We start from the raw sequence: 72,089 nt of genomic DNA, 5'->3' as shown, positions 1-72,089 counted from the left end.
ATTAATTTTTGTAAGTTAGAAAGCAAATGCTAGGAATAATATGGGAGGGAAGGTAGACCAGTAATAAAATATAGAAATAAAATACAAGAATTGAGTATTTAATTCATTATCAGTCCATTAAGCAGATAATAAATTTCATCATAATTGCAAATTTTTATACACAAAACTTTTATAGTTTATAGCAGATGAATAAATATTTATTTTATCGTTGATATCTTCTCTTTTTTCTACTTGTTCGAATCCTGTAAATTTTCCGTATTTTATATACGCAAATGTTGTGTATTTTTTAATTTTCAACAAGTATCTGATATTGTTATATAGAAGAAGAGATATGATAAGAATGTTAGAAGAGTAAAACAACACATGAATTCGACATAGTAATCGATATCAAAGGAAGTATCTAATGTGTATTCTTGGTTTTTGTATTGAAATATATAAAAAAGTTAAGAGATAAAAAATAAAATAAAAAAGATAACTAAATAATAGTTGGTGATAGAAATAAAATATGAATATTTTAAAATATCGATACCCATGGCTAATGTTCACATAGAAATGTTTATATATAAATCTATCTAAGTATAAATGTATCTAAGTAGATCTTCATAGATGAAGATGAATTTGTTTTATAGAAAAGAAACATTAATCTCAACATTATTTAACCTATTTTCATAAAATATTTTGTATATTGAAGATGTGAAAATATTTTTAATCGCTAATAATATTAATACAGAATATCTTGTATTTGAAGTAAAGGTAAAAAGGTACGATTTATTAATGATTTAATATTTTATTTGTCAGTTATAAATTAAACTTATATTGTAGTAAATTATTATTATCAAATTGTAACTTTTATAGACATAGTATTGTAATATCTTTTTTAAAAAACATTATTTTTTTAATCAAAGTCAATAGAATTTATGAATTATGTTCTATACCCGATTCATTTTTATTAAAAATTTTAAACTATTCATACAATATAATGGTTTATTAACACTAATATTAAATAAATAAGTTTTTAACAATGTATATATTAAAAATGAAGTATATAATTAAAATATGTGAATAAAAATTTTTAGTTATATTGAATTATTTTATTATAAAACAAGTAACACATACGCAATTAGTATTTTCCGAATGTACTAACTTTTTTTATATTTCAATACTTATTATATATACATATTTTATGTGTGCTCATATACTAAATTTATTCCATTTCAGAGAAGACATGACACCGACGCTTTACTTTCTTCTATTGTGCAGCAAACGCACAACTCGTCTGCACGCATTTTCATGTTTTGCTGAATATTGTGGGCTAATTTAGTTGAATAGTTAAAATTCTCAACTAGAATGGAAGTAATTGGCAATAAGAATAGGATTTATGAACCGTTTTTTGTACAAATGTAGACTCAAGTGTTAAATTAGTATTATCGATTAGAAAAATTAACTAAGTCTTCTCGAGTATACTATAAACAATTCTTTTATGCTAATGTTTCTTCTAAAATTATTTAGAAACCTAATTAATTAATAAAATTCACTAAAAAATAATTTTTTTATTATACATTTGTATTATAAATGGCATATAATATATTTATATAAGTAAATTATACACGATTATACAATATTAGGTTTTAAAACAATGACAATTTAAAAACTAAAATTTTATATTACAAAATGTCAAGTTATTTATTTTTTATTCTTTAATTAAGGTTTGAAATAAAATAATTTTTTATCGATATATAATAATTTAAAAGTTTGTAATGTGACTATTTAGTTTATTATTATATAATATAATCATAATAATTTCAATATAATTATATGATAAATATGTTATAGTATAAAGAAGAAACTACAATTTATAATTAAAATCATTAGAAATAATCTTATTAATTAAATTTTATTAATTAAATACAATTTATCCAGTTTTTAATTTATCTACATATAAAATAAAAATTTTCATTACTTTTTACTTTAAAATATAAATTATAATTAATTAACATAAAATATAATATATAATTTACTATGGTTTTACAGTACAACAGTTAATGTATAAATTACTTCATGATACTTACTTAAATTACTTTATCAAAATATATTATTTGCACAAAGACAAAAGCCAATATTTCAATAAATTATGAAATAATACTTAATTTTAACCATATCCAATGAATAAAAATGACAAAATGAATAAAAACTTCGAATAAAATTAGAGCTTATCATTACATATGGAGAATGATATTTTGCAATACTATAACATACAGCTACATAAAATCTTCTAAATTAAAAGAAATGAATGTTTGAACTAATTATTTATTTTCTACCAATGTTTTATGTAATTGCTTATTTCCTTTCCCTTCGTGGGTGATTTGTTTTCTTAATTTAATATATTTATCATTTGTATTATATTATTACAAACAAATGTCTATTTTGTAAACTATTATTGATTATAATATTAATACTTTATGTAATATAAATATTTTTATGTAATGTATAATTAGTAACCAATCTTATAATAAGAATTATAATATAATTATAACGTGCTATAATATCCTGTTTAATAATAAGTCATTATTATTTAATTTAATTTTTTTATTATTATAAAATTTATGTATTAGTATATTTTGAATATCATTTTCAAAAGGAATGATGAATATGTTAAATATCGATTATGGTATACTCAAAAATCATAGAAACAAATGATTTTCCTAAATTCTAGAAACTTAAATATATATGTATAAATGAACGTACGCATGTTTTCATTTATATAAAAAGAATAAATAATATTATAGTGAATTATACAATAAAATGTAGGTATATAATTGTTTTAATATTAAAATATGTACATGTATATGTAATTTCCATACATACATCAGTTTTTATATATTCTAAAAATACATGTATAGGTTTTTATGTATATTTTTCTATAATGCTTAAATATTTTTGAAAATAGTAGGATGATAATAGTATATTGTATAAGAAACTAGAATATTTATTTAAGTAATATGTGTTAAGATATCATTTTAGAAATTACTAATATATGTATACAATAATAATGTAAATAATACATAAAGGGTAAAAGTAAGTTCCTTGATAAAATAATATTTAATAATTTATATATTTATTTAATTGATGTAAAATTAAGTATCCAAATTAAATATTAAAATATTAAAATTAAACTAAATAATAATTAATATAAAAAAAGTATTTGATTACATAACTGTAAAATAATAAATGGATCCATTTGCAATCAAGACCTGAAATTTATTAAAATAAACAAATATAAATAAGATGAAAAGTGTAATAAAAATCTGTAAAAATTGTAATAGTATAAAAAACAAGTAGTGAATCATAGCGAAGAGGAAAATTATCATAAGGTATTATCATAATAATATTATAATTTAAAAACAATTACATTCTTAAGTTACTTAGACATTTAAAATAATTATTGAATTAGTTTTTTATTGAAAAAAATATAATTTTTATTGTTATAGTATATCTATAAAATATTTTAACTAAACTTCAAAAAATTATAAAAGTTATTGTAATTTAGTCATATTTTATATTTATAATATAGAAATTTCAAATATTTGATATCTTCAAAATTTATAAAAATACTTATGCATATTAATTCTTGCATACACGGAAGTTTTATGTTGAGAACTAAAATATAAAAATATATATTTATTCACATATATTTATTACGAATTTAAATAAATAATAGTAACAATAGCATTGAAGATTCGTGTTGAAACCTGTGTATATATGTTTATCTAAAATCCAATTGTAATACGCAGACATAGACACGATTAACAAATTGATCAATATTACAAAATCATATCGTTTGATTAATAAGGGTTTGTTTTATGGCTGGAACTGCCGATTCAATAGTTCAGTGGATTAGTCTCTCGTCATGATGACTGATGAGGAAATAACAAATTGAAGGGCTGAAATTAAGTACAATATATTATTATTGTGTTAAGATATCGCTTATTCTTTTTATCAATTATTATAATATTGCAGTTTGATTGTTTCTGTTGAGAGAAGGGAATATATTCTATTACTTTGGTGAGTTTCCATTTTCAGGATGATGGTGATGTCGTTAAAGCTATGGAGAGTACAATGGATTTTGAATGTCGGTTTTATGCTGATGTTGGAAGGGTCAGCATGTGTAGTCGATCATGCTCATGAATGAGCACGAGAAGATGGTCATTGGAATCAAGTATGCTTGATAGAAAGAATGATCATACTTAGTTGAGTTTTAAAAAGTCTTAATGGAAATTGGAACGTAATCAATTATGTCTTTAGTTAGGATGGGAATAGTTGAAAACTAGTCACACGCAAGAATCATAAATGACAAGTCTTCGTGCTCTAAAGGACTTGATGAAAATGTTTTTATAGTCGATTATTCGATAAACTGTTGTATGGCAATGACAATGTAATTGACGTATTGCGTCACTTGTATCGACTGGTTCTTCAAAGTGTTAGTTTGAAAGAGTGTACTCTGTCACCTGTCGACTCTTTGAATTTTTATGAAACTTCATTTATGCGTGTGTGACTAGCTTATTTAAAATAATATAAAGAGATGTAACTTGTAAACTACCGACAAGGTATGTTGATTTGCTGCGTGGCTGGTGTGTCCTTTTTTATTACGATTCCAATGGCTTCACTGTTAAATCACTATCTGATCTTGCTGACTATTTTTAATAATGTACATGTGATTTTTAGGTTGAGGGTTAGATTGGTTCACTGTGGTCAGTTCACTGCATAAAAATTTATCAATAACATAAATAAAATTGCAAAAAATTGCATCAATAAAATTTAATTTCATAAAATTTTATGAAAATAAATTAGAAAATTCGCTACGAAAAATTCTCTGAAAAGTTAGAAGCTTTGCCTAAGAAAGTCTTACAATTTATCCACATAGCAACTAAAGAAGGTTCTCGAACCGACTAAAGCTCACTTTCCGAGAATTTGGCAGAATTTCCCTGAATTGTAAACTCTAAAGCTACGGAACCATATATAAAGAGCAGCGTACTTCGAAACAAATTAATCTTGTTGAGTAAGTTAAGTGAAATAGTGCAAGTCACACTCAGTAAAAGTTCTACACGTCTGTCTATGGGACATTTACATTATTTATTGCTGGCAGCTAACAGCGCGCCCTCTCCAACTTAACACTTGTCAGAGCGCATTGAGGGCGACGGTATAGTCTGGCATTACCAGTAAACTATTTATATCATTTATTGTTATTACGGCTCAGCGCCGACATTATCCATCAGGCCTCTGCAACTTGATTATTATCAGACCGCTAAAGGGGGTGCCGATATTCTCTATTACCCTCTCACCCGCAATTCATAGCTAACGAGAGCGCCTATTGGCCATGCGTCCCTCGCGAACTTAGCTAAGAAATTACTGTTTCGTTTCGCTGGTACATTATAGCGCCGACAGAGAGAGCTTAGCTCCAATAATTACTGTTACGTTTCGCTGGTACAATAAACGCCTACAGTACAAAAAGACCGGTCTCGCCTTGCACACATGGACGACGCCCTGCAGTGTCTCTGTCAACTGTCAGGATCACAACAAGCTCAACAATTCTCACAACTACCGATGCAGATAACTATCACTGTATCATAACCTTCAATAAAAATCACTGAAACCAATTGTGCTTATACTGAATTGATGCATTAACCTGATGCTCCTGACCATCCGGGTAGCTGAAATTACTGACTTATTACTAAGTAACATAAAAATATTAAATAGAAGTAATGGAATTGTTACTAATGAATATAATAAATAATACATCATGGAAAGATATATATTTATATTAATAAAAATTTGAAAAACGATGAATGTAATAACATGCCACGTAATGGCAATGAAGAGATAATTATGAAAGAAATAATTTATGAATACTTTTATCCGAATCCTTACATAACGTATCTATGCTTTTAGTTGAAGTATACGCATTACTAGTAACACAATTTTTATATTTTATTATTTTATTGAAATTTTAAATATCTACTTTTTGAAAAAAACTAAATATAAATACATTAGTGAATTATATTTATTTAAACTTTTCCCATGGGTTTATTTTAAATTTCTTGCTCTTCATCTTATTTATTCATTTCCTATATAAAATGAGACATAATAAAATCACACGATTATTTATTATTCTTCATTAAATTTATTATTCTTTTAATCCTTTGTAACTTAAAAGTTTTGCATAGTTTTATTTTTAATATATCAAACCAACTATTTTTTAATATTCTTTTTTTATTTTCTAAAGCTGATTAATTAAAATAAACTTAAATTAAAACTGAAAACATTTCTTCTCTTTTCGTATTTGTTGATTCTAGCGATAAAATTTGTCTTTTGTATAAAAAAATACAGTATATTAATAGCGAACTTTTTTGCAATATTTTGCAAATTGTAAATAAATGTATAACTATGCAAGTCTATGTTACTATGTATCTATGTTTGGAATTTCAGCCACCAGGATATTCAGAAGACTAAAATGGATGGATTAGACCGTACCGCCGGTTTAATGGCGGCGAGGGAGGAATGAGTGAGAGGTTAATGCATCAATTCAGTATAACACAATTGGTTTTATTCACTTTATTTAAGGTTATGTTACATTGGTTGTTGTTGTTACCGGTCGTTGTGAGAATTGTTGAGCTCGTTGTGAATTTAACAGTGGGTAATAACTGTAGGGCGTCGTCCGGGAGTGCAAGGCAAGACTGGTCTGTTTGTACTATTAGAAATATGGATTGTGGGAGACATCGAACAGTATCGGCGCCTCCTTTTTCCGTCTGTTCAGAATCAAGTCAACTGATAATGTCGACGCAATGCCGAAGGTATCATCGAAAAGCATCGGTGCCCCTGCAGAAGGCAAACCGATAATGCCGGCGCAATGCCATAATAAATAATAAATAATGTAAACAAATAAGTATATCTTGCACGGATTCCTGTAGACAAGGGTATAGAATTTTTAACTGTTATGACTTGCACTATTTCACTTTGACTTACTCAGCAAGTCTGATTTGCTTCGACTTGCAGCGCTCTTTATATACAATTGTGGAGATTTAGTGTCTAGCACTAATACCTTTGGTGTTACATTGTCGAAACTATTTCGCGAGTCGCTATAGTTTCAGTTCCTGGAAATTCTGTTAAATTCTCGGCAAGTAAGCTTTGACCGGCTCTTCATTCTTCCTTAGTTGCTATGCGGATAAGTTGTAAGGCTTTATTAGGCAAGGGCTTTAATGTTTACCGAGAATTTTAGTAGCGAATATTTCAAATATTGCGAATTATAATGACTTTAAAATTCATGGAATAAATCTTATTGTTGGGTGCGTCAATCCTGAACAATCTATTTTAAGATAAAGCGAATCTAAAATAAATAAAGATAAGTAAATTATGAAAATTTATATACACTTTCAATATTTATAAATAATGAATTTTACTACTCAACTTGCATAAATAATTTTAAGAGAGAAATAAATAATGTGTATAGTTAGTAGTTTTTTTCATAATAAATTTTGTTACCATATTGCATTATTATACAGTGCTCTTCACGAAACTATGAAATATTTAAAAACATATTTTCAAAATATTTTTACATAGCTAAAGTTTAGATTTCCAAGATATATGTTGTATTTTTATTACTAAATTCAATGATTCACAAAACATATAATAATTTAATTCGAAACCAGGATTTTACATGTGTAGTATTATATTGTACTCATTCAATATATATGATATTTAAATAGTATACTTTTTGTATCCTAAAAACCTGTATCCTAACCATAGTTCCAATCGCAGAAAACGTAGAATTGCACATTCATTAGGAAGTTTAACCTAATTTTGTCGTTTTCCAAATAGAATATAATAGCTTTTATTTTTTTCAACATTTATTAAATTACTATGCGTGGTTGATGAATAACTGGATAATGGAAATAAATTATTTGAATAAATTTCTCTGACTAATTCAAAAATTATCTCGAACTTCATGTATATAGGTTTGCGATAGTATTTATGACGCTTCATATCATATTCACTGATGAGATCGATATTTAACAATTTGTAGGTTTTGTTATAAATATTCGATGTTTAAAATTAACAAGAGATTAATTATAACTTAAAATTATAAACTAATATGATCATATACCTTTATTATCACACTACATACATTCATTATATTATAAATGTAATTATTTAATTACTTCCACTTTGATTCTAAATAAAGATACTAATAATACAGTAAAACATTAATTATTTTAATCTATATTATGAGAAATTTGACTACTTTCTAATTTTCAAATCATCAAATTATACCAATTCAATTATATCAATTATTTCACTAAAAATAATTATGATTAATTTTTTATTATTTGAAAATATATTCTTTTATTAATATCAAAAACGAAAAAAGTATATACAAAATAAAATTTATATAAAGTTTTTAATGACTTAATTTCATTAGAAATATAAAATATGATATTTATCACATTTATAACTATATAAACAACAAAAGTGTCTGTGGATAAAATGAACAATCATATGAATTAGTGATAAAAAATTATTGCTGATTTTAAAATTATATACAAAGCAAATTTTCGTTGGTATAACTTTATCGCTGTCGGTAAGTCTCAAAATAACTTGCATGCTCTCTTTCTTTCTCTCTCTCTCTTTATCTCTTTCTCTTTCTCTCTCTCTCTCTCTCTTTCTCTGTCTCTCACTTTCTTATTCTTTTTTTATTGGCGTTCCACTACAGATTCAGCATATTAACTTAAAGAATCTATTTGAAATCTATAGAAAAAAGCTATTGAAATCTATATAACCTATCATTGGTTGCAAAAAATCGAAGAGAAAACGAGGACTTGTACGCTTTTAGGATTAATCCTCGTTACCCCCAACACTGCAAACCCCAAGTCGTACTCAACGCAAAAACTTCGCTTAGGAAACGAAGGAAAAGACAAAAGAATAAAAATGGATTACATACTATGGAAATGTAATAAAAAGGGACAATCTAATGTTGTAGCTTATAAAGAAATGTTAGAAAGTATAAAAAAAAATAAAGATGCAAAGTAAGAGGTTCGATAAGAGAAAGAAAAAATAAGAGAAAACGATTCAATAAAAGAGTGAGAAAAGAAAAAAGAAGTAGTTAGCTTCTCTCCAACTTAAGAATTAGTAAAATCGAAAATTAAATTTTAACGAATTTTTTTGCTAGTATAAAGAGGGAGGAAATAAGAAGAAAACAGTAGAAACGTAGATGGAGTCAGGGGTGGAGAGAGGAAAATAAATTACAAATAATTTATTTTGCAGGACATTTCATATTAAATTTATCATTTGAATGTAATATGTGAAATACAATTTTTAATGTTAATTCGTTAAGTTAAGTAGACAAACAAAATACACTCTCTTTTACTTATTTTCCCTTACTCTTTCAATGTTACAATGTACATTTTTTCATAGATGTAAAACCTGAATAATTAAATAATTATTTTGTTTAGATTTATAATGATTTTAGTAACATTCTTTGGAAACTAATATTCGTATAGATTTTTAAATATATATTTATATATAATATATATTTTATAGTCTTAATAATAATTTATAATTTGACAATAACATTATTATAAAATGAAGAGACTACACTACCTTAATAAAACCTTCACCACTTTTTAATTTTGTAATGTAAAAATTGAAAAAACTTCATTCACAATTTTGTTAAATAACATGTAGATCATATTGGTAAATTAGATTAATAATTAATTCAATATTTTTTTGTTTTCAATAATGATTTAGTGTTCGGGATTGAAGCAATTTCCAAGACCGTCGACTGTCGGCATCGCTAGTCTCGCGAGCTCTCAGCTTTCTGTAAACACTTTGGACGAGAATTTTCGTGTACATGTTATGTTTTGGTTTCAAATAGCCTACAATATTTATGGTCTTTGAGTAGTAACGGCGCTTGGAATTCTCCAAACTTCTTACCCCTTGTTTTTTCTTAGAATTCTCGAAAATTCTAGAGTTTACTTTCTGCGCCTCATGTAAGATTCCAGTGCAGCAACGCCGATGCCTTGTTGCCAGATAAGTCGACATGTCTCGCTCTCTTGCTGAAGTTCCCTCTTACTGAACCGCGCTTGCTGCAAGCCTCTTGCCGTGACCCAACCGCAGTGAACCGATCTAATAATGAATCCTGTATGTGAAGAAACCATGGCACACATCTCAGCAGGACCGCCATGAAACGGTCGGTATGTTTCGGCAGATCCGCCACGGAACGACCAAGCCTTCGGTTTTCGTAGGCGTATTGAACAGGCTTATACTCATTGTGTATCAGTCGGCCAACATTTATAAGTCATTACGTTATTCAGTTAGTGTTTCGACCACACACCAGTCGCTCAATCATATCACACATTGATGTCATCCCAAGGGACACAAGTCTAATTGTCAAGTGTGCCACACACATACAACCAGTCAAGGGTGCTGACTGCATGACGAGAAACTGCACTACCACAAGCAAGCATAGTCTCTAGGTATGTTCATATATACTCTTCAAGGCCACATGTCCTACACAGGAGTGTGAGCATAGTACTGCTAATTTCTGGCAATATTAGCAGAGGCCACTTTTTTGTATAGACTTCAAGGCCACATGTACTACTCAGGAGTGTGAGCATATTATCTCTGCTAGCCTTTACAACACTAGCAGAGGCCATGACATCGCCACAATCAAGGAGCGACCTCATCATTGAGACAAGACAGAATTTAACACTTTTCTATAAGAAAAGAACCATGCTTATTATAAATGTAACTGTGAATAAACCGTATGTTAACGAAATTTGCACATGCTACATCTTTCTATAACCCTTCCACTTGACTCCCACCCAATCATCTGCTAGAGCGGGTGACAAATTATTAAAGCTATCGAAACACTGGCAGTACGAGCCAGAAAATAACACCACTTTCGAACATTTAGTTTATTTTCCAAAAACATTTCAGTGTTGTTTTCTATGAAATAAGTTCTACGAACAATTTAATTTTAAAAATATTAATGTATTGTAAAATATATAGTATCTTACACTTATATATTTTGTGTTTAGATATAATATGTGTGATGACAACAATTTAAGGTTTAATTTATGATTACGATCGTATAAGATGTACAAATATCGATAATATATAGACAAAATTAATTATAACAGAGTAAAATACCACTGAGATTAACATTGACTATATATAATTCAGGTGTTCCATATTAATTGTATATGAATTCATGACAAAAGTAGCCAAGTATTACGTAAAATTAATCAATCATGTCATTATTTGAAAACATATAATTTTAATTTTTGTACATATTTCATTTATTAAACTATATAAGATTATCAATGTTAACGAAATAATAATAACAATAATAACGAAATAATTGTCTGAAGATTTTATGTATAGTTAGATTATTCTGTTTTCAATCTCATTATTAGCTAGTTATATATAATTGGTTTTTTATTACAACATTCATATTATAGAATCTTCAGTAGATTGTTTAATTTCCAGTAAATAAGAAATGATATATTAATATTTGCATGCCTTTTTTCACTCCAGTAAATTTAAGATATTTTAATATTTGGAATATACTACAAATTACATCAAACAATCTATTTCATTAATAGATTTGTCTATGATAATATTGATTATTATTTATCATAACTCATAAAATTTTTTTCGAAAGTGGAAAATTAGTAAATATTTCCTAATTTATTTAATATTACTGTATTTAATTATTATGTCTACAAATATTAATTTTATTATCTTTAGTTAAAAAATGTATTTCTCCATAAATAAAGATTACATTTTTTTTACAAAAATGTCATTTATATTATGGAATTAATATTTTGTAAAAAACTGTATTTAATATAAGTACTTTTAATTATATATATATAATATATATAAAAGCTGTGGCAATGTGACTATAGTTTATTATTTAATATTGTGTTAAAAATTATATACAATCATATAAATTAATTATATTTTTTTATAATAAAAATATTAAAACGTTTTAATATGGTAAATAATTTTATTTAAAATAAAGTCCTAATTTATATATGTCCTTTAATGAGAGTTTGAAATTTATGCCTAATATTTTTTATTTTTTGTAATATTTTATAAAATTTGTTACTATCACTTTGAACATAAATAAGTTAAATCAAAGAAAATGTCTCTTGAATATCATTTTTTTTTTATATTACAAAATAAATGAAAGAATGTTTTCATAAAAGTTAAATATCGAATAATTTTATTTAAATATTACATGTTATTATTTTTAAGATTATTACATATTTGCTTAATCTACATTTATAATAATTTTAGAATAATAATAGTAATTTGCATTTAAAAAATCATTAAAATTATATTTATTTTTAAAAAGTTTTTTTCCAGCTCAAAGTATATTTGATTTTAATAAATTTATAATTTTGTAATTATTTGTAATATGTATTATAATTAATATATATAGAATTTACAAAGGTAAACAAAAATATTCTATCAAATTATATCACTTCATTTCTCTTTATTTCTTAATAAATATGTTTATCGTACATTTTACTTATTTATATTATTTATATTTTATTATAATTAAAAATTAATTTTAATATTAAAATAATTGTTGATTCCTATTGTATTAATGTAATATTAAATTAAATGTATTTTTTATTCATGCTAAATATTTTTCAATATTTAGACACAGTGTACAAATTTTTCAGCGTATTTGTCATAAAAAATTTTTTATTTGTATAGGCTTTCTCTCACATATGTATATGAAATCATTAATAAATCATCGAAAACATTCGGTCAATTTAATGATCAAATAGCATCTATGAAGTTATATATATGCACCTGTAAATTCTTTTCCATTCTGTAAATTCATGTATATAAAAGTGCATAGAATAATAATATTTTGCAGAAGTAATTTCTATCAAATATTATGTACCTTCGTATTCTTGCATCCTTTATAAGTCTGCCTCTCCCATTCTTTCTCATTATCTGTCTCTACTTCTCATAGTATATTAAACTAATTTGAATTGAATGTGAACGATAAGCACATATATATATACGCTTTTTATGCGAGATTTATATAACGTAAGTAACTTCCGTTGAGCCAATAATATTAAAAATGTGTAATATTAGAAAGATTTTTATATTCATTATAACTTTTAAAAGAAAATAATATTAATAACCTCTGCTAATAATAAAAATTATCATTTCATTTTAATAAAGAAATATACATATTTACGTATAATATCTAATATAATTATAATTTATTATAATCAGACAACTCAGAAACATTAAAATACTAAAAAATAAAGCTTATAAATAAATTTGTTGTTTAATATAATATTTTAATTTAGAGTCATATAGAGGTATAATAATTAAAATGTAAAATATTTATAAAATCCGAATAGCTTTATTAGATAATAATTATTAAATTAAATATCGTTTACACTATTACCATTTACATATGTAAGATTTTTTATAGAAGCTTTTATTTAGCTATTTTATAATATTTATTCTATTACTTAAATTATAATTTTAACTTATGGTTATTTTTTTACAGACTTTTTCAGTTGAACAAAAATTAAGATATATTACGAAAATACGGTATAAATATAATGAAAAATTATTTGTAAGGCTTACTTAAGAAGAAAAAAAACATTTACCTTAAACTTACTTAACATTTAAAAGTAATTTTACATATGAAAAATAACCATAAAGAAAAGCAACTAATTAAAAATTTGAAATGAAAACAATATAAGTATCCATATATACTACATATAATCTTATTCAGTTAAACTTGATCTGTCTTAATGTGCATGAATAGTTTATGGTATCAAATGAATTATTATTTAATACTGTCTGGGATCAGACTAAAAACCTCCTTATGATGGTGGGTGGAGGCTTGCTGGCAAGTGGAAGGGGCAATGCAATTATTCAATACTGCCTTTAATGTTTATAGTCTTTCCTTTTATTAAATATAATAAATAATGAATAGATGAGTGTTTCTTCATTTATGTTGGTGACGCTGTCTGCACATGTATTCTTTATAGCCTGGTGCGTGATTCTCCTTCTTCCTTTGGGTTGAGTATTTGTAGTGGGAGACTCGTGGTGGTAGCGGCAGCAAGTTAGTGCCGTCTTAGCAGCCGGCGTGAGGTGAGTGTAGTGTACAGAGTGGTGGGAGAACGTCCGGGTGATATCACTGCGTGGTAGGGGCAGCAAGTTGGTGCCGTCTTAGCAGCCGGCGTGGGGTGAGCTGTAGTGTGCGGAGTGGTGAGAGAACGTCCGTGTAACGTTACTGTTTGTGTACGTAAGCTCAAATTTGTATATATTGTATATGTAATTGTAGTCGTGTTATTGCTGCACGTTCGTGTGCTCGATGTAGGCGTAAACCGCGGTGTAGAGATAAGATGTAAGAACGAACGTCGGCGTTACTTACATGCGGGCGTAAACCGCGAGTGTAGATTGGCGGTCCTGTCGTGATGGATGCTTGTTAACTAGTAAGGAGTAAGGAACGAGCGCCTGCGTTGCTTACAGAGGCGTGGGTGCCAGTATAGTTGTGGCATCGCTATTAGTTCCTTATTAATGCTTGACATCCCAATGGCGATGGCAGGGTTGGATAGCGAGCCCGATGTGAAGACTGCATGATTGGTACTAACAAGAAGCAATCGCGACACGTGCATCGATAGCGCATCGGTGGCTGTTACTATGCCGCTATTTGTCGTGACGTCAATAGGGCATAGCTTTGTAGGGTTCATTTGTTATTATTTCTCGGAATTATAGTCGTATTTTCGAGTTTTTCGGCTAGAAGCATTCTTTGAGTCCGTTGGCCAATGTTTACAAAACAAATGTTCGCGCGCTCACACCTCTCCCACTTTGCATTCCGCTTAAAACTGCTGTAATCCGTAACAGCAATATAATATGCATATTTCAATATAACAATTTTTAATATTTAAATTTTTATTATGTATCATATACATATAGATCTTATAATTATCTAGAATAAAAAATTCAATAGTTTAAACATTTGTTTCGTGTAAAATAAAATATATCTGTATTCAAACATAATTTATATACATTATAATACCACAACTCAATAATATTAGGAATATAAAATATTAATATCATAATGAATTATATCAATATTTATTGACGTTGTATTTAATACTTATTTGTAAATTTAATAATCACTAATAAATAATACATTTTTTAAATAAAATTTTTATATATAAACAATGAGTATTTATACTGATACAATCTAATAAAAATGTTGTTGTAATTATAACATTTGGTACATTGAATATATATTTATAATTATGTAAAATATTATAATAAGAATAAATAAATCTAATATAATTAAACTAATTTTAGACTAATTAATTTCTTCTAATATTTTTATTTACTTCTAATTCGATGTTCGAAATTGTGTTAGTTGTCCTGGCTCGAACTGCCAATGCTTCAATAGCTTATGTTTGCAGCCCGCCCTAGCAAATGCTTGGGAAGGATGATTTATTTTACAATATAATCCAAATACATATTGGTAGCTTGGATGCATCTTAAGTTTAATTTGAAGATGCGATTTCTTGGAACGTTTCTTGCGATGGATGATTCACTACAGAAGATGCTCCTTGAGATCGAGATCTTGTTGTTAATTTTGTAAGGATCAGCAATTGATTATGCACACTCCTTATTAGTGAGTGTGATGTGCTTTCAATAATAGTGTAATGCTAGTTTTGTGTTGACTGGTAATAATTAAGGCCGCACAGACTTGTGTACTCACAGCGATACAGTAGCCTTCATCTGATCCTGGGATGAGTAGTTCACCATAATTCACGCTCTAAATGCGGGAGTGCGTGCTTGGTAGTTCGGCCCTTTCGTAGTATGAAGGAGATAACGTTAACACCTTTCAACTGTAGTACAAGAGGGCTGATGTATCTTCCTCCTTTCAGTGGGCCACTTAAAACTTGGTGACTAGTTTTCATCAATAAGTGAGAGTTCCCTTTTGACTTGGCTTCCCTACGCGGACATCCTTTTGCTGCTGTGTGGACCCCGCCTTTAAGGCCTCTTGCAATGAGTCCTCACTCAAGGAGCTCCTGGTTTTAGTTTTCCAATCAGGGCGCGCCGCTTTAAGGCGGCACGATTGAACGTGCACGTGTCTTTTCTCACTTCCGAAAAAATGAAGCATTGACAATGACAATATCGAAAAGAGGGTCTCTGGTGGCAGCACCTTCAAATGGAAGTGAATCGAATACAATACAAGCGGCAACATTTGGCGTACTTGACAACAATGTATGCGTTGTGTCTTATGTCATTGAAGGCACACGTGTGCCGAAGGTTGCCTGACGTCGCACGAGCTGGGTTTCTCGTACAATGAATTTTAGAAAATGTTTTTCTACTCGATTATTTTCACATGTCTTAACTCTCGAAATATTCTCGCATAAACAGACTCGCTGCGCTCTTGCTAGTAAATAACAAGGGCCGTTTACTGCACTAAAAACAATGACTACATCCGTAGTGCGAAGAATAATAGAAGTGATTGTTCACAAGTGTTTTCCAGATGTATTAACCTTTTCGAGCCTCCAACTACCGTGGGAAAACTTTTTTAGAAGTTATGCTCGTTCAATATTTCCCTTGATGGTAGCCGTTGGGATTTTTCCCAACTGATAATATTCGAGAGATTCTCTTAATCTCGAACAAATTTAAATTTTTAATTTCTACGTGTAAACACTTAGTATTGTAAAATATTTTTTCATTTGTATAAAAATTTTATTTAATATAAATTTTATGCGTTATAACTTTTATATAGGAACTACATTTTTACATAGAAAAAACGTAGTTTAATATATCAGCAGTAATAGATTCAGTTTATTCAGCAGTAATTCATCTAGTTAATCAGTTGCACCTAATGGAAATCTTTGAATTTTTTATAATTTTATCAATTATAAATAGATATAAAAATAAAGAAAATTGATTTAAAATTTGAAAAATGTTATTCCTATTAGAGAAACAGAGACAAAAACTTTTTCTTACAGAGCATGTATGACGGATAGAGATAAAAGAAGTCACTTATTAGTAGTGTTCCAAGGAACCAAGTATAGTAGGTATTCAAAGTTTTGAATTTAATCTATTCGTTTATAGATGTTGGATATACAATGAAGCTCAAACTGGAATTACTGAAGTAGAAAAGAGGAGCAAAAGTAGCTTGACACGAACGTAGAGGTGCTCAAAGTAAATTCTATAAGAATTAAAGTAAATTAAAATAAAGTTTAAAGCATTTTCCACAATTAACTTATGAGACCTAGTTTAATGTAATCATTGTCTTCGAAAAGAATAGCAACTGTTTAGTAAGAAAGAAAAATTTATGAATATTCGAATATCAATTCAACATAAAATACATTATCTCAAAGTAGACAACTACTCAAATAATTAAAAACTTTAACTTTAATAACTTGGATAATGTAGTTTATAATAAAATTAAAATTTTTTAAAAAATACTATTAAAATTAAATTACCTCAAAAAATAAAGTACCTCAATAATAAAAAAAACCTTTAAAATAATTATAAATATTTGTAAAATAATTTTATTTATTTCTAAATAAATTTAAATTATAATATAATAAAAATATTGTAAATTTTTATCAAATCAAGACGAATATTTTATCTAATTTTTCTAAAATTAAATTGTATCGTATATCAGAAAAGAAGTAGATTAGATAGAATTCGATCAGGCAGTTAATTTTTGTTATTTAAAATTCAAATAAACTTTATTTAATTTTATAATTTATTTGTAAATATACTATTTATGTAATTTATTTGTTTATTTAAGTTTATACGTGCATGATCTATTATATATAAGTATAAAAAGTTGTGCTAAAATTATTCAATTTCTATTTAAAAACTAATATGTTAAACAAGCAAAATTTATATAAGCTATGTCTTTCGAAGGATGTTCAATAAGCTTAAGAAGAATGTTTAAGATCCAACAAAAAAGATCTTTAAAAATCTTCTTGATGAAGCAGGTTCATTTTCGATTTGACAGATTACCAAGTATTTAATTAAATACAGCGAAATCTATATAGAAAATTAGATAAAAAAAGAAAGAATTCTTTCAGTTCAATTAAATTAAATTAAAAGTAAATTATACTCGCAGTCATATATTTTTTATTCCTTTTTAATGTATCCCTTACTCACTTTGTATCACATTTGAAAATGAAGAAATAGACCAATCATACACTGTAAAAATCGAAAATCTATAAAGAAAATTTATCACGTATATATGCAAGGCCATACATATATTGAAAAGAAATATCTTAAGAGTTTTAGACAATTGAAAACAGCATACGGATATATTCTTTGTCTCTTTTTTTCTCTTCTATTTTTTTTGCATAAATGCATATATATGAAAGAATTCAAGATACTTTGGTAATATTTCGTTTTCATTAGTCAAAGAAATGCTCATGCCTTTTTGAGGAATAGAGATACTTTCAGAAATCATCCTCTATTTATTCAAAGCACGAGGTAAGCGAAATATTTTTGCTGATATTAAAGCTGGAAAAGATGTAAAAAAGATATATGATGAAAAGGAGAAAGATAAAAGAGTCTGTGTGAAAAGAAGAATTTGATACAGAATTAAAAAAAATGAAATTAAGAGATAGAGATATTAATATATTAATAAAATTATGTTCAAATATTTATGGGAATCCATTTTGTTTTACTGAATTACAGTATTTATCATGAACTATAATTCCTAAACTAAATTTAAATATTCATTATTCTTTATAAAAATGAGTAATTATAAGATTATATAATCATTTTAGTATACCTACTATTGATATATAATAATAATAAAAATATTTTATGAAAAGGAAAATTTCTATTTGTATTTCATATTTATTCATTTGCTCACGCGTGATCAAATTTGAAACAAAATTTATTTAATTTTACTACTCAATTTAAAGCAATCTATACATAAATTATATTATATTATATATTATATGTATACATAAATAAACGTCTTAAAAATTTATCAAACATATACGCTTACATAAGTTTAAAGTAAAATAAATAAAACAAAATATTAAATAATAACATTAAAATAGAAATTATTAAAATACTATTTATAATAAGTAATGTATTTTCTTTATTCTACACAATTCACATACAATAGTTTTTCATTATTTTAATAACTAATTAGTGGCTGTATATATGAATGAAAAATGAAAAATATGTACGAAGATGAAAAATAATCAAATATTGTGATAAATTTATGTAATTATATTTAAATAATACATCAATATTTTTACATTTTAATCTTCTCGAATCTAATATTGTAAACATTAATAAAAATTCTAGCAATTAAACAATTGAAATTAGTTTTATACGATTTAATTCAAGTATTAATTCAAGATTTAACTCAACTGCACAAATAAACTAGCATCTATATACCTATTTTAATAATTAAAGGTGACAATATCAACTGAGTATGAAATGATGAAAAAAAAAATGAAATAATTAAATTAGAAAAAAAGAATTGATAAAATGACGACTATAACTCCAATTCTTACTGCATTAATAAGAAATAAATGCAATCCATAACATACGTTATGTATATAATATAAATACTAACTGTATTTTATTATGAATTTCAACTTTTATACATACATATAAAGATATAATATTTACAAATAATATAAAATATATAAATAAAAAAAATAAATATAAAATATATACATAAAATTAATTAAATATTAAATATGTACATAAAATTAAATAAACATAAAATTATATAATAAAAGAATAATAAATATATTTTTAAAGTACGTATATACTGAGTGCTTCTTATACATTTACTTATTATAAATTGAATTTCGATAAACTGATTCGAATTTACATATTATAAATTCTTAATTACAATTGTTTTGATATTGAAATGATTAATTTATATTAAAGTCGTTAATGTCTTACTTAAATTTAACGTAGCAGTTAACTTGATATTATTTTATCAAAATCTATCTTATTATAAATGTCTTGTTTATATGTCCTATAATAAATATAAATTATAAGTTTCGTATGCTATAATCTAGAGAATCAAAATTGGTCAATTTATTCTATTACCATATTACCATATTATACTGTAAAAAATATTAAATTTTTTCATTTATTTTAAAATCATAATCATATTATCAGAAAGTTAAAAATTAGTTTGTTGCTCATACTGAATAGAAAATATTCTTATAACCTTTTATTTTAAGAAGTTAGATAATTATTATTATTTTATAAAATTAAATTATAACAATTTTTACATTCTTTGATATATTATATAAGTATGACAATAAAATAAAAAAATTAAAAAGTATTTTCTGTTACATAAAAAATATAATAACAAAATTAAATAAAAATTTAATTGCTATATTAATTTATCTAAGTTTAATTAAAATTCGTTATTCAGGTGTGCATTGAAATAACAGAAAATAAATTTATATTCTATAATAAAAATTTGTTATAAATTAAAAAAATTATAGAGAATTTAAATGACCTTACAATAATTTAATAATAGTATAATATATTATTATACTAGGATAATAGAATTATTACTAGAGCCAAAAAAGCAAAATATTGATATAAATATTCATCGCATTAGCTGATAATTGAAAAATATTTGAAATTGTTAAAAAAAACCTTTGTATTATGCTAAGTAGATTGATATAAACGAATGACAGTTTTTTAATAAATTTACAAACATGAATGAATAAATTGTAATTACTATATATATTTATATTATTGAAACATTGCAATACTTTGGAATTTATTATTTATTTATTTATAAATATATATTAATTTTTTATTAATAAACAGATAATTTTTTAATTTATACTATATGTTCATGATAGTTTCATGATTGCTTAAGCTGCTAGCTACGAAATTCAAATAAATTTTTTTTATTTTTCAATTATTTTTGCTATGCACAACCATATGTGTCACTTATTTTATCAGCTATATTTTATCACTTCATATATTATATTAAATGAATGTTAAATTATATTAATATCATTTTATCTTTAACATTTTTTAAAATTAAATAACAATAATTTCAATAATAATATATTTAAAATTATGAAATATTTATTGTACAATATCAATTTTTCACATAAAATATTCCATTTACCAAATATATTTTAATATGTTCTTTAAAACCTTATTTATTGGAAGAGGTTCATAAAAATACAAAAATAAATAAATAATAGATTTAAATATTTTTAGTCAATTATACCGATTTTTTATATAATAAACTACAAAAAATATCATTAGTAAATTCAAGATAAACTTGAAATTACATATTTTAACCACAAATACCAGTTTAACAAATTTAAGAGGTTAAAAGAGTATGCGTCAATTGTTTACACCGCAAGGGTTTTATTTTTAAATACCTTAAGACTCAATGTCATATAAAAATATAAAGAAATAAAAGAAAAGACGGTACGAGTTAATAAAATTGAACAAAGCATATCGCCACATAAAAGGAAAGAACTACAAAAAGAAATAGAGATTTAAGAAATACATGCAAACGAGGAAAAATAATTGAAACATTTTTTTGCTAATTGCAAATACAAATTAAGCTTATTAAAGATTAAAGCTGATAAAGATAGATAATTAAGTAAAAGGTCACTTCATTTTTATCTACTAAAATCACTTAATAAATACAAATTCATCATACCATATTCCAATATCTAAAATTAATATACATATTTAATTTTATAGTTATTATTTATATTAATATATTTAATTATATATTAATATAAATTTCTTTTGTGCATGTAATTGTTTCTTTCTTTAGCATCAGAAAATGAAAAAATTAAAATAAAAAGAGATTAAATTTTGAAAATAATGTACTTTAACATTATTTTTCTAATTCTTTTTAGGAAAAAAAAATTAAATGCACGATAAGAAAATAGTTAAGTGAAGAATAAATTATATGCGTATCTCTGATATTGAAGGAATATTAACATTTTTTTATGACATAAATAAAATCTTAGCAGCGAATAGAATATTATTTATACTAACATATAAATTGTATAAACCTACTTTATCTCTTTTCACTTTTGGTACATCATTCATCTATTACATTTTCAGGATCCATATATTATATATCAAAGCATGAAATTTCTTTTATATGTAATGTCATTATAAAATATTGAAATTTTAATTATTATATTTATTATATAAAAATGTTTGTGGAAATTATATAATAATGCTAGTCACCTTTATATAATCAGAAACTACTTGAAATTTTTCATTTTTTCTTCATTGTTATACTAATTGTATGAAAGTATGCTCAAATTTTGATTATATTAAATATTTGAAAAGTTTTTATTCTAACCTTTTTGGTAATCATGAAAATGATAGTATCTATAATAATATAAATCAATAAAAATTGTCAATTATAATAATTAATGCGTAAATTACAATATTTGAGGTAAAGTGAAACTATTTTTTTTTTAAGATTAACATAATAAGTATATAACTTTACAAGTTTTCAATTAATACATATGTTGACAATTATTTAACAAATACATATTTTTGTGCAATATTATACAAAAAAACATAATTTAAAAATATATATGTTAAATAATAAGAATATATTTAATTAACAAAAAAATTTACAAGTATTGAATTGTAATTTCTTCAATATCATATAAATTTATAAATTTTATAAGAAAATAGATGATTTTAAGAAGAGCTAATAATATGTTTATTAAATTATTTCAATTAAGTAATTCAAATTATTATTATTTATTAATTTATGTCAGAAAATCTATTTTTTTCATTAAAAAATGTTGTCTTTGCATTAATTTTTATATCCATTTAACATGCTATTTTCGTAAATTACTATATTTTAAATTATGCATTATTAAATATTGTGCAATAATTCTAGGTTATTATTTACTGACAAATATTTTACGATTTACACGATATTTTTACATTGGTACTTTATATTACACACACATACTCTCTCTCTCTCTCTCTCTCTCCTTCTTTTCTCTCTCCTATTGTGTAGCACTTCGGAATTAACTATAGCTCAAACAATTATTTTCTATTTGATTTAAAGTTATTTTGTATCAATAAAATAACAAAAAAACGTTTAGGCGACTAAAAAAGTTTATATAGCTAAGTAAAACAAAAAAAAAAAAATATATATATATATATAGTCGAGATTCGTTGATCCGTTGATCATTTACCAATTTATATCGGTAATTCCTTATTATAAATTAATTAGCAGTCAGTTATTTTTTAATATTTATATTTATTTTAAAGCCTTCTCTCGACCACGCGGTGGTCGGTGAGAATTCCCTCTCTTTCGGTGTCGTCAATCAGAGCTGTCTTGTCGATCATGGCGTTGCCAATGAGATTTAGTCTTATTAGTGTGCCCAATCAGAATTCTTCTATAGTTTATGGTAGTTCTAATCACGGCGCCTTGCGAGTGATGGGGTCTCCCACCAGTGAGTCTTTCCAAGATGGAGGCTCCAATGAGAGCGGGTCTTGCTCAACTCCCGTCCATGATGGGGGGTCTTGATGCCGCGCTTTTCCCTCTCCATCGTAGCATTGTTGCATGCATTTCTTATAATCATGCACGTTGCGATCGGTCAGTGTTGTGAAGGTTAGGTGTAGCATTGTTTTTGAGTGTATCATCTGGCTTGTGTTTTTCAGGCTAATTTTATGATTAGTCGTCGATAGATGCTTTATGGCGAGGCCGTGTCAAATGTCTCGTAGCATTAGTTTTATGACTTGTTTTGCTGGACACTTGGAGCCTTGTTCTCGCCAGATGTGTTCATGAAGTTTATTTTCTTAAGATATTTGAAGTTTTGCTGAATTGTTTAGATTTAGTTAATCCGAGGCTCGTTTTGAATGTTTATTTCTCGAGTAGTCGAGAGTTGCCTTTTTCGGAACTCTTATCTCGAATTTTCCAGATGTTTAATGAGCTGGGAGTTTTCTTACATTTTTTAACACTTTCAGCTCTTGTGGCAGATATTTAAATGCATTTTGTTCGGCATTGAAGTAGCTTAATACGAATTTAAAATTGGGAAAGTTACAAGCTCTTGGACACTCTAAATCAAATCATCACTGAGACATAATACAGCTCTACCGTATATATACACAGTTCTAACCATCAGTGCAAACAGCAGTTCAAACCCATCATCCAGATGAGATGATGGTGCAATCATCAAAATATCAGTGCATACCACAACATTACTAGCCACAGCCTTGTTTTTAAATGCTGTATAATTTATACTACTGTATATGATCGTCCTCTGATACAGGTTCAACACTCACATTTATTAACGTAAGACCCATTAGGTAACTCAACATTCCACTATTTGTATCGTGGAATGTGGGGCATCTCAATCACACAATGAAAGCTTTTCCAGCGTCCAATCATCAATGTCAACATTATCTGCCACATCATGGCATGCTAAACCTGACAGCTCCACAACTATATTAAGAGTAGTATTTAATAATTCTAGCACATCAGCATCAGGTCTTCACTCAAAGACATCATGCAATTAGACCCAAATTGAATCCAGATACATTAGGCGTTTTAATCTGGATCAGAAGACAACGATCCCTTTGTCGCCACAGATGCCACTAAAGAATATAGACAGATCAAAACACACAAGGATCATTTTGACCTTCAGAGTACACTGTGGATAGACGAACAACAAGGAAAGTACTTCAACAGTTGCCGACTGGCACTCACACTTTCAGGCCCACACATTTCCGGAAATGCAATCACACCAGAGCAAGCCACTGATGCCGCAGCAAAATGACGAGATCCCTGCATGGCGGGCGGTCCTCCCTTGGCAAAATGGCATACAACTCACCAAGGTGTCATCACCGCCATTAGCGCGAATCAAAAGAGGACCATCCCGATTACGTTCGATAATTGCTCTACCAAAATTTATTACGGTGGTCTCCTCAACAGGACACGCTTACGTTCACGACAGGAAGGGCATCGATGCAATTGGTGAACTCATATCTCTGGTGAACATATTCAAGCAAGAGCTATGGCTACACAAGCTCCACGGGACGAGACAATGCCATCTCAGCGTTCTGCACGGTGGCTGATAACTAGAAGGAATCTCGCCAACCCGACCGACCTTACATATCACGTGGCTCAACATAATGAGCACCTTACATAGAGAGCTACATGGATTGTCTGATGCATAACAATTGGCAATGTCGGCAGTCATGTACGTATCAGTGCACGAATAAAATAAAATGACTACATTAACGTGTTCAAGATCAAAGTGGCACCACTCAAGCCAACCAGAAATATAAAACTAGAGCTTGCTGCAGCATTACTCCTTCAAGTCTCACATAGTACGTCCACGCCACATGGAAGATGGACGTAAAGGCAATCCATCGCTGGACTGATTCACGGGTAACCCTCACATGGATAAAGTCCTATTCATCAAGATGAAAAAAATACGTGAAATACAGGGTTGCCAGCCTTTAAGACCGAACTTCAAATGCACGCTGGATATATTCCTAGAATATCGAATCCAGCAGACTGTGCACAACGCATATATGCAACACAAATTCCATAACATCCATTATGGTGGATCGGACCACCATGGATCAAATCATGAACCAAAATCATGACAATGCCAATCTACATTGGATGACAAACAATTTCAACGAGACCAAAGATCCGGTACAATATCATTGACGACGGAAACTTAATTTGCGCATCACACAAAAGATTGTAAGAAACATGCTCACTCAATTCAAGACACATCTTCTCCAGACACTCACTAGAATTACATTCCCAATTCATAAACTTGCCATGCTACCAATCCCTGAAAGATAAATTTCATCATCAACTAATTGATGATGGAGGGCGGAATGTTCGGGGTTGAAGCAGTTTAATCCGAATTTCAATTTGGGAAAGTTACAAGCTCTCGGACACTCTTGTTTGTAAACACGATTCAGCGACTCCGGGAATTTTACTACACCGTAAATTCTAATATACGACAATATTTTCGCATAGCAACACCGATGAAACTTCTAGAACCTTCCAAAGCTGTGTCCTTTGACGCTTCTAGAACATTCCAGAGTTTCGTTCTCTGACATTACGACGATTTTCGGCATAGCAACAAGCATCTGCGCTGTTGCCGGCATCGCAAGCTGCTACGCGAATATTTAAGAGCAGCGCGCCATGCACCGAACCACTATTCCTTTACCATCCTCTCAGTCGCCATGCACCTGTCTCACGGTGTTTTTACTATCAACTCAGATATGGCTCACTGTAATTCTACACCTCGTTCATTGATATGTTATTATAGGTAGTGCATTTCACATACTTATAGTATCAGTATCACTTGCGCCAGCACGAACTTCAACCGAAATCTCAGACAATCGATCTAAAAGGCATACGTGCGACATTCTAAGAATCTATTGCAACCAGAGTAGCAATCTAACTCTGAAGCCATTGGGATCATAATCAATAAGGTGCACCAGACACGCCTCCAAAACAGCAGACCTTGACGGTAGTTCATAAGGTACCTCCTCTTCATTATATTGTACAAATTTAATCACTCTCGCTCGAATCACGCCATGCATAAAACTTACAATAGTAACACAATACGCGCTCACAAGCCACACGGGGCTGAGACCGTACGTTCGCCTTCTACATGCACGTGCATTATCGAGGCTAGAGTTCAGCCAGTCAAGGTTGGCGACAAGTTCCTTCCGTCCTTGAAGGAATCATTTCTGATTCAACCTTCTTGCGTGTGACTTACACTCTAATATTCCCATTCTCCTTTGGAGTATGATGGAGCAAAATAACTACATCAGAGAATACCTTATCCACCCCTATTAAATATGTTTGCACTCTCTACGAATTCTTATTGATTAGAATTACCATCTTCCCATGCTCATGAAGAGCATGTTCGACTACTCATGTTGATCCTTACAACATCAGCATAAAACCGAAATTGAAAATCCACATAACCTCCATAGCATCAACGATAACCAAGAACACAAGGAAGCACCCGCAACATTGCAATAGAATAATTCTCTATCTCACTAGAAGCAACCAACAACGCTGCAATATTATTATAATTCATAACCAGAATAAACAATATCTACACTCAAAATACATTATATTTTTCAGCCCTTCCACTTGTGTCTTTTTTCCTCATAATCGCTATGGCGCGAGACCAATCCACTGAACTATTGAATTGACAGTTCAAGTCATAAAACAAACACTTAAATTCGAATAGCACATAAATGTATATATATACTTAATAACTGAAGAAAATAATTGTTTTAATATATTTTTAAATTATATTTTAATTTTTAAATTAAAAGCGTTTGTTTTGATCTTAGTATTTTCTCTTTGTGCCTCCGAATGAATGTGTATTCATTCTAATTTTTTTGCTTTTTTTTTTTGCAATTATTAATGCATTACACTTGTCTTTCTCGTATACTTCTTTGCGCATTTAAATATAAGATATTCTTCTGTCAATACGTTTAAGATAAATTTGATAGTACTAAAAATATTTAAAATTAACTTCATTTACCGTACTTTATTATTTCTTAAAACGTAAAATAATTTAATTGATTTATTATCGGATATTACACTTTCATTTAGCAAAGTCAACATTTCTGATTTACATATAAGAAATATAGAATTTATTTTATATTTATAATATCAATAAATTATCATTTATTATAATGACAATAATAGTATTAAACAAAGAGTAGTGCATATTTATAATGTGTGTCACTACTTTTTATAATATTATTTATTTCTATTCCAAGAAATATTTACTATGTACTGCTACAAAAATTTATGTAACTTAAACTTTTAATTTTAAACTTAAATTAAACAGTATTTAATTAAAATATTATTTAATTAAACAAACTTATTAATTGATTTTTTAAATAAAAATGAATAAGTTATTTAGAATAAGATTTTTAAAAATAATTTAGCTAATAGATTCTTAATTTAAAATTGATATTAAATTATAAATTTATATAAAACATTAATTATATGTTTGAGATAAAAAGTTTATCGAATAAAATAAAGTATGTTTATTTCATATCGGGAAAGATATTTGAATAAACAAATTAGCAGACTAGCAAATTGGATTCAGTAAGTTGCTCTAAAAATATCAAAAGAAATTTATAATTAGTAAAGTAATATAATTATTAATATATAATATATTTTGCTTCATTTAAACTTTAACTTATTTTTTGTACAACTTTTTACTTCAAAAGATAGTTATTTGACAAATTTGTACATCAGTTTATATTTTTGAGAATAAATATAAGTTCTTATGTACATTGTCCAGTACTTACTAGTTTATTATTTATAATTTCAGTTTACAAATTTAATTAATTGATTAATAAATTCTAAATCAACAGTGTTATAGTATTACTAGAATAATGTATCCCAATAAATTTAATCTTAACATTCCATAAACTATATACAATTTGTCTTTTGCTGACAAACAGTATAATTAATCAAATTTGCTTTCACATAAAAAAATTAGAAAAATTGTATTTTTATAACCGAATACATCAGAATGAATACTGCTAATTTTGCTTCCTAGTAGAGTGTCAATGAGAAAACTAATAATTAAATAATTTAAATTTATAAATTTCATTTCATAATGACTCTAACTAACTATACGTTATATATACGATATCGTGTTGTGATATTTTACCAGAATGAGATTAATCTTATTGTTAAATCATTGAATATTCTCATGTACAATAATGCTATAATGTTCAATTTAAGATTTAATAACTCTTTGTTTGTAGTAGCTTATTTGCTTTAATTTTAAACATGTTCTACTTCGAAACAAATTTGTGAAATTAAAACAGAAAATTTTATTTACTATTATGCAAAGCCATATAAATTTTATTTATTGGATTAAAATTGTTGCTCACTTTTTACTTGTAAAATTTGCATAATTTATTTATAATTAATTATACCAAATGTTTAAAATGGGTTATCGATTTTTAAAAATTTAGTTTAAATCGCACACGATATTGAAATTAAATGCAATACGAAAAAAAATCAACTTATTGTGTAATTTTCAAATTTCATACAACTTTCTACACTGATTCAAATAATAATTGAGTTTAACAGTAATTTTATTTTCTACAATAGAATATTTCCGGTTGTCTTTAAGAAATTTCATTTATTGGATTTTTAAATACCATACTTAAGCAGTTTAATACTTTTTAATTTGTAAATGACGTCATAAATTTTGACATAGATATAAAATAATAAAATTAAGCCGACTCTAAATTACAATCGTCCTAGACAAATTAATATTATGATCTCTTACAGGTATCAAATTACACAAGGCCAGCATCTTTAAAAATATTTTACAAAAATAATTGATTTATTTTATATTGATTGGTGTGAATTAATATTGTTATTATTTCATTATGAAATACATACAATATCGATTTAGATAAATTATCATTACCATTTTTACGATTTATTATTACCACTGAGTTCGTATTTATAGAGAGCATGAAAAATAGATAAGTTTACATAATGTAAATATGTTTAGTAGTTCATATAACTAAATAATTTTTACTTGCCATTAAGTTAATTAAGATAAGATAAAAAGTGTAATAAATAAACTAAAAATAAAAGATTAGATTTCATACATATGAATGTATATATGAAAATAATTATTTCAATCAAGAAATAAATTCAACATATGTATAAAAGAAATATTATTTGCTGAGTATTTTATAAGTATTCTTAATTAAAATGAACTATTTATTTATAAAATACAGGGGCATTTGTGTTGCATGGTCCATATATATCTACTTGGCTTTTAAATAATTAGAAATATTGAAAATAACATTTATTTGAAATTAATAAAAATGAATTTTCATTAGATATTGTTATCTAGGCAACATAAAATAATGATGTATTTTTATATAATAATTATATAAAGAGATGAACAGCTAAATTATGAGAGCAATTGAGTAAAATCACTAGCTTTAAAATAAATTTTCACATTTTTTATAGAAAAATATTTATTAGATAAAAAATCATTGAATCTTATAATTAAGTAAAAGATATTGTACTCAATCTCATATCTGTATAACTTTTAAAATAATCTATTGAACTCATTAAATAACGATGTTATTAAACTAAGAGATGATTATATAATAAATACAGAATAATCAGTTTATATATATATATATCTTTTTTAAAAATAATATTACCAATTTATTAAAGTATTCTTATAAAAATTGCTCAAAAATTTAGTAGAAAAGTGAAATGGTGCTTCTTTATTTTACATTTAAGCACATTCAAGATCCACAAATTTTAATGTAATTTATCTATTATTTCACTAGGTTATGAATAGATTTTGAAATTAAATATATGTAAAAAATGTATCTATGAATATCTACTTTTTATTAATGCGAAAATCTTTAAGTAAAATTAGATTAGTATAAAAAAAGGAAATGAAGTTCAAAAGTCTTACATCATGTCTTTATGCTTACTTACTTATATAACATTTGGTATTCTTTATAGTCACGTTTATAAACACGATAAGATATTCAGAGAAAAAAATAAATGAGAACAAGAGATGAATTCATAGCATACTTTGAGCTCCACTGATCCATGTATTGGTATCAGCAGTCATTTTTATCTACCAGTACTTTACAATCTATGGTTTTATTGAAATCTCTTTGCTGCTTTTATCTCTTATATAAATCTAAGAGATAATTTTATCTATCGGATAAATTCTCAGCTGAATAATTTTCTATCTTTTTAAAATCCCTTTTTTTTCTTTTCTCCCGTTCATGCGTTTTTCTCTATTCCTTTCTTTTGCGTTCTTCTTCTCAAAATCCAAGTTGTCTACTCATTCGACTTAACCAGCAACAGATCTATCTATTCGCCATACTCACTTTTTGTATAATCCCTGCATCCCTGAATGGTAAAGAATCCTAAGATCAATCGCAAGAAGTACATAAGGAAAGCACGTGAATTATCTTCCTTTTTTTCCCTTATAGTAGTCTCGGAGAAATTGACGAAATATGAAAGAGACTCGTTATTGTTAATAAATCTCTTCAAATAGCGTTCTCCATATCTTTTCTCTTTCTCTTAGATCCATTTATCTTACTGACTTTATTCCTTCTGTTAACATTTTGTTCACCATATTTTGTTTTTTCGACTTTCTATTTTTGCTTCATACTATTTTCATTTCAATTAAACTTTATTATTTATATGTAATTAATGAATAAGTAGTAATAGAAACAATTATTATTCCTGACGTGCTATAAATTTTAATAATAAATTAAATATAAATCAGTCTTAAATTGATTTTTAATAAATGATCATTAAAATATGTACTTATCTATCCATCAGAAATAAATATATCAATTATAAAAACTCTAAATATCTATATAGAATATTCAATATTCTATATAGTTCAATATTAAATTATATTTAATTTACTTTTCCTTAATGATAACAATTTCATTCTTCATTTGATTGATAATCCCCTTATTTTAATTTAATCTTATTGTAAACAATTATAAAGCATCATATAATTTCATTTAATAAAAAAATTGAAATTATGTACAATTGTCTTTGTTATCATATGAATCAATGAACTAAAATTTTTTTAATTATATTTAAAAAATACTTTAATTTAGAACAATCATAATAAATAAAAATATTGCCAATAGTTAATAATATTAAAATTTATTATATACATGAATATAATCATAAATCCTTTGATTTAATTTAAGTCTAATAGTTTTAATAATATACATATATTAAATTTATTATTTAAGTCAATATAAAATAAATATAATTACAGTTTAATATTCCAAAATTCGTGCAAACTAATAATTAAAATCAAATATAACATCTATTCTATAGAATATATATATTCTATCAAATACATATTCTCTTATAGTTGAATAAGTATTATATTTTACAAGCAACATATTTCTATAAGCAAGTTAATATTCAAAATTATAATTAAGTTTCTTTCTAACAAAAATTCTATATAAGTTCATCTTAATGATGATTGACAATATCCACCAATTTTCTGGATATGAAAATATTTGTAAACTTCCTAATTAAATAAAAAATAATTATATTTAGATAAAAACATCAAAATATTAGTTATATTGTTTTAATAAAAAAATATACAATTTATTTATTAATAATATTAAACAATAAAATTGGGAAAAATTGGTAGGAAATATTGATGAAATGTTAGATTTAGACTTTTCAAATAAATACAACTAATTACATTTAAAAGTATGTTAAAATACGTTATACATATAATGAATATAAATAGATAACAATAAACTCCATTATATATTAACATTTTTTATGTTATGAAGTATTTCTAAAATGAATTTTCACTCGCTCTTGTTCTTTCTTTCTCTCTCTCTCTCACACACACGCGTGCGCCTATAATATTAATTTAATAACAATATTTATAATTTTAAATCGAAAGCAAATATAAATATTAAGAAATTATTGAATAACCTGATATAAGCACAGAACAATAATCAAGAATATATATTAGTGACAACTTCAATTTATTGTTATTACATAATACGATATATATTATTCAATTACAAATTGAATGTTAAAAATAGATGCGTATAATGAATGTGAATAGAAGAAATAAAAAATAAAGAATAGGTTAATTAAATTAGAAATAAAAAAAAGTTCCAAATTTTTATTTGTTTCTTTCATAGAATTTTATATTAAAAAATTTGATATAACATAATATTTTTCAAATTGTATATATTGGTGTTATTTTTTCTATAATTAATAAAACAGTAATTGATTTATGTTAAGTAGCTTTGTATCAAACAATTAAAAGTAAAAGGTTGAATATGTTACAGCTATATTATCACTTTCTACAAATATATTTATTACCTTTCTTCAATAAAAGTTATACAACATGAGGAAAACATCTGAAAGTTTAAATTTAAAGCAATATGTTATTCATTTTTTTATTTAATATTTTTAGTGTGAAAAACTAAGACAAGTTTCAAATTCATTCATGCATTTTTTGCAACATCGTTAATAATTTCCATATTATTTCTAGTTTATTTTAAAAATCTTAAATTCTCGATCTTGATTTTTTAAGCTAAACTATACATTTTTATTATTAGAGCAAAAATAAAATAATAAAATTAATACAATTAAGTTAATATATTTATCTAAATTTTTAACCTTTGCTAAAACGATAAAAAAAAATTAACAATAAGATGAGTTTAAATAGTAAATTTGTATTTTTTATACATATTATACAAAATTTCTGAAAACCTATAACGTTATATACATCGGACATCTTAAAGTTTACTTTTGCATTAAGGTATATTTGAATAAATTTTATTTTTAGATAGGAGTAATTTATTGTTTATTCTATGATAGCAGTTGATATGATGTAGACTTTTTAAAAGATTAAAAAATTCATTTTGCTCCACTATTTTCTATACAAATACTTTTGTCATACTTTTACTTCTATTTTTAGTTTTTCTACAAATACGTAAGTCAGGCTACGTTATTTGATAAACAATATATACTTATTCTAATTGTACGTAATTAAGTGTAATTATGTGCGGGCATACAGCACAAGCAATAAGAGTAAAAAAATTGCACATCGATCCGAATTAAACTAACTCGGAGAGAGCGTGAGAGAGAGAGAGAGAGAGAGAGAGGGGGGGGAGGAAGGGGGGAGAGAGTGAAAGAGAATTAGTACAAAACTTTATATTATGGGCATGGCAAATTCTTACAAATCACAAAGTCAAAGGATTTATTAGTTCTATATACCTCTCACACACCTCATTCTCTCTCTGTCTCTCTCTCTCTTTCTGTCTCTCCTAATTTTTATATTCTTGTATCTTGTTTTAACTGAGTAAATGGAAGCTTGTACATAAGGATCAGTGTTTCCAAAATAAAAACTTCGAGAAAACAAATATGTAATAAATGAAAAAAATATACGCTATTGCAGATGTTATAAAAGTATAGGTATTGTTTTATAAAACAAATTTCAACTCTTAATATTATTATATTATTTTCCAATAAATTAATTATAAAGAATAAATATAAATTCTTAATATTAGTATATATTATCGAACTAAGAATGTTCTTTTCGTAGCATAATTCAAATCTCCATTTCTTTTTTGCTTATCTAATTTACGCTGAAGTGGACATCTATCAATACTATACCATTTTGATATTTTATAGGTCGCTTTGTAAGACCCATTCAGTATTTCACATAAATCACAGATAATACGTTGCTTTGGTTGAACAACGCGATACTGCTTCTTCCAATCAAAATATGTTTTGTACTCAGTCAGGTTATGAGATAGTTGAATTAAGTATTTGGCTAAATCTTTTGGAGTATCAAAGTCCAAAGCATTAATGTACGATTTTGGCGGTGCGAAATCACTATAATATGCTCCGCCGTATACAACAGGAACAACATTATACCTATAAAATATATTTAATATAGTCACGTATTATAACTAACTATATATATATTAATTTAAAAATTTTTTATTAAATAAATATTTATGGTAGCACAATAATTTTTTGAAATTATAAAATATTCTATTATAAGCTTTGACTATTAGTATTTTTTTTAATTTTATAATTTTTCTTGGCTTGAACAGAAAATATTAAAATATAAAAAGTCATAGCATAAAAAAAACATAGAGTAAGAATATATATTGTATATACTTTGAAATATTTGGAAAATAATACTTATGTCTATTTCTTTTTTTATTGTATTAAACGAATCTAGTTTCATGAATTTTAGTGTTTTTTCATCAACTGAATTATTTATAACATTTATTTTAAATGAAATTTTTGCACAATAAATTATTATCAAATAATATTATGCATTCGTATAGTTCGAAGGAAAATTATGATGTTCAATTAGTAAAATAAAATATAATGAAATGAGAGATAGTATAATCTGATATATTTAATAACTAATAAAAGAAAAATAAAAAACCATATAATATTAAAAACGTATCTATATTAAATCATATATCTTTTAAATATTCCGATAAACAGTAGTTAGAATCATATATCTTTTATATCAACGTATCAACAGTAGTTAATTTTATCAACGTATCAACAGTAGTTAATTTTATCAACGTATCAACAGTAGTTAATTTTATCAACGTATCAACATAGTAAATCTTTTAAATTATAGAGAGAAAAATTATTTATTTATCCTAAAATATTCTATACAACGTAAAATATGATATAAATATTTATTTCTACGTAGTAGAAAAGCAAAATAATTTGTAATAGAAATTTTTTATACAATGATTTTTTGTTTGTGTTTTTAAAATAGTATTTTCAAAACTTACCGATTATGATATACAGTATGAAATATTAACAAAACTATGTCAATATTAAATTTATAAAATACAAGTACTTTTATATATAAAGGGAATGATATTTACACGTCAATAATAGTAACACATTGAGTTATATAAATAAAGTATATGCTAATAATAAAGACGTCATCATAAAACATACGTGGCGATATAATATAAGATAGGTAACGATTTAACATAGCAGGAAATTTATATAACATTATAGTATTCCTGACAACATGTAAATATGCCTCTGTTTATATTAAAAAAACGATGTAATGATATACGTAGAATTCTATATATATGCATCAACATATTATAAGCATATTAATAATAATGAATAATAATGGTTTGACCGTTTTATTTACTTTGCCTTAAGTGATATTACTTACATCTTTTAATTGGCATATTCTATTTTTGATTACATTTCAAATATTAATACTATTGTAATAATGAAAAAATGAATACTTATTTCTATAAATAATAAATAATAAATGTAAAAACTGTTTGAAACGTAATAAATGATGAGATATTATTAGTTATATACTCTTTAAAATAAAACATGATAATAACAAGTATTAGTATTATTTCTTATAATAGTCATCTAAATATAAGTATGAAAAGTGGATATTTTTATATTAATTATCAATGTATTAAATTTGTAATTAATTTATTTATAAAACAAAGAGACTAATAATTATAAAATTCTTTATAGATTACATGGAATCAATTAATTATTCTTTCACAAATATTTAAAAAAAAATAATAGAAGTGTATAATAGTATGTAATATACACATTTTACACAAAATAAATATTTAATAAAAACCACATCGGTGTAATAATCTTGATCTTACTTTTTTTCTTACTAATAAATATTTGTAATTTAATTGGAATGAAAAAGAGAAGCAATTGATTTTATAAAAGTTCTTTATAAATTATATAGAATTTTTTTTATTCTGTCAATTATATTAATATGGTTTATTCTACATAATACATACATTAAAAAATATAAATAAGAACTGATTTGCTATTTTTTATTATATATTATTATATTTTTCAGTAATCATTTAATATTCGATTAAATAAATTTTAAATTATAAGTAAAATTGACAGTTCTCAAATTTTTATAGATTTGCACATTTTTTATCTAATATTTATACTTTTAAAATAATTTATATTAATTTACAAAAAATTTTACATTTCGTATAGTTTTTATTTTTTATGAAATATTAAATATTCATTTTATAATACATATATATTTATCACAATTACTTAAGAAATTGTTTTTTATACTGGACAAAATTGAGGCTATAAAAATTATTGGAAACAATATTTTACTTTTATATTGTTATACTCTTATATTCTTAGTATTTGTTAATTTAATTATTTAAATTTATATAAATGAAAATTATGTGAATTTATTTAAATAAAATTAAAATAAGTTAAAATGTATTTTAATGTTAATTTGAAGCAATAAGAACATATAATTTAATCTATCATTATTAAATTTTATTTACATTAGGAAAACTTTATTTTAAAATGAAAACCAAAAATATTCATAATAAATAAAGATGAATTAAATTGTATTTGATAATAATTGTTTTTCAAACATTCAAGTTTTTATAATACGTGTGAAACAGTAGTCCTAGTCTATTACTTATTTTTCGTAATTTCCACATGTTTGAAAGTGATATTTACTTTTAGGTTATGTGGTTGCCGTACAACATTTTAATACCTTCGCTTGATTAATTGAAATAATATTGGACAAATTATATAGTTTCATTATTATTTTTTATTAAAAAAATATAAATACTACATATTGTAGTACAAGCAAGGACATATTTAAATATTAATCTAATTGAAGCCAGTGTTGTCTTGACTATGTTATTTCAATAGGAGCCTTTTTTTAAACGAGAAATGTGTACAGCTTATTTGATGTACTTGGTGATAAATTCATATACATTAGCAATTAAGGTCTAATTAATTCGAATAGACCGTTGTATGTCCCTGTTATGTGTGTAAATAGGTAAATTATATGTATACACATATAACTATAGCATAATTATATGTTTACCTGAGGGCATTGAAGAATTTCTCAGTGACGTAGTCGGAGCAGAGCGAATTCTCAAAGGATAAATAGAAGAAGTAATTGGGTTCGACCTCGGCCTCGAAGCAGTTACCTTCTTTAGGACACCCTGGGTTAAGCGAGCAACCACCATATTTGTCGAGGTACATATGCTTCTCGAGCTCAGCTACATAGCTTTCCCGAGCGCTACGTGTCGTGCAGTGACTTCGATACCAAACTGCAATCTTTCTCTTGGCTCGAATGAGTTCGAGGAGTTTCGCATCTTCGGGGTTTTCCTTCTCTGAAGCAGCTTCTCTCCACTTGTAATTACCACTGCGGACCGGTCGCACAATTGTTTCGTCAATTCGATCCTTTAAGTCCGCATAACTCCAGACAATGTCACTGTCTAGCTGGTAGGTCATCGTAAGGTTAAAATAGTCATCGAAGAGTTCGGTAATGAAACGATTGGCTGGACTTTCGAGCGCCACAAAAACATACCTCTGCTCAGGTCGGCGCCGAAGTGGTAGGTCCGCGTAGTCTAGTTGTCCGCTAATTCCATGGAAAACAACTGCATCGAAGTCGTGGACACCATGCAATAGTCGACTATGAACTGCAAAGCAATTGTTGAATCGTGGACAATCACGTGCGAGTTGTCCATCGCCGAGATAGAAATCCTCCTCACCGAAGAAACTGTTCCAGTAGAGGATTGTCTTAGGTGGAAGACCACCTTGAGTAAGAGCGTATGCCGCAAGAGAGCTAAAGCTACTAAGATTCGCATAGAGGAAAAGTCCAAGGCAGAGGCCAAGTGCGAACACAAGCAGTAAGAAGAAGCGGCGCCGGCTCATAACTAGAGGTTAAACGTCTGATCATCGGTATTCGCAATCTCAAACGCGTAAAGGACTGCCGGTCGACCACCGATCGTCACTGTTCCGACGCTTTACGCACCCACTCTCCTCCGATTTCTTGGGATTCTGACGTCATTGGGTGGGTGGCAGCGCCGCTTCATCCGTATGAGTGGAGAATGTTGAAGGGTGGGGCCTATGAGTGAAAGATTGAAAGGGTGGGGGACCAGAGTTTATAAAGACTGATTTGAATTTATTGGCTCGGTGTTGTACACAATAGCACTATGCGATTTCATTTCTACGATACAAGCGCAATCTTTTATTTTATTCGCGAATTGTACATGTTTCTATTATAGAAATTGTTTAATAGTTGAATTTAAGATATTTTAATTTCTCATAGCCCCGTCTTGAAAACAAAAGCTTACCAAAATTACAACTTTTAAAATAGTTACGTATTATTAATAGAATTTTTTATCAAATAAGCGTTATGAACTATTCATGTTTCCTCTCGTTTTAACGTATTTAGTTTATACGTTTATTTAAAATAATATTGATTTTCTAAAATAAAATCTTCATAAGTATGTCACATAATGTTTAATAATGCTAATACTAAATATTGAACACACTAGTAGAAATAATACAAATGTTATTTATGTAAAATGTATTTTACCTAATTATATTTTTTGTATTTATAATAATTTTGTATGTATAAAAATATAATTTTATAATACAATAAAAAAATTTTAAATTAATTTATATACAATATTTCAATTATAATTTCTTTATAATAATATAACACAAATTGAAAAAAGATTTATGAAAATATTATAATTTGATATTATAATAATTATATTTAATACTTTTTTAGCAGTTTCAATATAAACACAAGCGTATCGGTGAAATTGATCAATGTAAAATGTACTTATTAGTATACTTGTAAATGTAAGAATTTTTTAAAAAATATTATGTCTTAATTTTTGTAACTCTTTATGTGACTCATGAATATACAATTCATATATTTTAATATTTAAAATAAAATAAATAGTAACATACATGAATATTTAAAAAATAACACTTAAGCCTTTGAATATAACATTTATATTAAACACAAATATAAGAAAAAATATTTTAAAAGTATTATTGAAAATACTTTTAAAAACTGTTAAAGTTATTTCATTTTTATATTCAAGTCATCTCATTTTGAAATATTTCTTTAAATATTAAAAAATATTATTTATAATTATATCTTACTTTGAAAATAATGTTATTTATTCTAACGTATATTTAATTATCTTTAATTTATTTTTTATTTTCTATTTGCTTTAATTAAATTTGAGAATGTTTAGGTTTTCTTAAATACTAAAATATTCTACAATTTGATACTATTTATAACTAATACTTATATTAATTTATATAGCACATATTTAAAAAAAATTTATAGTTTAAATAAAATTTTTTTGTGTATTATTCAATATTAAATATTATTAATTTTTATTTATGCTTCTTTATATTCAATTACTGTTATACTAAAGAACCCTACTTTTTTTTATAGAAATACAAAAACTAATATCATTATGTATTGAATGAAAGTATTAAAATTTTTTTTAAATAAATATAAATCATTGAATATATATTGTTAGTATATTTTATTTAGAAAATTAATTGAACTCACATTCAAATTTTATCGAAATGTATATAAACATTTTTGTTAATTTTGTTATTATTATTTTATCAAATATATATTTAAATAATTAGAATAGAATAAATAAGTTTGTAAAATATTTAATTTTATAAAATAAAGAATTTTCGTATTTTCGGAATATTTTATAAAACACTTAGTATTAAATATCTAGAGTTTCTTATAAATAACAATAACAACAGAAATTTAAAAAAAAAATTGTGATCGAATATTCTGTTATAAAATATTAATTTTGATTTTCTGATGAAATTTTTTATGAAAATTTTTATAATTTGATGGATAATAGATCTAGCATTATTAAAAACAAAATATATTAAAATTTTAATATACAATTAAACTAATTTGTAACGATGATTAAGTTAACAACTATTTTATTAATTTTGAAAAATGATAAAATCTTTTGTCTTATTTAAATTATGAAATTAAATATTGACAATTTATTATTTATTTTGGAAAATATATAAAAAGTATAATAATCAATTAAGTAATAATATATTTAAAAACATTGAAAAATTGTTTTCTACAAATATTTATGTTAGATATTTTAGAAAATAAATAAAAATGTATGTTATCCGATTTTTAATGAGTTATTTTCATTGTTAGTTAATGTCTCTATCTCTCTATTATTAAAATTAATCATAGTGTTATCATTTTTCTGTTCTGAAATGGTACAATATTGTTAATAGTAAGTTACAACTAATATAGAGGGAATATTCTTAGTAAAATAGTGTTCAGATAACTTAGAATATTTACAATCAAATTTTATTTTATAGATTACATTTATATGAAGTTCATATAATAGTTTACAATAGTTTTTAATACTATATTCTGCTTTGAGTTTATTTGTAGTTAACAATTTGGAATAATTTTAATTGTAATATTGTATATCTCTGAAAAATCCTAATTTAAAAATTTTTATTCGGAATGAATAATTGTAGAATATTGTTTGTAGATCGCCTTATTTAATAGAAAAGATTTAACCGTTATTAAATAAATTTTATAATTTAATTGCATAAAAAATTAATTTTGTAACGAATACTATGTTTTTTTTATTTATTATTTTTAATCATTTTTTTTTATAATTGATTATGTTTTGAAAATTATAAATTAATTGAATATAAAACTTAATTAAAAGCATAATTTAATGACATATATCTTTAAAAATAAGCTAAAGTTACTAAAAATTTTAAATAAATCACTGTAACTGTCTATCTCAAAATGTTGAATGAAAAACTTAACTATTTTAAAATATAAGTATGTCTGCATCTTTTAAGTATAAATTGGATTGGTGATTTCAATATATGTTAAAATATTATATCTATTTATCATTTGTTTTCTAATTCAGATATTTTAGAAAATTTTAATATCTACAGAATTTTATTATGCTATATCGAATGCTTACGAATGCAATAAAATAAAATTTTATTTTACTTTACATTATTATTTTGTTTCTACTTATGGTATTATAAGTATAAAATATTTAATATGTATGATACAATACTTTATTTTTGTATATTGTTTCATGATTAAACTGGAATGAATGGAAAATATAAAATGCAAAAATTATAGTAGAGTGTAAAAATTACAGTTTAAAATTTAGTTTAAAAAGATGAAGTATAGTAAAATAAATACATAGGACAGTGTTCAACTTTAAAGTTCAACTTAATCGTACAAACTGCTCTAAGTTTAATATCTTTCTGATTTCGTTCACATATGCTGAGCATATTGCATTGAAAATCTACAATTAATTAGTTTTAAAAAGGTTTAAATTTTCAAATAAATAGGTTAAAAATTAGAGTTTCTACAACTTTTATTATAAATAACCATGTTAATGATTGGATGACAAAAAATATTCTTGTAATTATTAAGCAATTTTTCGAAAAAAAATTCGACTACCTACCTGTTTTTAACATATGTGAAATAAAAAAAACAAATGTTGAATGAATCAACTAATTGAGTAAATAAATATTAATCTAGACAATTTGATTAGATCACTTTCAATTAAATATACTGTCTATATGAAATTTAAAATATTAGAATTCTTTTAAGTTTTAAATATAAATAAAAATAAATCGTTTTTGTCTCTTTTTATATAAGAAGACCTTATTAAGTTTAAATTATGGAGGAATTACATAAAACGTTAATTGACTATGTTAATAGATACTTTTCTAAAGAGCAATTTATTTGAATTTGTAGTGTTCAATATTAATGATATGTTCAACAATTAAATGAATTTAATCTTATAAGTTTTATGGAATTCCTTGATTAGGACAACAATGTGTAAAGACATTTCATATGTGTAAAAGCAACAATTTCATATTCACACGCGCACGTTCGCACGCTCGCACGTACATAACACACGCCCGCTCACGCGCAAACACATTTAATACTTATGAATATATTAATTTTCTGTTTTTCTTCAAATCTAATGTTATTAATCACGTTTATTATTATTCATTTATCATATCAAATAGGTTGTTTTCTTATTTGCATATATTATATGATTTACATTTTAGTAACCTATAATAGTTGAACCTGGAAGTATTATTATAATTTTCATTAATGAACAATTTCAAGTTTAAAAATACTTGCTGATTCTTCCAGAATAATGACTTTTAAAGGCCTGAATATTGTATAATTATAATTGTATGAAATTTTAATACGCGTAAAAAATAAAAAAAATTACTTAAAAAAATAATTCCAGCAACAAAATTCATTAGCTTTCAAAAACTTTTGAATTTATAAAATGTACAATACCTTAACACTAATTTGAATGTCATGAAAATATTAAATAAATCTATTATATATATATTCTATTATTACATATAAAAAATGTTTACAACCTTTTTTCACTTCTCATACTGTACAGTCAAGAAATTACATAACGATTGCAGATTGGCAGCTGAATACACATAATTTAATTTCAAATAACTATTAAATTTTATAAACATTAGATATTGAATAATTTCAATTTTTAAATATTTTTATCGTTATTATTACAATTATAAATATTGCTTCATTTTATATTATATTTAAATCATAATATTCAAAATATATACTTGGTCATAATTAAAAACATTATTAACAATAAAAACAACCTAAAAATATTAGAGAAGAATTTCATTAATTTGAACCAATTTTATTATTTTTATTACTATTAAATTATTTTAATTTATATTTTAATAATATTTTCATAATTTTATAATAGATATATAATTAATAATAGCTTCCGTAATATAATGGTTCTATAATCATTACTAAGTAGTTACCTTTCAAGTATTATAATTGCATTCAATTTTACTGTTTACTTTTTAGAATTAATACATAGTATTTAAAATTTGCATATAAATTTTGTTTTTATTTTTCATGGAATGTACAATGATAAAAAAACAATATTACAATGCATGATGAAGAAATATTATGCAATATACATTATAATTCTTACATATATTATAATATACATTAATGAACTGTAAAATTATATGCATAAATTATTTTAACTAAATTTGAGTAAATTTCGAAAATAATTTTCAGAGTTAATGAGTATTTGAACATAATATATATTTCTTTAATAACTCATGGTCTCACATATTAGAATAGATTATAAATATAAATATAATCTTCCATATCAAGAGCAGAAAATACTTAGTATAATAGATAATATAGATAATAGATATAAATGTTTAAAAAAAAATTATTTACTTAAAATATTTTCTATTTGCTATTGTAGCTGTACCAGATAAACCAACATTTGCAGAACCTATACCAAATGTTACAGTGGCTCTGGGAAGAGATGTTAGCCTTCCTTGCGTGATAGAAAATCTTGGATCTTATAAGGTAGTTTTGATACATTTTGTATGCAAATTTGTTATTATGAACTATTTTGCACAATGATTTGTAAAACTTTTTATTCCAACATCATTGAATTTATCAAGAATATCCTTTAATTTAATTATTTTTAAATGATCGCAGAAACCTAACAAATTATCTCTATTTTTACTACATAAAAACTTTTTATTTTAAAGTTTTGCTTAAAATAATCATTTTTATTTACACAATTTATTTTAATTTTTGAATAATATTTTTTTGTATTAATTATAATATTCAACATTTAATATTCAAGCAATTATTTTAGAGTATTTATTATTGGAGTAAAGAGTATTTATTAATTCATAAGGAAAACACAATTTTATATCTGCCTATGTTACATTGTACTGAACAGTTTTGAGTAGTTCTTGTTTACTCAAATTTGTTCATTCTGACATATCTTCATACGTATCTTTATTTGATGTCGTCCTAAGTAGCTCTATTGAGCTTTGAAAATATTAGAAAAACAGATTCGAAATTTATTTTATAATTACTACCCTTTATATATTGTATACGGAAAAATAATTTTTTATAAACATGAATTATAATCAACAGAATTATTTAAAATGTTTTCATTATAAATTTATTTATAATCAAAGTAAAATTATATTTATATATGTAGATATTATTTTTCATGTAAAAATAATATATTTAGTTGATTGTTATTTTGATTATTATAAAAATATTATCTAACTCGATAATTTATCATTATATGAAATAATAATATATTTTAAAGTATAAGATATTTGTCTAAAATAAAATAAGTTTTCAATTAATAGTACATGATACTTGACAAGATCTACAGTTTCCAAATTAAAAAAATTCAACCTATAAGAAAATTAGCATGAAATCAACAAGTAACCATTAGTGTATGTTGAACTTCCTTCCATAACAAAGAGGTCGATTTTTCAGACATTACCCTTTTTGTTATTTTTCTTGTACAATGATAGATCTAAACAGAGTGATCTCGTTGGATTGTAAATTTCGAAACGTCGAAGAATTAAAATATTTTGTAATAAAAAATTGATGGACAGCTGCAAAGATGAACTGTTAAGTTAGCCGAGAGTATAGAAAAAGAAGTATATTAAGTTTTAAATGGTCAATAAATATTATTGACAATTGTTGTATAGCAATATATTTATACTGATAGAAGTACAAATCTTAATCGAAGCAGTTAACAACAATTACATTGATAGCAAGATTTTATAAATAGATCAATAACAAATAGATAGCTAAGAAAAAATACTCAATACATTTCAAAATACTTGTTTCAAAATTATTTTTTACTATAAAACGGTACTATTTTATATAGTTTATATAATCATCTCATAAAACTTCTATATTTAATCTTCTTTTCAAATATATTTCCAGTCTTTATAGAGCAATTAGCATCATATTATTTTATTTTATTGTATAATCTTCTATTTTTAAGAACAATACGAAAAATATTTTATAGAAAAAATTTCTATATATATTTTTCATATTGAACAAATACAAATATGAAATTGTGTATGTTGTGTATTAAACACTCAGAAAACAATATACGTACAATATAATTCTATATTTTATAGATTTTTTATTAAATTTTTTATTTTTTTGTGCCAAGTACAATATTTTTCTTACAGTATTTAGATAAAATAAAATGAACTCTTAAGAAAAATGTAATTTTTATTGATGATTAATTATAATAAAATAATTCCATATGCAAATGCATTTTTATTTTCTTATAAAATAAACATTTTGTTCTTATAAACAAAATATAGTAGGACGATGAATTATATATTATTCACAAATTTTACTAGACTCTACATATTTCTTATAAATTGAAGTGAGTATGGCCTGATTATGTAATAGTTACTCTCAATAGAGACTGCTAGTATACCTTTATGATAAGGAGTGCTTCGATACCATGCTCCGTGTAGTCGAATATTAACTTGTAATGCAGTCAGCACCCTTGACTGTTTGTTAACTGTTGCGCACTGGAGATTGACGTGTGTTCCTTGTATAATAGCTTCACTAAGAGAGCGTGATTAAGTGAATAGCTCCTGAGTGACTAGTTCATGGCCAAATAGCGCGTGTCTCGACGCGTGCTTGTTTTAAATATCCACGCAGCAGCTTAGTTAACTGGTGACAATAGATGACAAATTGTTGCTATGCTAGATAAATATTGTAGGACGTTCGAGAATAATGCTTTAGAAATTGGAGAAGTTCGGGAAAGTAATGCTTAACTACAAGGCTTATACATTTCCGAGATCCCAATGTCTTGGAAAATGCTCTAATTCCGAACAAATTGTTATATTAATTTTCCATTATTATATATTTAATATTTGTTATAATTATATATAGTTTTTGTAATTTGCAATTTTTATAAAAATTTATACAATAATTTAGAATTTAATCTAAGATAGTTCTAAAAGCTAGGAAAATATGAAAATCATTGAGATCCTATTGACTTAACCAAAACTTAACTAAAAATCGATTATGATTACTTGCATAGGTATTCGTGAATTTTTATAAATAATTAATTAATCAAATAATAATTTATACGCGACAGTAATATTAACAGGTATTACCTATTCCATCAAATAATAACAACATATATAAACTTTAGTCTATATATTTCGACAGTCATGTTTAATAAATATATGGACCAGATTAAGAATAATAGGATAAACTTAGTAAAAATCTATAGGGCAGAAACATAAGTAAAATACCAAAATTTTAAATTTGAATATAAAAATTATAAAATACGTAGACTGTCTCACTTTTTGGTTAATATTTCATCTTATTATCATATGATCTATAAAACAAAGCTATTATATACTATTATATATTTTATATATAATATTATATACACAAAAATATTAATTATCTATTTGAAGTATATATAATCGATTTAATTAATTTTTATTCATATTATGCTTTCAATATAAAAATAATTTAATGGATTATTTAACCAACGAATAAAATCTATTATTTGAATGTTTTTATCAAAGCAAATTTTTAATATTAACTTCTCCTACAATAAACATGTTTATTTTATTTTTATCCTACATTGCAATTCGTGCATAATACATTGGCTACTGTTCGAGATTGGTGCACTTTCCAAGAACTTTGGTTCTCGGAAGTTTATAATCTTTCTAGTTTTCGAAATCGTAAACATTTGATTGCGAAAATTCTCGATCATTCTAATGCCTTTGCGTTCGAACGACCTATAATGTTTATCTAGTCTCCGCATAGCAACGGCGGTCGGAATTCTCCAACCTTCCAAAGCTTACATTCCTAGAATTCTCGAGACTTGTAAAGCTTTCGTCTCAAAGTCCTGTACAAATCTTCGCTTAGTAATACCTATCCATTGTTACCAAATAATCAAACTCGCTCGGATATTTAAAATAAACACGTGTCGAAGCTTACTTACTTATTTAAACTACCTAGGAGGAAACATGCTGTACTACATCTGCATCAAGCTGCCACAACTTCTGTATTACTTCTGCATCAAGACGTCAACTACATTCTACTTCTCTGTGTCTATTACAACTTCTGTGCTTCACTATACTGCACGATGTCATTGCACGCTGTATTTCGGTAAATGCCATAGCACGCACTACCAGGACACATTGACGTATTGAACCACGTTTTCATACTTCCATACATCAAGAGGAGACTCGCAATTAAAACATCACCAAGTCGCACGACACTAAAAGGGTGTACAGAGATTTACGACAATTCGCTTCTTAGTGTTGAAACCCACCACCAAGTACACTACATTATGAGGACTCGGAAATATACGACCTCCTACCGCGACGTGTAGTGCATGCTATCACTACATGGAAACCACCTAGGAACGGCAAGATCTCAACGATTCTCATCATTAATGTAGCATCATAATTGTGTATTTGTAAAATCAAACTCAATAAGCAGCACGAAATGCAAATGTGTCGAATTAAAGCATTAACCCCTGAATTGAAGCATTAACTCCTCCACTTAACCACACTTTTTTACCAATAAAATTGTGGACATGGTCTAATCCAACCATCTTGGGTCTTCAGATGACTGAAATTCTGAAAATATTTATTAATGAATAATATTTATAAATTATAACAAAATGTAAATTATAAATCATTAATAAGAAATTATTAAATAGTTTTTTACTTTTTACAATCGAATTGTTGTATTTGTTCATAAAGCTTATTGTCTCTTATAAAAGATAATTATAATAAAATATAAATATATATATATATGAAATAAATTTCCATAACGAAACTAATACAGACGAAAAAATCTGTCGATGTAGATAAAAGAGAAGTAAATTCTATAAAATCTTAAAACATATTTGTATTCCTTTTGATACTATATTAAACAGGAAGCAGCTTATTTTTTTCAACGGATCTATTAAATAGTAACAGGTGATAATATCAATAAAATTAATATTTGTCACTACAAATATTTAGACAAGTATAGAAATAAAATATGTATAAAATTCAGAAATTCGTGTTCTAAAAATGTGTACAGAAAACGAATATTTTTGCAAAGTTAATTCAATATGCCTTTATTAACATTTTATTAACTAAAAACATTTTAATAAATCATAAAATTTATGGCAAAAACATTTTATACTTTGATGAAAGTTATGTTAGGTTTAATCTTAAATAGATGGTTCTTGAAAAATATTTGATACCATCTTACTAATTTTTTTTATTTTTAATGATTGTTAATAACATAAGCAAAAATAAGTTTCATTCAATAATTTAAAAATTTTTATTTATAATAATTGACTACGGATAAAAAAGTTAAATGTAATATTGTAAATTATTTTTTAAAATAATACAATTTGTTAGAATATTTATTACAATATACGTGAATAAATTAACTTGTAGTGAAGATTCCTTTCAATATTGTTTATTGTGAAAGCGATGCCAGATTTATTTATGTACATTAAGAATTTTTCGAGAAGCATAGTTATTATTTATATAAAGTATTTTAGAACATAAAGTAATGTTTATTTTTTTTATTATTTTTATTTATTATATTTATTTTTTGAAAATTATTTTATCGTATTTTTCAGATGTAAGGACTAAAATAATATGAATAGAATAAATAAAATTAAAATTAGTTATACTTTTTAGATGAGAAATAATTTGGTTACAATATTTATATTATGAAATTTTCGTAAAATGCTTGAACCTTTATTTTAAATTATTTATATTTTTTTCAAGATATACCTCAGATAACAAACATGCATATGATAGATTATTTAGAATTCACAGAGAACCATATCAAAATTAATTGGATATTTTATATTTTTAGAAATATAAATTTTTTTTCTTAATAATATTATATAAAAACTTGTTTTTGAATAAATAAAATACAACATATAACTACAATTAAATCAATAAAGTATTGATAATAAGTTCAATTCAGTAATATATTCAAATAAGTTGTAATACCGTAAAATAAATTTGAATTAATGCTCACGAAGAAATGCTTACAAATTTTTGTTGTATTAATTATATATAAATTATTAACATTGATATTTGGTACTCGTGTTATTAATGTTTAAGTAATAGCTTCATATATTAACTGACAGTGAATCTCTATACAAATATTTATTTGTTTAATGTGTATACATTCGCAATCAGTGTAGTGTTTATTTATAAAATCATACGCTTATGAAAAAAGAGCACCCAAATTTTATCTAATGCCTTTCAAGGTACTCTTCTCTCTCTCTCTCTCTCTCTCTTCACGCAAACAATCACGTTTTATTTTCTCTTCGTCAAAAATTTTTGCATATACACATATATACACAAGTCTGTACACATTGTTCGATAGTTCTTTTTAATTTGCTGGCCGCCCAGCGGATGCTTGGGCAAGAACTTAAATGGAAGGGCTGTAGATAAATACAGTGTGTCCATACTTCGTTAAAAATGGTTTATTATGGCTTATTGACAATTACATTATTGATGAGTTGGATTTACTTTTTATAGGAGAGTGTGTCGATGCTATGTTCTATCACAATGCAGTTCCATTGAACTGAGCCTGTGGTGAATAGTTCACCAACATGACAGACTCCTTGTTGATGGTGCCAATGTTGTTGCTGATCTTGTAAGGATTAGCAATGGATTATGCACATTGCTTGGTAAGGAGTATGTCTTATACTATATTCGTAATTGCCTTTGCTAACCTAGCAATACACTTGGTGGCAAGATTGATTCTCAAACTATGTTAATTATAACAAGTTGCCTTTGCTAATCTTATAAGGATTAGCAATAGACTCAGTGGCAAGAGTGTTTTTTATACTTTTCTTACTCAAAGCGATACAGCTGCCTTCACCTGACCCTGTGATGAATTGTTCATATCACGAGAAGCTTCTTATATACCTTCCATGGCAAGGAGTAATTCGATACTATGTTTTTTGTAGTCTAATATTTTCTTGAAATGGAGGAGATGGTGTCAACACAGGAGAATGACGTGTGTTCCTTCTATGTCGACCTTACTAAGAGAGAGCACTTTCTCGAAGTGCGCTTGCTTTAAATATCCACGCGACAGCTTAGTTAGAGCTGGCAGCAATGGATGTGATTAGTGTTTCTAGGTGGAGACTAGATAAACATTGTATAAATTGTACAACTATAAAATTATTAAAACATAGTATTTTATCCTATCATCGAAATTATGTTAAAAAAATTAAGTTTGTAAATCCAGTAAACTCTGAAAATATGAAACAATGTATATTTACATATTGTTAATCGTATTTAGAGAATGCTATTTAAAATCGCTTTGCAGCACATTATTAACTAAATTAAAATTGATCTTCTGCTTTTTATATTTAAAAATATAAAATTGCTTTCGTATATATATGTGTGTGACTAAAAGACAATGTAAATGAATGAAACAAAGAGATCAATACATTTCGATAATATTACAATAATAACATAAGCCAGGTATTTGAAATCACTGTACCTTTTTTGTCTCCTTTTGTAATTGAAATTTTTGTCAGAATGTTACATGACTTTTTCTATAAAATAAGTTTAGTTACGGTGGAATTCAAATTATAATGTTGTAAAACTCTTTCAGTCGTAATAGCTTTACTTTTGATATTTCTGCCATTGTTTCTTCTACAAATCTTTTAAATTTTGTTATATTTCTTCGAATATTATAAAAACGGATTTATAATAAAAAAAGCTACCTTTTGGATTCTTCTTGTTCTATATAGCAATGGTAATTTTAATTTAGATTTAAATTAATAATTTTATTCTCATGATAAAAGGTCCAAACAAAAGTTTTAAAGCTTTGATCCAAAAAATTTCAGAAATGAATTTAATTTAATCGATTAAAATTAATTTATAAAATTTCTGATTTTGTTTCATAAAATTTAAAATTTAGTTTTATTATAACCAATTAGTATACATGTGTATGTTTTAATTAGAAGAATAATAATTTAATATAGAAATTTAATACTAATGATATATAATACAATGATAGAATACAATAATTAATGTATAGAAAAATTTAATGTGATTTTTAAAAATTTTTATTTATGATAGCTCATTAAAATACTACTAGGTAAACATCAAATTTATTTTCTATTCAATAATTTTAATTTAATTTAAAAATAATATTAGTTTAATTAAAATTTCAATCTTCAAGCGCTTTGTGATGAATGAATTCTAACATTAGTCGTTACATTTAGAAAGGAAAATAATATAAAATCATATAAAATACGACATGAAGAGGTTCGCATCAAATAAAAAAATCGTTTCTTTAATATTCTGCTAGGCACTTATTTCAATAGCAACTACACCGTAATAAAGCGCGAAAATAAGAAAACGCTCTAAATATCATATCGTTGAGTAACATTGAGTTAAATTGCACTACTGTATTTTTCAAAGTTCCTTCAACTTCATTTCATTATCTTGGGCTGTATTGTTGCATATACTTTTTACAGGTTATATTCCATATCACGTGAAAGGCGTAGATTGACATTTCATTCATTAGTTAATAAAAAAATTCACCATTCGATTTTGTATTAAAAATAATTTATTCATTGTTGCAGTAAATGTAATATGAATTAAATTTGTTTGTCAGTTTAAAGAAAAAATTGTTATTTTCTTGATTTATTTAATGAATTATTTAGTAGTTTGAAGAACATATAAATATTGTAATTTCTAAAATACAAAATTAAAAGATAAATATTTTTTAAATTACATATTTTCTTGCAATGCAGTCAGCACCCTTGACTACTTGTAAGTTCTAGAACACTTGATAATTAAACGTGTATTCCTTGGAATGGCTTCGTTGCGTGAATGTAACTGAGTGACTAGTGTATGACAGAAAGTAGTGGCTGAATAGCGTAGTGTAATGACTGATAACTGTTTGACTGACTAAATTACAATAAGATAAATATCCACGCGGCAGCTTACTTAGCTGGCAATAAAACATCATTGATGCTATACTGGAATCTTACATGAGACGCAAAACGAAAACTCTAGAAGTTTTGAGAACTCCCAGAAAAACAAGGCTTAAGAAATTTGGAGAATACACGACGTTATTATGCGAAGACCGTATAAACATTGTAGGGCATTTGAAACCAAAACAACAAATATTAGAAAATTCTCGTACCCAAGTGTTTACAGAAACATGAGAGCTAGAGGGACTACCGATTCCAAGAGCTAAAGGTCTTGGAAGTTGCTTGAATCCCGAACACGCTTATTGTAATGAAATGATATTCGTTACATTTTCATTACATACATAAAACGAAATTTAACGATCATCATATTATCTAATATTAAAATATTGATATATTTTACTTTTTGTATTTGCACACTATATTAATATTTGATTAAATTGTGTTGTTTAGAATATCTATTTATCATTCCTTAAATAAATAAATAAACACATTTTTACTGTAGAATAGTATCATAAGTGTATAATAGGTACTGTAACATTTTTCAATAAGCTAACACCTATAATAATTTATTGAAAAAGAAATATTAATAAAAGAAACAAAATATTCTACTTAATACAAAATTTTCTATAAAATTATTTTATTAATTCGATAAGTATTACTAATTATTTGTCAATAATTGTTATATGGATAATTTATACGTCAAAATAAAAATATTTGAAATCCCCAGACGATTATCGATCATATTAATAATGCGAATTAAATTTATTTCTAAACGAATACAACATATTTACTTTAATAATACTATCTGTCACAAATTATGAATATTAGTCATTAATAATTTCTTCAAATAATAAAATATATATTTCATAAATATAAAGAAAATATAATTTTCTTTATATAATAATTTATTCTAATAATTTCTGTAATTACATGCATGACTGAGAAAATAAAATATAAAAATATCTGTTGTCTAACTATAATAAATATAGATTAAAAAATTATAAACATGTTTTTCTTTTCTTGTTATAGGTTGTTTGGTTTCATGTAGGTAGGCAAATGCTTGTCTCAGTTCACAAACATGTCGTAACAAAAATGGCGAGATATTCTGTATCGAGTGAAAATCACAAGACTTGGCTAATGCACATTCGTAGTGTTGAGCGACAAGATCGCGGCTACTACATGTGTCAAATTAATACGGAACCGATGATGAATCAAGTTGGTTTCCTTGAAGTAGTCGGTAAGTTAATATGTTTTATAAGTATTCAATAAATTTATAAATAATAATCAAATTATACTTTTTTATTATTAAAAAGATGTATTATATTTTTAGCATTGAAAATATAATAAGTAGTTACTAGTAGCCAATTACAATTCAACATACAAGAATATAACAATTATATATAATATTAGGATACAAATGCTAATTTTCCTTTTTATTCGTTAATATTTTTATATTAAAAGTTTCACCATTATTTTATATACAAGCAACATATTGTTGCTAGTTATCGAAATATAAATCTATGTTTGTTCATATTTTTATTTATTATTTTTTACTATTTAATATTCAATATTTATTATAGTTTTAAATATATTAATTAAATTGTGTTTAGAAATTTTATAATATTTGACAATGGAAAATTTAATATAATATTTTTATTTAAAATTTTCATTAAAGAAAAAATCGATCCATAAGTTTTGACATTATTAACAATAAACTGCGCAGAAGAGCATTAAGTATGAGGCAGCAGCATTTTTACAATAAGATAAGCTTATATTTCAAATTACAGTGCCGCCTAATATATTAGACTCATTATCAACGTCAAGTAATGTAGCTGTACGAGAGTATCAAAATGTCACACTGACCTGCAAGGCCAACGGCTATCCGACCCCCAAACTCAAATGGAAACGCGAGGATAATCAGGGAATAATCGTTGATCGTCGGACAAAAGGTAACTGTGCTCTATCACATGATATTTGTAGATATACGAAGATTCCTTTTTAGGTATATCTGTGGTTACTCAACTATGCTGTGTTTCAACAACAATCTATAAATTTTTGCTAAAACTTTCATGCAAATAAACAAAACATACTTCGATAGTTATTTCTATGATATATGCAAATTCAACTTAGTATGCATATTTTTATCTTTTAATAAATAAATACAAAATACATACCATTTATAAACTATTACACCTAAGTTTTGTTTATTTTATTAATAGATTACAAATATTAAAAGCAAATAAGAATAATGTTTTACAAAATTTAATATTAATAGAAATTTAATTATATATTTAAAGTAAATATTATATAAAATTATTATTATTATAAGTATTTTGATTTAAAATAATATGATTTCATAAATTATCAGAATATTCAACATTTAATTTTAATAATTTTTATAAAATTTGTTTAAATTGTTATATTAATGCTATATTCGTTTTAATTTTCAATTCCAATTATTATATTCAAAAAGATTTTCAAACTATTATATTTAAACTAAATTTTATGTTTATAAATGGTTAAACATCTTTTAAATAAATTGTAAAGTATTTTTATAATTAAATGTCCAAAATAATTATATATGTCTAAATAAATTACATTAAATAAAATGAAATCATATAAAGATATAGCAAAGAAAAAGATAGTTAAAAATAGTGTAAGGACAAGTAAATATAACTTATATGATAGGAACAAATGTAAGTAAAAACGAAATATATAGTAATCGTGTAAAGATAAAAAATAAAATGGCTTCTTAAAAGACAGATAATATATAGGGGTACATTAAATGAAGTATATGAAAGTTAGAAATAAATATCTAAAGAGAAATATAGATAGAAAGAGAGATAGAGAAAGGAAGAGAGAGAGAGAAAGAGAGAGAGAATGAAAAATTCGACTTCTGAATGTAGAATTATAGAAGAGTTTAAATTAATTAATTAATTTTTATTTGTAGTTGATTTTTACTAATTTTACGATAATTTTAACGATAAACAAATCAAATTAAAACTTTGTATTGTTTCAAATTGCATTATCTAAATAATTTTTAAAAAAATATGAAGTTTCAAAATCTTTTAAGAAGACTCCGAAATGGTTCACTAAAATACATTTAATTTAGTCAAGACAACATAATAAACAGCATAACACACTTTGATACTTAAAATAAATTTTAATAATATTTTAAATTTAAACGATTGCTTTAATTTATAAATTTTATGTTTTTATAATTAAATAATTAATTTTTATGAAGTTGTTTTGGGTAAAATTAGTGAAAGGTAATATCATGTTATAAAGTAACGTAATATGTATTTATTTTCTTAGGTGCCTAGCTCTATCTTCGTAGTATATATATATATATATATATATATATATATATATATATATATATATATATATGCATATACATATAAAACTTTGCAGATTTTACTTTAAAACTATTATATATCGGTAAAACTATTGTTATTAAGAAAATTACAATTATTTAATCCGACCCTTTAGATCAAAATATAAACGTTTAATAAGATTATTTTAATAAGATAATTTACTAAAAAGTAAGATGCAATAGCGTAACTTTCAATTTTTATTTACCTTAATTTCGAAGAACGTAAGCACACATATATCATGTTATAAATAAAATACTGAAAGGTAAAGTAGTGATTACGTAAAATTAATTTCATGCGTTGTACTTCACTAAGAATAACGAGTTTCTGTTGTCACTGATGCATGATTATAGCGGATAACCGCAACTATACAACAGTCATATTAAGATTACCTTCACTGGCCGAGGTTAAGCAGCTCGTAAAGGCTAGTTATACTATAAAACTCCAGAAATAGCAATAGATCGTAATTCTTCGAATGAATTAGACTCTGCACCAGCATAAAATTATTACGTATTAATTGTTTCTATACTTATTACTTATAAATTTATTATTTACAATAAATTTATTAATTACTATTTATATAAATAAGAAATGATATATAAATAATATATAAATAAATAAATTATTAATTATTATTTGTCATAAATTTATTATTTATAATCAATTAATCACTAAAATTTTTAATGATAAGGAATAATGGTAATTGATATTATGTATAATAAATTTATTTCCAAATATATAAAAAAATTTACAATTGTAATTTTTTAACAAACTGTCATTTATGCGATTTAAAAGAAATCCTATAAGCAATTTTTTATTTAAATGCTTTTTTAATTGTGTGTAATCGCATGATATTTTCAAATTCCTCATACAAAGATTTATATAAAATTTCTTCGAAAATATCTTAAATCATAGAAAATATTTTACTATAGTAAAATGTAAAAAACAAATATCTTATATAAATACAAAAATATAAAACAAATATTTTAAAAACACTTGACTGGTGTTTATGAGACATCAGTTTTTATTTATAATTATTACATCTTTTTTTTAAAAAAATATTATAGTATTTTTTTTATTAATACATATAATATTTATTTTAATTCATCGCACAAATCTAAATAATTTAAATATAAAATATTGAAAAATTTATATATAAATATATTTTTATTTTCTCATTTTTAATTTGAAACTTCTTATTTATTTCATTTTTATATAACATCTTAAAAATATGCACTTGTCGAAAGTTATTAAATTTCCTTAAATAATAATCAATATTATCTTATTACAAAAATATAAAATCAAAAACCTTATTTAATGAAATTGTATAGTTATTTATTTGATAGATTCTTTTAAGAACTAATTCTAAAATAAATCTTAAAATTTAATTTTGTATCAGTTTGTATAATTTTATATTATTTTATATTCATTGTATAATATCGTATTATTTTGTATAATTTTGTATAATTTGTATAATCTTGTTTGATTTTATATAATTTTGTATTATATTGTATAATTTTTGCGTTGTGAAAGAATTTTCTTCGAAATTAAGGAAGTGAATTCGAGTACTATAATTTCGGTTAAATTTATTTAATTATTGATGGTATTAATAAAATTGTTAAATTATTAAATTGTTGAAATTAAACAGCATAAGAAAACAAATAAAAGATCTTGAATAAACGTATGAAAATAAAATATGTTAAAGTAATGTGTATCTTACTTACATTTTGTCATATCTCGACACATAGATAGATATATAAAAAAAACTCTAGATAACAAAGGAAATTGAAATTGAAGTAAATAAATGAAATTTTGTATGCTCCTTTAGGACACTTTTTTGTTTTTACAAATATTCTTTTCTATTATGGAAAGTCAAGAAGGGTAAGATAATCCAAGTAAATCCATTCATTGTTTTGTCCTGGAATATTTCTCTGGACGAATGAACATGCACAGATTTATAAATAAAATTATTTAATTACATAGCTTTAATAAGAAAACATATTTTTTTTTTACTTCATTTTTATTTTTATATGCGAAAAACTAAATTAGAACTATAAATAAAACAATATATAAAAAATAATTCGTTTACATCTTCTATTGAATGGATCTTAATTTCAACTCGGTTTAAAATCTCAACTCCTTTCACATTTATTGAATCAGTTGGATTACAAGAAATCTTATTTGAACTGTAAATTATATGATTATTAATATTATCATATTATTATATTACTATATTGTATTGATGTTTCATCTTATAAATTATAAACATAAAAAACCAATATATTATATATTAATCGCCTTTTTAACCGGTTCCATAAAATATCAATAATGTAATATATAATTATATATAGTAGATGTACTAACCTAATAATATACTGCATTACTCTTTCAAATTAACAGTGCATTTTACATTTATTTTAGACACATGCTTGCCTTAAAGAAAAAATCTATTCACTTATGTTTAAAAATAACAGAATCAAAAGCAATATTTTCTCATAAATATAATCTCAAAGGGTAATAAACAAATAATGATTATTATTAAAACTTATTACAAGAAATTCATTATTTTTATGTCTTTTAATTGTTTTATATTTTAAACTACCATTAAAGTTTTTGTCAGAAAAAAATGAATAGAATGTATTAATTATATTAAACGAGCGAGGGTTCAATTTAATTAATTCAATTATAACTTTTTATTACTATATTTCAATATGATTAACACATTTTAAAATATATTAATTAATTAATAATAATACTAATATTTAAAACCATAAAAACTTAATACTATGTTAGAAAATGTTTATATTAGGAAAATAAATCTACATGTTTTTGTCTTCTAATTTTTATTGTATTTTCGTTTAATAAACAAGTTACCTTAACAAAAATTTAGAATTTCAATTTTCAATTATAACCACTATTAATTGAAATCATTATGATTAAAATTTTTTTAATATTTAATATAACTAATCTAAAACTAATTAGATTTGTTCATTGCATGCAATTGTTTTAATAAGGTAACAACTTGATTCTTTGAATATTTGGGATATTAGATTTTTGTAAACTTTGAAATTCTTAAAAACTGTGAAAGTAATATAAAACTATTACGACCACTTGAAATACTAATATTACAATGAATAATTTTTGTAAAATTTTGATATAATACAATCATAATTGCAATTAAACTCTCATTTGACCTATCATTTTTTAAATGTTTGGTAATTTATTCAACATTCCGGAAATTACTGCTACATTGGTATATATATTGCATGTATAAATTTGTACGTGATAACTAAAGTTGCAATAAAAAAATAACAACTACAATACAGAAATAATTAAAAATCTGACTATCAATTTGACAAACATGATTTAATTTGAATGTTTCTGTTAGGCTCTTAGCTTAAATAATGAAGGATTCTAACAATGGTGAGAAGTTTCAAGTCAATGCATTCATATATGATCAGATAGGGAAGCAAGCATGAATTAAAAACTGATAAAGTTTGTCAGATAATCGCTCGAAGAACTATTAACTTAAAGCTCATTAGAAGTTAATGTTGCATGGACTATTCTTACGTACATAAATGCACAAACAAGAAACCGTACTAAAGTTACATAGTTAGTTAATGTTGCATGGACTATTCTTACGTACATAAATGCACAAACAAATTTTTGTGAGCATGGTTGAGAATTTCTTAGAAATGTAAAAGAATGAAGTAGAAAAACAAAGAAATTAATGTAAATACAAGAACAAACGTGTGAAAAATAATTGAAAAGTTTTCGTAACCACTAAGGAATTATAATTAACTTAATTTGAAGATCTTATAGTTATCTACAGATGTATTGATTAATACTAAAATGTAATCTGTACCTATATTTTCTGTATTTTCCCAAATATAAAGGATGTATATAAAGGAACTAAATATGTATATAAACAATTGGATAACAACGAAGTACATACGATGAGGAAAATGAGTTAATAACGTTTTATATCCTTAATTATCGATGATTTATTAATAATATTTACATAAATAAGGAGGTTTTTTTATATTATGTTGTACGTCTTTATGAGAAACTGGAATAAAATGACGATTAATTCTTGAAAAATATAAATGCATATTTCTTTATTATAATATTAAAATTATATCCTATTGCATTCTGATTCTCTATATTTATCAATTTATTTATAATTTATATCGTATTAATTTATATAAATTAATTTATTATATATTATAAGAAATGATTAATATCTACGAATATTTGTATAATAGTATTTCTATATAAAATTTTGAATAAAATATATTTATATTTTTATATTTCAATAACAATTTATTATCTGATTAAATTTTTATTTAATTTTTTAGTAAATAAATTAGCTTACATAAAATAAAATACATCAAAAAAGTATTTACACTCTCTTATTGAAAGTCCATAAAAGTGAAAGTAAAGTTCAAAAAATTATTAAAAAGTATGCAACTCTGAAATCTTCAAATTTAAACAATAATGAATTTATATCTGTATTAAAAAATAATAATTATAGTAAATAAAATAATAAATATGATACGTAAAAAGGATAATAGGTAATTAACATTGTATGATTTTTTAATGCTAAAATTTGAAGAATTAAATTGAGTTATACATTAATTTATGAAAAATCGCTACATCTTAGCCCGTTAGAGTATTTCAACACCATTTTTTAAACTCGTCTTTTAAGGAAAAAAGACGTTTTATGGAAACTTCATATCAGATGATTATAAAAAGTTTTATTTATTATGTACGAGTATCCTTTTTAATAACTTCGTTCTTATGCATTAATAAGAATATTTGATACTATTCTTCAATGCTTGTTATTTTATAAATATGTTCTCAATATTTTTTAATAATCTTATTATCAATTAATAATACTATAATCAGTAGATATTTTGATCACTGTTTATACAGCATTATTTACTTTAACTTTCATATATTTATAATTTAATAATTTAATCAAATATGTATAGAGCAATACTTAATGAATATAAATCATAAAATTATTGAATTATAGACAGAAGTATATTATTCTTTTTTAACACTTTTCTTTTAATACAATTAAATTATTTTATTACAAATGTTTTATTCGACTTTTCATTTCCAAATACAGCCGAAATTAAAATAATAAATATTATATACCATTAAGACCCTGAGGTATTGTAAATTTTGTATAATCCAACATAAGAATATTAATACACTATTCTATCTACAAGTCAATTCGTAAAAAGCTTTTGATCGTATGTTATTGTTTTATTTGTATATATAATAAATTTAGATTTTAATTTAAATTTTTAATTATATATCCTGACAGAGTGCTATCATATATACATTATATAATTAAATATTATCAATGGTAATTAATTAACAATAGTTTTCTGCTGTTCCTTCATAACTTTTCGTAAAGTAATAAATTAAAAATTTTTTTAAAGTCTAATAGACTATCTAAATTGAATATAATATTAAATTATTAAAATAGGTACTTTATAAAACTGTATAAATGCAATACGTGTATACTAATAAAACTGTTTTTTCTATTGAAACAATACAATTATTTAATTATTAGTTTTAGATAGATAAACTATAGTAGTTTAAATGATTAATAACCATTTGATTAATTTTGTATTTCTATACTTATGCCGTTAGTCTTTTATTTTTCTCGAAGTTTACGGGGTTCTCGACAGATTTATATAATAGTTTAGCAATATCTATTGACACATTGGAAGTTATATCGTAAATTTCCAGTTAGAAAAGCACAAGGAAGCGGTTGAATTTATTGTATACAGGACAACGGAATACAACCGGTTGTCAATTAATTTATATTTGGCACCATCATTATTAACATATATAATAACTATATGCTTAAAATTTATAAATTATACTAAAAGTTTAGGTTAAATATTTTAAAACAATAATGTCATAATTATTAGTCTGATAACATTGTTTTATAAAAAAATTTAAAAAAAAAAGTTTTTAAAAAAAAGATACAATATATTTTTAGATTATAACGGGAAAACAGCATACAAAATATTATTATAGCATACGGCAAAATTAATATTTCATATATGTATTATACATATTATATACGACAAAAAAATTATATATATGTATGTTTACATACTGTACATAACATATTGTACATATTACGCATTGTATGGCAAACTAAAATTATATATATATGTATATATATATATGCATAAGTAATTGATTTTGCATTATTATTATAATATTATTACAATACAAAAAAAAGAAGTTCGCAAACATAAGGAGTTTCATATAAACAGTACATCAATCATAAAAACGTTTTTTTGTATATTTGTAAATTTTTTATATAATCAATTTGGATATTTTGTGGAGAATGTAACGAATTGGGTAGTTACGGTTTTTTTCACTGTTCTATCTAACTTTTTTGGGATTTAGAAAAAAATACAATATATTTTATCTCTGTTTTGATAGAGACTGCAATACGAAAATGACTTGAATAAAGAAAACAGTATAGACAGTAGTTCTAATTGAGCATTTTTTTGTGACAACAAAAAATCCCGTAATTAATTTTTAGCTTTAATTTAATGAATTACATTTTAAAGATGATCTATCGCGTTTTGAAATTTTTAAAATTTCAATGTCAATTTTAATTTCATATAATATTTGTAGAAAACCAATAAATGTTAATGAAATAATTAATAATTTTAATAAGAAAATAAAATTAATATATTTGAAATATTTAAGATAAAAGGAAATGTATAGCTTTATTATTTTTTTATTTTTAATAATAGAATGTTTTATTAATAATCTCATGAAATGATTAATATTATGTTTTCAAAAATAAAAATATTACAAAAATAATAAATGCAGATTTGTATAAATTAAAAATAAATTTATTAATAGAATTCATTTATATTTATTAAATTTTTGTTGGTTTCATAAAACTAGATGAATATACATTATAAATTTACAATTTATTAACAAAAATGTTCTGTTTCATTTAATTTTGTATATTTAAATTTGATAAAAAATATAAATAGCATGTACATTCTTTATTGAAGAATTTAATTTTATATTTACTCTTATATTAAATTCTTAAATTTTATTTACATAATATTTTCTGAAAGTTATATTTAAATATAATTATATAATTCAGTTAATCAATACATATTATTGAACAAATAACTTTAAATTAAAATAAATAATTGAATTAAATTTTTTTTTTAAATTTATTAGAAATTTATATGATTCATGGCAACTATTTAATAACATCCAATTTGAGTACATATATTTCTTAAACAAGAAAGTTTTCAATTTTATTTATAAATAACATCAACAATATCATTGTGAAAATTTGAATGATTGAATAATATCTATCAGTGTAGTCATTCAATGCCATGTATTTAGTATCCATGTGTTTTCCACGATAATATAATAATTTTTCTTTTTCACTTTGAATTTGATATCATCGATATAACAGACTTTACGTACAGCCTCCTCTTCGTAAACTATATCTGGTTTAGATTCATTGATCCATTCTTCTAATGCCATCTATCGGCACCATGGTGCCATTGACTGTGGGTTAATATCGACTGTTAAATTTAGTATGTATTATTAAAGATTATTTGAATATTGATTATAATATATAAATTATAATATATTTAAAGAATTGTATCTTAGTAATTATTACTTATAATTATATACTTATATATATAATTATATATTAAGTAATGATAACGTTACTTAGTAATTATGAAATTATTACATGCAAAAAGACTACATTAAATATATATAAATATATATAAGATTTATATTAATATAACAATAGCACTATAATGTCATATAACTTATACACCTTATATAATATTCAATTAATAAATATAATAAATGTTTAAATTAAATTGAATGTTAACAAATATAATTATCATGTAATGATTTAACATGTTTAGAAGAATGTAACGTATTAATTATATAAATAATTATGTTTTAATCATTTTAAATATATTAGAACACATATTTAATATACTATCTAGAAATCTTTAGTAATACTTTATGAATTATTATGAACTTTGAATTAATTTGTTTATTTTTGCAGTAAATGCATTGGAGGGAGAGCAGTTAAATTTAACGAAGATTACGCGAAGTGAAATGGGAGCTTATTTATGCATAGCAAGTAATGGTGTACCACCAACGGTTAGCAAAAGGATTATTGTCGACGTGGAATGTGAGTTTTATTATATTTCTTGTTAAGATTTTGTCTTTGTTAACTTGACACGTGTAGATTTATGTAGATAGTTTAATATATAGAGTTATCTATATGTATAAAATAATTTTTCCTAATCAAATTTCATATAGATCCCATTATAACAATTTCTATCAATTTAAATGGTTAAGATTATGTATATTATAAATTTATAAATTGTGATAAATATTATGAAATATTATTCATTATTATTAATACATACACTTTAAAATGGAAAAGCTTAAAAGAATATCAAGTTATATTAATCTTATTAAAAACAAATCATTTTATACAATTTTAATATTTTTTTAACATTACAATTAATTTACTATTATTTATATTCTATTATTAGATAAATATAGATCACTGGTACTTATAGATTGAGGATTGAATTAGAACTCCCTTAGAAGTTTTAAAATTTTCTATACATATAGTGATCTATAAGTTATAGTTATTGAATTTATTTCAAGTTAACGAATTTTAAACAAAAGAAATGAAAAGTTTATATTAAAACATAATTTACTTCTAAGCAATAAATTAAGTTTTTCCAATGATACTAGTAATACTTTCATTAGCTTTGCTTTTCCCACATTATCATTATCCTCATCGATACTTCATGTTTGAAAGTTACCACGATAATAGTATCTATATATATTCGAATATTTATTATATCCTATAATATTTATTATATCTTAATACTCTTGCAACAATTTTTTTAAAATTTAACAATATTTTCATGATAATGATATAATTTAAAATTTATCATTTGGATCTTAAAACTTTACGAATTAATAATTTTATAATATAAATGATTAAATATTTTATATTACTCTACTTAATTAAAGATTGTGAATAAATTCGTATTTAATACACATAAAATTTTTCATTTTTTTATGTTGAATAATATTTAAAAGATATTAATGATTCATATTGTATTTATGTACATATTACAGTTATGATGAACATTAATTTTTATGTTAGTAGAAATATAAAAATTGTAAGATTAATATTATAAATATAAAACAGTTATGACGGAGTTTAAACGTTCATTTTTTATTTAATCTAATCAACTTCAAATTTTATTCATATATTTATTAATATATGTAAATTCAATTAAAATTAACATAATGAATTCGTGGTTAATTACAATATTAATTAAAAGTCAAATATTTTGAATAAGGGAATCCAATTGATTAAAACAGGTTGCTAGTATGCCCTTAAATTTATTGTATGAATAACAAAAAATATAGAATATTAAAGTAAAGTAATTATTTTTAATAGAAAATATAAAGTTCTGAAAACTTTGACAATATAATATCATGCTACACAATACATATCAATATAATGTAATAGTGTAGTAGTTGCTTTATCGTGTCATTCCCAGCTATGTACGTCATCAAATACACAATAACATTATTCATTGCAATTACATTATTGAAAAGTATTTTTCAAACTTCAAATTCGAATCACTTTCACTTGAACGTCGTTATTTTTCATCCTTCAAAACTGTAACCTCTTTGTGCTTGCTCCCGGTTTTACAATTGAGAAGTCAACAGACCCAGTATTCGAATAACCAAACTGCAAAGCATAAATAGTTCTAGTAAAACAGTCTTGGGAAAGCAGGAAAATAATATGAAGTTGGTATATTATTTAAATTTAATTTTGTGTTCCTGCGAGAACACGACCATGTTTATCTATATTTTTGCGTCGTAACAACTCTAGTTGGTCTAACATATATTGTCGACGAAACCCATGGGAAAAACAAACAGAGCAATTCTTTTGCAATAGTCCCGGAGGCTCCTGTCATTTTGCCTATTTATGCATGCTGCTTGTTCATATCATTTTACCGATGAAAGTTCGCCGAAGTAATGAATCTCCATTTGGATACCAATATGTGCAATGGTAATTATACGAAATAAATAATATTTATTTATTTTATTATCCTATTCTGGAAGAGGTGTATACAAAAAAACTAAATGTGTGATAGTATATGCTCGTAATTCATTCATGAATTGCACTACGGTACTAAAATTCAACATTTAACTTGCAATATTAATGATAATGATTATTACATAGAGAGAATTCTTAAATTGTATTTATGCTATTTTAAATCGATCGATCGAATAAAAACTTAATCGGAATATTAATTGTCAGAATAGTTTTCTACTTCTATTTAAAATATCCAGAAATCTACTACAATTTAAAATTTTAGTAACAAACAAACAAATAGAAATTTCTTGAAAATTATCAAGATTTGTCAATGATTTAAAGATTGATCTAAATAATAATGAATTCGTTATTAATATATATTAATAAAAAAAAAATTATTTTCTCAAAATTTTTGTTAATTTTTTCATATAGTTGAAAAATGATTTATTAAAGTATTAACGATTTTATAAAAAAAAAAGCCAAATATAGAAAGAAATATGCATTCATTATCAGTTGTATCAAATATCAGGCAAGTAGACAAAAACTACTTAATTTCCAAAACAATATGAATTCACTAGTATTACATAATTGTCTTGTGATATGAATATAAAAAATTAATGAAATATAAATTAATAGATAAATATAAAGAGAGAGAGAAAGATACAAATGTAGATGAAAAAATACATATTTTTATATATTTGATTACAAAATATGTATACAAATATCAAATCAAAAGATAATGAGATAGATGCGTATATATTTCCTGAAAAAAATTTTTAAATTTAAAATGTCGATCATATGATAATGAAAAGCTGTATTGATAATAGTTTGTAAGGAATCAAAGTCAATCTAAATCTAAATTAATGAAGTGTAACTATAAATAACTGTTTTTATTTCTTTTGAAAAATGAAATAATTATTAAATAATATAAATTATTTTAAAACAAATGAAATTAAAAAAAAAAGTTTTTGTACCCTTCTTAGATCTAGCAACCAATGAATAAATTATACGAAAGTATTTATTAGAGCTAATATGTCTTTACTTCTATACAATATAAATTGACATATATAATGTCTTAAATTGTTTAGAATATTTGCTAGCAAATACTTTAAAAAATGTTTCAAACTATTCATAAACTTTTAACTTCCAAATTTTTAATCATAAAAATTAAAAATGTTTTAAGATTCACTTTAATAATTAAATAATAAAAGTGAGATATGATTTTCATTAAATTTTTTATTAATTATTTATAACCCTTTTTTTATAACCCTTTTACTTATATATATTTTTTACTATGTTTTCTTTTATAAAATAGAGAGATGAAGAAGAAGTGCATATTATCCGAGTGTAAGATGTAAACTTATTTGTAAAAGTATAACTAACTTGTTAATATATACTAATTATTTATTTTGTGATTCTTCACGTTTTTTGTATATTTTTAAATGTATTTCTTTTAGTTTTAAAGCAAAACTATATTAAAAAAAACAGAAGTTCAATTAATTACAAAAGTCAGTTTTTAAAATCATGTATTGTCATAATTTCTTCTTCAAGTTTTGTTGACGGTAAAGATGGAGGCAGTTGAAATCAATAAATTGCATTTGTTGAAACGTTATTTATATAAACAACCTTTATATTTATATTCATACATATTTACATATATTCATAAATGAGATGAAATGAATTTTTTAATTTTATAAACTTCTAATTTAAGTGTAAACTTTTATTATAACTTATTTAAAATGTATAAAGATGTATTATAATGAGAATATTAAACGTTATATATAAGGTTATAAATATAATGCTATTAAATAAATATAATGATAATTTTACTCAAAATAATGTATTATGTTATAAATTATGAATCATAAGTGCTTAAACTTCTGAAGAGGTGGTCAACACTTATTTACATAAAATAATTTATGACAATATAAATTATCTATTATTCTGTGTAAACAGTTCATCTTTACTTTATTCTGCATTTTATAATGAATTTGCTATAAATATATTATATATTCAAACATTTTGTGAAATTCGTTTAGTTTCATTAGAAAATTTATAATTGTACTCTATTTTATACACTACCTAAATATATATATACGTATTTACATACATACATAGTATACAAGGTGTTATTTGCATATCTTATTTTTCGAAACATGCAAGGCTACAATGTATTATTTAATAATCCCTGTGTGAAAAACTGAACGCATTAAAATTATGCACATCTTAGTTTTATAAACTTATAAACTAAATTTAATATGCAAATGAATGAATATGGTATCAAATATTATGTAAATATCATAATTATTATCAAATTATTGTCAATGATTTGAGAAAAGAATAATATTCATAAAAGGCATTCACGTGAGTCTTTTAAAATATTATTTGAAAAAAATTAGTATTTGAATATCTTTTATTCACGGTTTCGTTTCAATTTATTTTAAAATTTTGTTTTCATTTTCTTTATGAATATTTATTTTCTTGACTTATATCCTTAAATTTTAATTTATCTTATTCTTAAATATACCTATATATTTGCGTATGTACTATAAATAAAAAGACAGTAGTTAATAAATAAATACAGAAATAATAAATACAGATAAAAAAAAACTATATAAAACGTACATAAATATAAATTTATACCAATAATTTATAGAATTAGAATGTAAATTAATACACTATTAATATATATATACTTTTGGCGAACTTTGTAATAAAATATTTCCACATATTAAATATCTGTATGTACTATATTTCTATATATATACATTTGTTAGTAATATTCGATTAAATATTATTCACTTTTAATAAATTAACACAGTTACCTTCGTTAATGATAAAATCAAATTAGCTGCATTATTTATTTTTTTATTTAAAAAATCATAAAAAAAAATATTCACAACATTAACTTCAGTATTTTTACAAGCTTAAAGAGAAAAATATGAAAATAAATTATCAAAAAATTTCTTGATTTTCTCTATCAAACATCAATAACTCTAATAGATACAGCAACATTTATAACATTCTCATATTTTGCTCATTCTTATCGTAGTCTCTCCAATGATTTGGGTACCAAATCAGTTGGTAGGTGCGCCTTCTGGCACTAATGTTACAATTGACTGTCACACGGAAGCCCATCCACGAGCTATTAGCTACTGGATGTTCAACAGCTCAATGGTACTGTCAACTGACAAATACGCAACAGAAAATGAAGAAAATAGTTACAGAACCCACATGCGGCTTACCATAAAAAATCTGCAATCCGGTGACTTCGGAAATTACCGATGTATTAGTAAAAATTCATTGGGTGAGACTGAAGGATCTATTAGATTGTATGGTAAGTTAGCAACAACTACTATTATGCTAATGTACTCTTCAAACTTTTTAATATTTCAATTCAACATATTTAATTACTTTTATTTTTTTTATTATGAATTTTATATTAAATAACTATAAACAATTTTTTGTAGTCACTAATTCGAACGTAACATAAATACAATATTTTAATCATAAATCCAATTAATATATCGTAGACATTTATACTTAAATTTTCATTAATGACATAGGATATTTTTGAATATTTTTAAATTAATTATCGTAATTTTTATGTAGTAAGAAATATTTCATAAAAAATTATTAGTTTGAATTTTCAATGTAAATAAACACAACTTTTAAATAAAACAATAATTTATATATTTCAAATATTTCATAAATAATAACATAAATATGATAAAGATATATAATATGATCATTAATATGTGAAACAAAAGAATAATCTATATTTATATTGTCAGTTATTTAATTTAATATCTTTGAATCAATAAGAAATACGAATATTTTATGTTCTACTGAAAAATGTTTACATTTTTATATTTTTTGAAAATAGAAAAGAAAATTCTTAATCAGAAAGAATAAACAAATAGATAGAATTTATAAGAAAACGTACGAAGAACGAATTGTGCTGTGTAATAAATAAAACTACTAAAAATATTAATGAACCTTACATGAACCGAACAATTTAAATATGCATGCTTTCAATATAATCATATAGATTATTTCTTGCAACTATATATAAATTTCTGAACTAAATAATTAAAGAATAAGTTTGTTGATTGGTCATCTATATTTTAAAGAAATCAATTGTTAGATATAAAAGAATTCGATTTATGAAAAACGTAATACACAGTATTAAAATTTAATACACATTAATATTCATTCAACTAGGTGAAAAAAATTTACTATATTTATTAAAAATTACTATATCTTAAATATTCTGTATTAAATTATTATCAGCAGTCCATTGTAAAATATGCCACATTTAATAGTACAATATATTTAACATTAATTATATAATTTTAATTAAATTAAATCATAAATAATATGTTTAATTTCAACTTTAAAAGGAAAACATATTTAGATAATAAATTTACCATTCGATTTAAATTTAACTACTTATTTGTGTTTATTCATTTTATAACTATATATTTATACTAACTATATTATAAATCTTTATCGTTAATTGTTTGATTATTATTATGATTACTTTAAATAAAAATGATATCAGAATAAATATATTTTTATTATATATTTTATACTTCCATTTATTTAAAATATCTTTTATACTTCTTATAAATAAATCTTTTAGACATATTTATAAATAAAATCATAGTGAGTATTAGTATGTACTTATTTAACCAGATTTTATTAAATAAATGAACAAATTAATTACATATTGTATAATATTTAAGCAATGGATATACAGAAAACGCGCTGTTTCCTTTCATTTGCTATTAAACTTCTTACTCATTAACTCACATTGAATACAGTAAATTAAGTCTATCTGAATTAAATTAGCTGGTAAAGTCATTATTTAATATTAATTTCAATTATTACAAACTGTATATTTTTTATTATAGAATAATTAAAATAAATAGTCTTTATTTAATGTAATAATGTAAATGCAAATTGTAATAAATAATACATAACTACGATACTTCTTTAATAAAGTTTTTTTATTTTAATATTAAGATTACTAATTTAAAATATTAAGAATATTAATTTAAAATTAAGTCTTTTTATTTTAATATTTATTGAACAAAGAAAATCATTTTTATTGCATAAATGAATAATATAATTGAAATTTGTTACAAAATATGAGTGTAAAATAAAATTTTCATATTTTTTTAATATGTAAAATATTTAGGTATAAATTGTTTAATAAATAATGAAATTAAATGAAATGCATTGCGCAAAATTAAGATTAATCCAACAATATAATGTTGGAACATAAAACCAGTAATACCATTATGCTATAGAAAAGTATTTTTATTATAAAGAATTAATTGGAATTAATTTGGCACGCGGAAAATTCCATTAAACTGCTTATTTGTTTTAGAATTTTTAAAACCCTCCATGCCACCAAAGGCTACGGAAATTAAAAGCAGTGCCAATAAAGAAGGTGAGTTATATTATATTATATTTTACTCTACTTTCGTGTGTAGAACAAAATAATAATATATTTTGCTTGAAGATACTTAATCATTAGTATTTGTGCAAAATTTTGAAAATAAGAAAAATGTAATTAAAAAAAGAAAGTGAAAAAAATAATAATTAAAATAAAAGAAAAATTATTAGAAAAATAGATATTTTTTTTAATAAAAATACATTTTAGATGAACTTTCTAAAAAATTAATAAATAAAATATTATGTCTCACAGCATATGGACGATTATGCAATGTATGTACGATGTAATTCTCATGGAGGACGTGGTTTGCGCGGCTTCACTTCAGCTTGTCTTCCAGGAGCGAGAATAATCTTTATATTATTCGGGAAAATGTAGCTTACATTATTGAGAGACGGGATGGAATAAGTTGGGTTAAGAGGCTAGGTCAGGTCTCAGTGGTTCTCAGCGTCTAATTCGTTTTTCTATACGTTATTTGGAGTTCACTCCCTTCAGTGAAATTTGCATAAAATAAATAGATAAACAAGATGTTTTTCTACTTAAGGGCCTGAATTTTTTATCTTTATTTATTTATAACCTGTGATTTAATAAATGCATAAGTGATTTTCAAATTAATTGAAAATACGTAGAAATGATTAAAAATACATTTATACGACTTACGATCATGTTCATTGCACGAAAAGTCATTGTTCCACTTAACAAAAAAAAGTTTTTTATTTTTGTACAATTTAATTTATAGTTTTTATCGATGCAA

At 24.3% G+C, this 72,089-nt stretch overlaps 2 protein-coding genes across 2 annotated transcripts in view; one reads left to right on the top strand and one right to left on the bottom strand.

Moving 5' to 3' along the window:
* Positions 1-34,138: 34,138 nt before the first annotated feature.
* LOC105366962 (alpha-(1,3)-fucosyltransferase C-like) lies at positions 34,139-38,458 on the bottom strand. The gene is made up of 2 exons (XM_011505574.1): positions 37,521-38,458; positions 34,139-34,546 (listed from the first exon to the last, which is right to left on the bottom strand). The coding sequence occupies exons 1-2, from the start codon at positions 38,354-38,356 to the stop codon at positions 34,183-34,185; spliced, it is 1,200 nt and encodes a 399-aa protein (XP_011503876.1). The 5' UTR covers positions 38,357-38,458; the 3' UTR covers positions 34,139-34,182.
* A 25,344-nt stretch (positions 38,459-63,802) lies between these two features.
* LOC105366961 (lachesin-like) overlaps positions 63,803-72,089 on the top strand; it is an 8,670-nt gene continuing 383 nt past the window's right edge. Inside the window, exons 1-3 of the mRNA XM_011505573.1 lie at positions 63,803-63,927; positions 68,927-69,211; positions 71,270-71,332. Of these exons, the coding sequence (XP_011503875.1) occupies positions 63,852-63,927; positions 68,927-69,211; positions 71,270-71,332 (424 nt within the window). The 5' untranslated portion in view covers positions 63,803-63,851. The remainder of the gene's footprint in view (positions 63,928-68,926; positions 69,212-71,269; positions 71,333-72,089) is intronic.

Source organism: Ceratosolen solmsi, unplaced genomic scaffold (assembly GCF_000503995.2).
Source record: "Ceratosolen solmsi marchali unplaced genomic scaffold, CerSol_1.0 scaffold113, whole genome shotgun sequence".
Taxonomy (NCBI): domain Eukaryota; kingdom Metazoa; phylum Arthropoda; class Insecta; order Hymenoptera; family Agaonidae; genus Ceratosolen; species Ceratosolen solmsi.
This window is presented reverse-complemented; position numbering and strand designations above follow the sequence as displayed.

Bases quoted from the DNA above. Each gene is read 5' to 3' on its own strand.
- LOC105366962 (XM_011505574.1), bottom strand. From the start codon at position 38,356: ATGAGCCGGCGCCGCTTCTTCTTACTGCTTGTGTTCGCACTTGGCCTC. The intron at 34,547-37,520 runs GTAAACATATAA...TATATTTTATAG, and splicing joins AAATTCTTCAATGCCCTCAG to GTATAATGTTGTTCCTGTTG.